At 41.2% G+C, this 72,089-nt stretch overlaps 2 protein-coding genes across 7 annotated transcripts; both read left to right on the top strand.

The window, feature by feature from the left end:
* Positions 1–1,023: 1,023 nt before the first annotated feature.
* LOC111265582 (uncharacterized) lies at positions 1,024–5,630 on the top strand. Its single transcript, XM_022842384.2, has 4 exons — positions 1,024–2,569; positions 3,438–3,631; positions 3,814–3,983; positions 4,190–5,630. The coding sequence occupies exons 1-4, from the start codon at positions 2,567–2,569 to the stop codon at positions 4,501–4,503; spliced, it is 681 nt and encodes a 226-aa protein (XP_022698119.1). The 5' UTR covers positions 1,024–2,566; the 3' UTR covers positions 4,504–5,630.
* Positions 5,631–17,298: 11,668 nt separating this feature from the next.
* On the top strand, positions 17,299–68,620 carry LOC111265584 (uncharacterized). 6 transcript variants are annotated; one of them, XM_086970543.1, is made up of 7 exons: positions 17,306–17,385; positions 17,693–17,991; positions 42,905–43,176; positions 46,119–46,241; positions 62,239–62,350; positions 63,429–63,700; positions 67,564–68,620. In XM_086970543.1, the coding sequence occupies exons 3-7, from the start codon at positions 43,078–43,080 to the stop codon at positions 67,648–67,650; spliced, it is 693 nt and encodes a 230-aa protein (XP_086826669.1). In that variant the 5' UTR covers positions 17,306–17,385; positions 17,693–17,991; positions 42,905–43,077; the 3' UTR covers positions 67,651–68,620. The 6 variants fall into 6 exon arrangements, with proteins under 6 accessions (XP_086826670.1, XP_086826669.1, XP_086826671.1 ...); XM_086970544.1 differs by lacking the exon at positions 17,693–17,991 and having other exon boundaries at positions 17,299–17,385; XM_086970545.1 differs by having other exon boundaries at positions 17,307–17,991; positions 63,441–63,700.
* Positions 68,621–72,089: the final 3,469 nt, after the last annotated feature.

Below are 72,089 nucleotides of genomic sequence, written 5' to 3'. Positions count from 1 at the left end.
TTGGCTTAATAGAAGCATGGCACTTTTTTATTTTTACAGAAAACACTTACGCTCCTATTCGAATTCAAGTGTTTATACCTTTTCAGCTATATCTCCCCGTCCATTCTTCTCTAATCATGATATCCGATAAAAAGTTAGGACGTTTGTAAATTGTACACTGTTATTACCCGACTGGTAATTCTCATTTGTTTCGTAAGTTTCGGTGAGGTTAAAACAACTACAAAGCCACGGCTACTAACGAGCCTTTAGCGAAACTTTCGTGTGCAAGTGTTACCTTTATACGGTAAGAATAAAATAGCTCTATTCAATTTAATGTATACGTTAACTTTAATGAAGAAAAAAACTGGCGTCAGTTTCTCCAAAGTTGCTATCTATCTAATTTGAAAGTTCCTGCTTTCGGCCGGTGTTTGTGTACTACTGTCTTAAGTTTTATTCCTCGTAACTTCTTTACTACAGCTCTAATGGATAGCAATAGCAACAGTTATTGGTGTATTTTCTTTGTCACTTACAAATTAGTTTTCCTATATTCGGTTAAAAATTTTAACTTGTCAACCTAGTGCTTCAGGATGCCTACGCTCCTATCCCTCTGAAATCGTAGATTCGATAATCATTGCAAAACCTGAAGCTAAATCTAACTTGTGACGCATGTATTTGCTTAATTACAGGTCACGTGCTGCCTAACTTTACGCTACCGGTCTTCGTGGTTATGCGATTGATACGTACCGTGCCTGTCACGCCCACTGAGGTACTCGCGCGCATCCGAATTGCGGCACCGTTTTTAAACATAGCTATCTAATATAATCGGTTGGACTTCCCCATTGTGATGGCAAACACAGGGCGCATAGGCAAACGGCTACACTTGCAATGCCAACGTATAGGACCAGGGTTTTCGAGATTACCCGGAAAATATCAAGCCGCAAAAGCAATCAAAATCAGCTTGGCTATCACAGCACCTTACAAATCATCACCCCGAGCTCTATATCGCCATTATACGAAAAGTAAATAGAAGATATAGCAGGTTTTTATGTGATGCTTAATAATTAGCATAGTAATTCTAAGCATTAGCTTTACAATTGCGTTACACTTACGATGCAGCCATATGAAGTGTAAGTCGTAGTGTATATACATACATATGCAGGCTATATCTTTGTCACGTGTGTCATATTTTGCTCTCTCGGCGCTACTTAAGTGCGCGCAGGGACCCGAATTAACAAACTGCTATTTCAAGTTCAACTTAAAATACATCCATAAGTGCTTGTGACGTTTTCAGCAATTTTATGATCATGATGGATTTTAGCTATTACAAGAGTATCGCGCGTCGCGAGTGTCGTACATTATGGAACGCGAGGCGAACATGTTTCGTCAGGTAGCCATAGCTGCTCTCTTGTATTAAATCGACCTCAGTGTTAAAAAACCTCAGTGTTGGCCAATAATGATCATATAAGACTGTATCTCGACACTCTCGTAGGAAAGCGGCGTTGCTCAGTTCTTTGTATTTACATATGACTGCGTGTTTATGTGTCTAGAAGTGTCCACTTGGTTACCATAACATCGGCTATCCGTTTATCTGGATGCGTTTGTATATCAGGAGACGCAACATTAGATGTTATTGTTTGTATTGTACAAGAGTCATGCAGGAGTGACTCTGACCTGATGGTGTGTGCTCATGCGTTATTTGTCGTTTAAATGTACCGCCCATTGTTATGTGTCGTCGCCTCCAGAAGAAAATGTCTACCTTACGTTCTCTCTGATCTCCGCCCGGCTACTCCGCAGCGGCCGATCTCTAGAAACGCAGAAGAGATGGGAACAGTCTATTTTTCGAGTACAACTACGAAGGTCTACAGTAAACATGTGCTAATGTGAAACACATACAGCCACAGCCATAGCCATCGGCTGCCATACCTGAATCAACCCGAAGCATTGGGGATCAATCTATGCGACACTAGTACCCAGTACAAACATGTCTGTGGACAAATTCAGAAGTTTAACACGAAAGAAAGTCAGTGGAAAATGCCTTAACTTATAGAGCCCACACAGAAGATCACACCACCTCTTATACGTAGCCTATATTCGTGTCGCTAGCTCGAAGAACTTAAGCAATATCATCTAAGTAAGGCCGCTATTAGCTTACAGCACAGTAGAGCTGATTCAAACTACGAATGAGTGTGTTTGACTTTTGTCCCGCCTTCCAGACTAAGGACCTGCCCCTTTTTTTTTCTAGCGCCGCCTACTACTTCTAAACACGAAGCTACATAAGATTTGAGGTAGAAAAGCAAACTATCACATGCAGAGATTCTTATAGGCGACAGACAAATAGCAGGGTTTTCCTTCTTCTTCATAGGGAAACACGACATTGGTAACCAAATCGAACGTACGTAACGGATTAACATAGGAGCGTTGTGACGATTGTTGCTATTGTTGAGAAGACTTCTAGTACAATGATGCTAACCCGTGTGAAGACTGTAATTCAGCGTGAGAAGAACTGACCCAGTGATACGATAGTGTGCCCAGAAGAACTGCTAGCGCGCTCTGTGGAAAACACTGTATTAAAATAATTAAGTATTATATGGTGCGTTCTTCAGGATTTTCTGTAGCTGTGTGAGACTATGCATTCCGTCGTCCTAAATATCTGTTTTTCTTTTGTAAGAGTTATATACATCTAGCGCAATTACAGATCTATTCATGAGTGCTATAGTTATTCTATAGAACATCTTAAGGTTCGCCAATATAAATTACACGTATGGGTTAAATTCGTCCAGATTATCGTCCAAGATGAACTCTAAATTGTCGATCCCACATATGTCATGAATTAAAGCCTGCGTTGTGCTTAGTTTCGCAAGCGAACATTTTCAACATCCGTTTTACTCAGGCCTGCAACCTATTGGTGAAACTAGCGATTCTACTGTATTTACGTACCTGTTCAAAGTGAAGTACAAGTAAGATATAGATCTTCGGGCCTCGGACCTTTTTCGTTAGAAATGACTGTTATTAGAATAGGGTATCTTTTATATCGCATATTCTGCGTAACAATTTCGTTACTTCCATAGTTGTATGCTAACTTATATGTATAGGTTTTTCTCCTGACGGTTTTAACATTAGCCTATCTTGTCGGTATTTGTATTCTCTCACTGTACATGATACGTCTATAATGGAGTTCCATAATTATTCTATGATGATGTTATATTTCAACAAAATGACTGAGGCTAAATTGTTTCCTAATCTTGTATCCGGCACTCAACAGCTAGCGGATGCCATCAAAGAGATTGAAGTATATATTTAATGTTTATTCTTGCGACACGTATGCTAATGACAAAACGTGTTTTGTAAGGAATCCGACTCGGAGAAATACTGCCTTCGGGCAGATAAGTTACTGATTCGGTGGCCTACTTATGATTGAAATATAGATAACTGCTTCCTTTTAAACCATAAATATTTAGGCCTCTTCTTCAGTGATGGAATCGTCCGCACCGCGCCTTCGTTCGCCAAAATGCGCTCGTTGTCGCAATCATGGAGTTGTTTCGTCTTTAAAAGGCCATAAAAAACTGTGCAGATGGCGAGACTGTCCGTGTGCGAATTGTCTACTGGTCGTTGAGAGACAAAGGGTCATGGCTGCTCAAGTGGCACTTCGAAGGTGAGTACTCTTCTTCACCCAACTGCCCAATAAAAAATACAATTAAAACGTCTTCTACATCTAAACAATTGCTGATGATGCGCTCGATTGTGAAGACAGTTAGCAGCACTGTTGTGTTACTGCTGGAAAATTTTGAAAGACACACATTAACAACGTAAATATTGACTCAATTTGGGAAGTAGGCAACAACAAGCTGCCGAAAATGCTGCACGTGCCATAAAACGTTTGGCTGAAGATTCTCCGGAAGAAACCGACAGTTGCAGAATTACCCCAACCCCAACCACAGCACATGGGAGAGATGAAACGCCCAGCCCAGGCCACACCAACAACCCATTTCGATACAGTCCTCTAGGTAAGGATTCACTTCGAAATGGTCTTTATCTGTTTTTTGAGGTGTTACTTTAAGACGGCTGTAGAGTTTCTCGGCGAATAATTTCGGCTAACTCTCCAGATTATCTGCCTGCAGATACATAACATCCGTTGATGACCGCAGTATCTATTTTGCGACACAGTATTTTAACTAGTCATCACTCTGATACTCGAATATGCGGATTTCAGATCTCTCTAACCCAGCTGACATAACTGCGCCGACAAATATGGCCGCTTTCCCTCTTCTGTGTTCTGGCATGCTTTCGCCCTGCCCATCTCCTCATGGTCATTCAGTGCAGCAACTTGCCCAATCACCAGATTTGCCCCTTCTGTCGGGAGGTCTCCTCCGAGTGCCATTTTTAACGCCTGAACAGCAAATCAACCTCGTCCTCTTAACTCAAGCAGCAATACGACAACAGCAACAGCACAAACAAAGATCTCAGGACGATAAGGACGCAGGAGGTAATTCGTTCTCCATTGAATCGCTACTGACTCGTAGCTAATTAGCCTTAAGAAACTAGCGACATGTACAACTCGAAAGAAACGGAGAGATTTCTACAGAAAGTATTCTATTTCCCATGAAGCGATATTTTAAATAAGCGTAAACTTAGAACAAGTTCGGGGTTTAGCCACACATTCGAAAATCCATCTTTTTTTTTTTGTTTCTGTTAGTAAAATCCTCAAGTATAAACAAATCTGGAACGGAGTATAGTTGTATATAAGTAGTTCAGCAAGTAATAGAAAGGTCTAACAAAGTTAGGGAGTGTCCCGAGAGAACTTTGTGTGCCATACTACAAGCTAAAATTATTTGCATTTTGGGCTAGCATGTCGCCGCAGTGAGCACAATCTCACTGTGGATATTTAAGGTAAAATGTTTTTCTAAATCGCTAACGACTTAGAGATGTATGTACAAGTATGTGCGTAATCGTTTAGACGCCCGTAAGTTATTAAGTTTGGCACAATGGTTAATAACAAGAATGCACTGCATTATTCGGGAATTTGTACAGAGTATATATAGGTACACGTATAATCGCTTAAGTGAATTTTTTTCAAGAAATTCGTCTTCGAAGAGGTGTTCACATTTTGTACGATGCAAAATAGCTGAACTCACCGAAAAATGTTAGAGCGAGGTGTCCGAAGAGAAGGGCACGTGAACATGGTGTGTTTAGCCAATGAGGTACATTTTGAATGGCCTATAGAGTGCCAAATTAGATGTAAGCATATTTACGTAATCGAGAATTGGAGGTAAGTTTCTCATTTAGAAAGCCGCCGACACAGTCCTCACTTTTCAACTAGTCAATGCCTACCTTGACCTATGTCTGTTCCGTAAGTAATAACATAGAAGCAATATCTTTTTTGTTTGTATAATTGAACACTTTGCAACATTTTGATGAACATTATGTTTTCCTATTTCTATATAGATTACCTAAATAAATATTAGAGAAGGTACAGTGTAACCAATCGATTTAGTGTTACATCACTAAAAGCATGTACAAATTTTTATACATATCAGCCATGTCAACACAATTCAGCATCAGCCTTGAAATACTAGAAAGATCCGTCATACGAAAGCGTGGAACTCTGTATTTCATTCGTCTTGGAAATAAAGACCGTACAAAAATCACGCTAATCGTTTGTACTTTATTGGTTAATTTATCAAGAACTTAGCATGTAAATGGTTTAAGTTACCTGAACAAGATTTTATCAATCAATATAATTAAGAATTAGTCTTTATATCTATGCCCCGTTCCATGGCAAACAAACTGTCATATTTTGTGCAATGTAGTATTTCGTTCGTATACAATACCCGTTTGGGCGCACTCGTCTCAAGCTGACGCTATGATAGCGTACGTTTTATTGAGCTATTTTTGCTTGCACTTGAAAGTGGCAAATGTTATTAAAAAAAAAAATATATATATATATATATATATATATATATTTAATGCTAGGCTTAAACTCAGACCATTTCGACCGAGCGCCAGCGGTCTCATATACTGTGAGAAGGAATATCGTTCTTTCATGAAGAATATAATGAAACTTGGAGAAAAAGGAATTAGAGCAAAATCTGTTACTACAGTTACTCCATATATACGGGCACACTGGACCCTTACCACAATGAAACCTTTTTTGCCCGTAATCGACGGCTTATATTATTGTCAGCTTCTATGCGGCTTGGAAAAATCCGGGAAAGGTTTTTGTGAGGCAAAGCGGATGATTCTCTCTAGGCTTACCTTTAAAAGACTCGACAAGTCAACGTTGACTATTGTAAGTTGGTGAAAACCAGAGGTTGCAAAGGCATTTTACTGCTATTAAGTTAGACAAGCGGGTGCCCTTGAGAGCTTAGAGGGTAACGCATTTTCTTGGTAATATTAGGGACACGCTGTGCTCTAGGTTCAAACCCGGGCATAGACATACGGTTAGAATCATGCTGGAGACCAGCCGTCTGATGGAACGTTTGATAACGGCATAACTCAGAACATGGAGAAGTTAGATGGTCGAAAGCAGCCTTACAAGATGGATATCGTGGCTATATCGAAGAGAGGATCGAGGCCAACCGGCTTGAAAGAAGTCGTTAACCACGGGTAGTTTCAAGATTACAGCGGCTCACTGGGTTACTCAACTAAAGAAGTTAAATGCACAACATTATACCCATATTTGCTTTCTGATCTAAATACCTGATATTGGAACTCAACAAATAACTTACTGTGGCTTTTGTGGCCCCTTCAAACTTATAGACTCAACAGACATATCTTCGGAGATCACCCCATATCGTAATCACTGTTCTAATACTACTCTAAAACGGGCAAATCACACTAAGTGGTACTGCGAAAGTTTTTTGAAGATGTGTTCCGCATCTTGTGAAGTCACAGAAATACAAGTCATAACGTCGAATACGGACTAGAACATGGTTCATAACAACACATCTGCTTCTTTTCATTTTTATACAGTTACCACAACGTTAAGTTGTCCTTCAGAGAATCGTGCGGGAGCGTCGTCACTAATTACAGCGCTGTAGGCAACGTACTGCTCACTGCAGCTAGAACAGCTGACAACGATCGAGCGTATACAAGTACTCATCGCGGATAGCGACGAACTAGAACGGATATAGCCGTCTGAAGTTCTGCAGCCTCCAGCTGCTAAGTCAAGCGAAGCCCTTATACAGCAGAGAGGCGGTTGATTCCTTTTCGCTTGTTTGCTTTTGCCTCGTTGCCACTTAACAGTAGGAATCAAGAGAGAGAAAAACGCAAGATGGAGCATAGAGAAAAGGGCTGAATCTTGCTTTGCCTGGGTATAATTTTTGTAGTAGCGCCCAACGATAAATGGAGCTTCGAAACTTTTCGGGGAACTGCTAACATGCTAGAATAAATACGGCGCTAGTCCTCTTACGTCCTACTGTTCTCTTGTGTAGTGTCAAAGCCTTCAGCCACTTTTCTAGCCGACACATAAAGAGGAGAATTTTTATGTATGGATGAAGCGTTAAGGACAAAGTGGCCGGTCGACATTTGTTTTATTTCTTATGACACCCCTAACTGCTTTACTACGCTTTTGCCACTGTCAAAGTGTTTGCGAGATGACATCATGAGATACATACCTAGAAGCATGGTGGGTTTTGCGTATCATTCCTAAAAGCATTTCCGACCATTTCGTGTGACTTAGGTGACGTATTTTTCTGTGGCTATCAGGTGCAATTGGATCGGTTTATTTCAACCACAGCCATGTTATCTCTCTCGGGACAAAGTTACTTAACTTCAAATGACACATTATGAATCTACACAGCACGAAAAGAACACTGTCCTAAGAGCCAGCATATTTTATTTTCGTAAATCCGTTTGCAAATATATATATATATATATATATATACTCTTCGGTTTATAAAATCATTGTCTAATCTAGTTTATAAAATAAGGGTTTCCTTTGTCTCTGTTTCTCGCTAGAACGTCTGGTTTACATTTTGGCGACTGTTCTCTGCTTCAGACTCCGCGTCTGAAGAAATTTTCTCTAATATTCGCTACTAGAAGAGTGCAATTTGTCGTTATGGCTTGCGGTCCCGTTTTGGTATGTATCACAATCATGTCATTATCTACATTTAGGATGGTTGAAAGAGAAAGGCAGAGGCAGAAGGTAATATTGGAAAGAAAGAAAAAAATGAGTGAAACAAATTAAAGTTGGTGAAATATGGCATCTCTCAGCCTTTTCCATGAAGAATTTAAGCCATCCCTTTGGACTTGTACCCGTTTTCCCACTACACAAAATCTGAATGGCATATCCGTCGTAGCACTCAAGCGGGCTAGCAGACAACTATGTTCCATGCTTGCCTGGTATGCGCGCAGTCGGGTTGAGGCTTACTATAACGCGAGCCGAGGGCGCATGGACGATGGAACCTGCATCGCTTCGTCGCTCGTCGTGCGTCCAAGCGAACCATCTGCAGGCGAACAGACGGGCGACGCACCGGAATGCCTTTGTTCGGCAGTGATTCGACTAACTCCGAGCCATTGCGTGTAGTTTGCCATGGACAGACACAAATAGAAAAAAAAACACAGGGAGGCGCCGCCTTCACCGGTGGCCTTAATAAAGCGACAGGCTATAACATACACACACCTAGAGCCCTTCACCAGGTCGGTAGTCGCTGTTTTCAGGAAAAAATATATGGTTGGTTTTGTCGTGCCGAGATGGCGGCACGACAAAGCTGACATGTGATGAAGAAAGTAAGACCGTACTAAGGCGATCGTTTTCGAGATTACGTAAATCGGGAACGCTGTCAAAAGAGACCAGACAATGTAGGAGACGTGCCGTCTAGAGCTATCTGGTAGATGCAACAACTACAACGGAAATGGACCCCCGCTTTCGTATGTACAGAGGCCACCGTTGTCGCAACAAAGCCCGACCAAGCTGCACACAGAAGGCGAAGAGCTGGGTCAGAAGGATAAAAAGCAACACACACAGAGCAATTTCAGACAGACGTCGTATGCGATTCGCTACGATAACGATTAACAACAAAGGTAATATGTCGAAGTTGAACCAGCTATGGCGTGAATTGCTATGGCCCAGTGCAGCTAGATGACATTGCCATAAGCTACGAAGTAACTTGTTGTGATCGAGTGGCAAAAAGAGGCGCTTGATTAGTTGGGATTACTACCCGAAGTCGTAAGTAAATCGATAAGAGGTCAAAGTTTTATAGGTCGATTCATTTCAATGATATCGTTACAAACGTAGGCTGTTTGATCTATGAAGGCTGAACGCTTACCATTAACTATGTTCTTCTACTGCCAGAATAACCGAGTTTCCACCTGGAGTCAATGTGGCTTTACTTTTGCCAAACATACGCCGTAAGCCAAAACACACTCTAAGGCGTTTATAACAATCTCCTTAAACATCACTGGAAAGGTTTTGAAATTTCTCAAGTACGTTATAATATCATGCACACCTACGAAACGTTTCCTTGCCTTCGTTGGCAATTGGGGGGAACATACAAAGCACCACAAAGGGTTTTGCTTAGCCGGAAAGCTTGTTAGATCAATTCGGTTGAGTATTATCGTAAACCTTTGCCTCGCATATCGGTCTCTTGGATACATTTATAGAAGTTATTTTGAAGTGTTTTTGCGATATATTACATCATTATTGGGCCTTATAGATTAGTATCGCTAATTCTGTTAAAAAGGCCCAGTTTTTTTCTAACTTCCGTAGAGAGAACGACAGACCAGCTGGGTTGTTATAATAGCTTATGATAGCATGATATTTTACTTAGCACCACTGTGTGTAAGTGCTTCGTTTGAGTTGCGCTTTCCATCCAAATTGAAAAATTAACTGAAGCCTGTGCACAGCTTTATATTTACGCGGGCATATTCACGTTTACCTGTCGCATGCATTGCTCATGTTTATATCCGAAACAAACATTTTATTGCTCATAGTTCAGTATACCAGTATATCGCCTGTTCTAGTACTTGACCCGCCTGGTCTCTTGACATCTTTTTCTGGGTCGAAGTAGCAGACGTGCGCAACACGTTCCATAACCTATCCGTAACTAGAAATGATGCGATTCAATGCAGTGCGTACCGGAAGTCGTTGGCACTGTAATGCCTAAACTGGCGAAATCCCTTTTTTTTTTTAGCGAAGTGGCCGTATCTCCTAAACAGCTACCAGAATACACGATTTCCCTTCTAGTACTATAGTATTGCTGAACTGAGGTGATATTTGTTAGCTCCCAAATCTCTAGGCCAGCTGAAACGGTCCATAAGGCTTCGTTGCGGTGCACCTAATGAGCCATATTGGAAAATCTATCTAAAAAGCCCGTCATAATGTCCAGTGGTACAGTCTGCCTTTCCTGTTCGTTTGACTAAGAAATGACTGAGTATCTACGATATTTTCCTTGCATCAGGATATGTGCAGCTTTTTGGCGATCCGCTCCGAGCCGATAAAAATCAGATTTCGTTGACGAGTCCATTTAGGGTAACAAGTCCATCGCTCTATTGATGAACCACATGAATAGGGCTCCAAAAGGTTCTCGTTTCTAGAGAAGTGATCATATAAGACCAAAATAAAAGGGGACAAAATCAATTATAAGCGTTAGGAAAAAAAGGTCCCTGCGCTCCAAAAAAAACCCTCTTTCCTTCTTTCCATTAGATGTTATTTACCTTTCGTACACCGTTCGAAAGCGCTATTGTTACTTTATCAGCGCCCTGTTGCAATATTGCGTTGCGTATGCAAATCCAGTATTGTAGGAGAACTTTTTTTTCGAAGAACTCCTTAAAGATTGATGTTCTACGTGAAAAAGGGCGCATTCGAAGCTGTGCATCCCGCCGAGGCCAAAGCATTGTCGAGTATCTGCCTTGTGTTCGCTGACAGCGCTATCACTAGAACGATTTCTCAGGAGTGGTTTGTTAAATTTGAAGACAGCATCCGGAACCTAGAAAACGTCCTGCGCTCTGGCCGATTGATCGAGTTTAGTGACGATTATTCAAAAGATTTTTTGAAGCAAAACAGCTAACAAACAATTCGGGAACTGCCCGAAACTACGGTCGTGTGGGCAGTTTTCTGCCCACACGACCGTAGTTAACCATTTCAAATTTCTTGGGCTTACGCAGAAGCTTGGAGCTTGGGCGCTATATAGCCTCTCTGAATCCCACAAGGAATTACGGCTTAACTCTGCATCCCAAGTTTTGCGATAAGAGATAGTGTATGTAGGGCGACGTGAACCAGAAAGTGGAATGAATGGCTCCAGGAGGGAAGCCAACGCCCCGCGTTCAACTAGATCACAACCTAAAAAAGACTGCTTTGTGTTTGATTGGTTTTCAAAGGTCTTACTAACTGAAAATAGCTTTTTACGGACCGAGCAGTTGATCTGCACCAATTGCATCAAGTCAACTAGGTTATTTAAGAAAAAAAAAACACCCGAAAAACAAAGTCAATTTATCCTGCTCCATAACAACGAAAAGGCACACGTGATAAGGACCGTTGACGTTTGGCTTTGATTAAAAAATTCTGTTATGCCTTCTGTGTTTTGCGGGCATTGCGCCGATGGATTTTCACCTTTCCTATTAGTTAGGCAACTATCCACGTGGGCTTACCCTTGACATGGACTAACAACTAAAAACGTGGTCGAAAAATCTCTTCGAAACAAAAGAACCCGCCGCCTTCTAGCGAGATGACGCATTTCATTCTGCGGGAAAGTCGTGAAAAATGACAGGCAGTGCGTAAAATAATAACTTCGCATAGTAAAAAATGCGGTATTTTCTATTAAAAAAAAAAAGGTGTCGACTCTTATTCATGGCTTTCGTTATCTTCCGTGTGCCTATGGTTAAATGTGACATGCTAATGGAGCGCCTTTTCGGGCTTACAAAGCCATTGCAGTTGTTTGTCTACGCATCATAGATTGGATGCCTCAGAAGATCAGGCTTCAAATATATGTTAGGCGGTAGTAATCTGCGCATTTCTTCGAGAGTTGAAAAGCTGCACAACAAAATAAGACGTTGTCCGGGTACGGTGACGACTCTATAGCTGGGAATCATAAGCTCGATTAAAACTAATCCCTTTTCGGTGTTGACAAAAATCTCCGACAACTTCGATCAGAGTTAAGTGGAATGCCTTTTTAGGTCGAAAACGCTACTTTGGAGCCCAGTAAGCTACTTTTAAGTTGTAATCTTAACCTCGGAGTCTGCGTCGTACATACTTCACCCAATGACTCCAACGGCGTACCAAACGAATAGGAAGTATTAAACATGCTGTTTTTTTGCCAACTTAGAGACCCGCTCTAGGCGCCTGAACTACGCTCAAAGACTTGTAATTTAGGCAAAACTTTGTAGAACCTTGGACAGCCTTGCATATACATAAGGCATATAAGGAGCAGGGAAGCAATAAGCAAGGATAGGACTTACTTAGGCGCCATATAATAGATTGTGATACCATATAAATTGGTGTTGGCTATTTTTGAGCTATTTGCTGCTGTTTAAACGATCAGAAAAAATCGATCAAAAACGAATGAGACCGGATGGAAGGTAAAAATCGACAGACTAGACGCAGAAAGACATATTGGCAATAACAAAGCGCTATTCCTGCATCGTAAATATTGTAACTTGCAGAAGTTTGTCAGTCAAAATTATTATTCTTTATTAGTCGCGGCTACAAGCCCTTATCGAATAAGCGTATCCACGGGGGATATGTAGTGTAACGTAAACAGCAGCGATATCGATTTAAAAAAAAACAGCATTAATTTCACTAATATCGTCACCGAGAACGGGTACGACGCGAATCTATTGGTGGTTAGCTGCTGTTTTTAATAAGAATGAGCAATGAAAGTTAGACAATCGTACGCAATCAGCGATCGGAGAGATTCTTTATCAGAGCCAAATGTCTCCAGTCACTTGAACGCCAAAACTTCAGTTTACAGTATATTGGTCGACTTAATCGACAATTAATGGTAGATAATGTTATCAGCTGATGTTATTTGTTTGATTACTAAACCTGACCAGGCTGCTGTCTCAAGGCTACGGGTCAAACCGTTCTTTGTAACCCCCAAAAATCAATCACACTTCATTAGATGTGAATGTATAAGACAAATGGTAACCTATATGATACTCAGTTCGTAAATACAAAACGGAAGAAATAATGATTGATAATTTGTAACTGCTTATTTTCAGGTAGACAGACAGGCATGTCTGTTACAGAATCATGAAACCGCTTATGACCAACATAGCGTACCAATGAATCCCTGAGCGAATAGCTAAACCTGCCATAGGGGAACATCTCGTCGTTAGTACAGCCATAGTAACATGAATCTTTTATCTGTCTGTTTGAACGATAAAAAGGCAACAATACAATAAGAAGGCTGGCCAGTGTAGGGACAGAGAGGTCGAAGGCCGGCCTAGTTGCCAAAGGGTGCACGGCAGCCACATCGACCAACGTTCCCCCGTTATTATTGTACCTTCCGGACAAGACTTGTTTTAGGAGAGCCAGCATGGTCATAATAGCGTACGTACATAATGACCCATAACAGAACGTTAAGGCTAGCGAGCATCTCAACGGGAGTACGACGGGCACTGACCAAACACTTTGCACGGTGTAATCAAGTGACGCGAAAGCATAAGCTGTGAAGGCTTGATGGTGGCAATGTTCACCTCTGTGGTCGTAATGGCTGTCACTTGGAAAAAGAACAGAAACATGGTTGCAGACGTTTAACGTTATCATATACATTATCCAATAAACATGTTAAAGCAGTTAACTGATTAAATAACTCAATCTTATTTCTTACAGTCATTGAATTTGTGAATTTCCAAAAATACAGGGAATTGCCATATGGTTTCTTGTTAATTCTATCACTTAGCAGCCTTAAATACTGCTGCTCGTTCGACCACTAAAACGTACTTTATTGTTTCATAGTTGTGCCGCGAATAAATAAACTGTTATATATAGTTTTTTTTTGCTGTTATACGGAATAAAATTCTATAAGGCTATTGTTGAATTAATTAAAATTGGAAACACATTAAAAAATGGGCGTTTGTAATACTAGATCTTGAGTATAAAGTAGATTTGGGTGATGAAGCTATCCACGCTTTAAAGGGCTACATAATCATAAAGAAATGGAACATTTCCGCTTTTAGATTCCCTGAAAACCATGAAGATATATTCACCTCTGCAAATATGTTTGTTTTTTACTAGCAGATCCGTATGAAAGTACGGATGCATATGCTTACCTTTCTTTTTATAACTGTAAGAAGCTCGTTATAAGGACCAGCAGTAACAAATAGTTTCTTCACATATTGAAAATTACTCTTTATTGAGACTCCGCTATTGACGTCGTGCTTGCTTACGAGCAAGCACGACGTCTGGAGCATACACGTTGGATATTTGTATTTTAAGAAGCTGAAGACATTTCATCGTACCTAGTAAAACAGAACGTTGGGACCGCGTTAGTAAATGTTTCAGGAAAACGTACGGCCTCATCACGATTTCGATGACGAAATAGATTGAGCACGCTGTTGGAATGATCTGCCCAAACCGCCTAGTCAAAAAGCTTTTCTTCTTAATAAAGCCCAAACAGGAGAAATAGTTGCGTGACATATTGCCTCGAAACTTAAACGTACACGCATGCCATACTCGTTTGCCAGAAAGTCTGCAACAACCAACTGCTATGCGCTAGTTGCATGGGAGTAACAGTTTCATGGGCGGAAAATGCCCATGGATGGGACAAATTCGCTTCACAATCAAACCATTTATTCTTGCTTATACACTACGGGAAATAAGGAGAGCCGAAATCACGAAGAAGCATGTAAACACAGAGAACGAAGCACTAGACTCTCTATAGAGGCCGGTGACCATTGGCAAATACGTCATTAGTGGCTCATTCAGGTCAGTGGGGTACGGCGAATGGCGGGAGCAGCCGAGGTTAGCGGAAGAACTAAGCCAGTCAAGGAAACGAGTCGACTTGTCGGTTACCGCTGAGCGTACTACTCTATAGCGGCGTAAAAGACCGTCTGAATTGTGCCTCCCAATAGCACCTAAACTCTTCTTACGCATCTGCACTTCGATTGCTGCCTGTCCATTGAAAGGCTATTCATGGGCCGAATCGACCAAGCGATTTCGAGTCTTCTTTTGCAGAAAGTCTCTCCCTCTCTTTTTCGAACGTCACGTCAAACTCGCTAAAGTCAAATTGGCTAACCTTGCCAGACTCAATGATCTTCCTGATTGAGGCCTTTCGAGCCGCTTCAAGCTTTTTGCTCATAGCGAGCATTCGTCTGATGGCAGCGAAAGAGAAAGACAAGGTCTGAATCACGTTAGAACGCGATTCGATTTTGGAACATAATAAAATCTCTGACTATAGATTCAGCGACATATTTTGTTTAAAGAAAATGTTAGCTTGGACCTTTCGGCGGGTCGGATCGAGGACGAGCAGGTACCGTCGAGCATTAGAAGAAAGTAAAGTTGAGCCTATGCACACAATAATGGTTATGCCGTCCCGGTGATTATACGTTCGATGAGATTTGACTGTATTAATAGGATCCTTTTTATTTCAAGTACAAACTTTGGTATCTCTCATTAACAATTCCAATAAGAGGATTGAGTCATAGTAGTTCTAGGGGAAAAATATCCTTGCATTATTGCTGTAACTACGATGAACTTGCCTAGATAAATTCTACTGGTGCCATTTTGCGAGCTTACCGCAATTATTACAGACACCAAAGAAATACCGTCGATATACCTAGCAAAATAGAAAAAAAAAAGCCATTCAAGATGTTCATTAACGAATTTCGTTAGGTTAACAATAAAGCAAACCGAAATAATTTTTTTTTGCCCTTCTCACATACACATACACATCGAGCAAAACATACGCCGCTGTTATTCAAGCAGGGATCATAGCATAAGATTGTTCGACGTCCGCATCCTCTTGCATCTGTCGTCTACGTGACCCATACTTGCCCACCAACTCGTTTCGATCCGCTTTTTCAACACGGTTATTTGATATTGCTACGCCAGGTAGATCTTCCCATCAATTCTCAGCTAGGACGTAAATACAGGGCGCTTTGCTTGTTCAGTGTTCCAGGCGACTCTACGTTCCGAGCAGTTGAAATCTAGTGTTGTTACGTTTACTAGCATGTGGTAAATTCTCGTGTCTTCAGTCCCGCCTTACGGATTCTATTCAGGGCTCAATGAACAGGCAAAACGAAAGTTGTACACATGGCGTAGGTGGACGGTGCAAAGTTAGGAGCACCTATTTACATCGAATGCATAGCTAGCGCATAAAACGATCACAATTTCCTGGACTTGACTTGAGAGTTTATTTGTTCTTGGCCGACCCTCGAATGCAACAATATTTCACACCATTTGGCTGTACAGGTTTTTCGTAGCCTGTTAACAGAACCCATGAGATGTGTGCTCATGAGTCTGATTGTCACGCAACACCCGTATGTATTGTTCCGGGGTTGTCTCATCTTCGTTTTATTGTTTTTCTATAAAATAGATCCCCGCAAAAATGACTTCGGCAGAAGACTAGTACAATATCGACTCGTGATATTTGCCTCGCTACCGCCTCAGCCGTAATCGGGACCGACGGCTGAGAGCTAGTCTAACGTAAATGTGTTCAGCCAGTTTTCAAACCAGCTCAAATGCTTTCTGAGTACACACACTTCGTCCAAGCTAACAAGGACACACGCATGCGTACTGGCCCGGCACTGTCAGCGAGGACGATGCATGTTCTCATTTATTGTATCCTTCAAAACAAGTAGCTTGAAAGAGCTCATAGGGGGGACAAATCGAGGATAACATGAGAAGAAGTCTGCTAATTGGGTACGTAGACAAATGGACTAGCTCTAAATGGCGATTGAAGAATGCCCAGAACGCCGCACATACTACGTCCGCGCTCTAACTGTATGATGTCCTATGTTACTACCTACTTTTTTTTTTCTTGTTTATTTAAACGACGATTTACATGAGATTATTTTCCAACCGCTTGCGTTTTTGATCTTCGTCCTCTCATCAGGATCAGAATTAGCATCGCTAACTTCCATGGGACGATCTTAGAGAACGAAGGCGGGCTACACAGCAGGCCCTGCTCCTCTAACCTCTTACTATCGTACACAATCTGATACTCAAATTTCCTCTTCATCTCACTCCCTAGGAAAGTCTACCCTAGTTGAGCCAATCCTACCGATGATGCTCACATTTTTAGCATGTTTTTCCCATTCTCAACAGACGCCAGCTACAGTCCTTTCTCGACTTTGAGAAAGGGAGGCTTCAATGCCGAGGGTCGCTGGTGAGGGTTTAGGGGAGAGTGACCGCGCGGTCTTCTCCAAGCGAGCCGGCGTCCGGTCCACTGGTAGTGTTGAAAATGTTGAGCTGAGCTTTGTGCGCGAATATTGGGAGCCGGCAAAGTTTACGCGGATCGCAAAATACCGGTGGGTAACACGCGACGTCGGAGGTAGAGAAACAGTGCTTCAGCAAACTCGACATTTTAAAGCTGTGTAAATGCACTCAGTGAGAAAATGAATCATTGTGGCGAGAAAAACCAAATTTTTCTTTTAGTTCTCAAAGTCGGTTTCGTTCTTTGTTCCTTGTTCTCTCATCATTTCTATGGTTGATAAAGTGTCTAAGAAACTGTTTGTTGAGACCGGTTATACGGTAACAAAAACGATGAATCTCAGTGTAAATTAATGATAACGCAGAAGATTATTGGGTGTGACAATGATATGTTTCCGGAACCAGCTGATGAGGACGATACGGTCACATGTTCCGATGACCTCTCCCTACCTTTCCACATCCATAAACACCAAATAGAAAGCTGCTAGCCTTGACAGGTGGCGTCTGACGAGCTGTGCTATCTGCCTGCTCAAAGGAAGATTACACAAGGAGAGAAGTGTGCTACTTCTATCAAATATCAGTGGGTCCGCTCCGTACTAAGGAACAAGTTGCCAACCTCTATTCCTTTTCTCCGGTTAAGGCCATTCAAAGGATACATGAGAAGGATGTAATCGATGATTATAGAGGCGGCAGAAGAGATGGACGTAAGTATACATTATACAGACTATATTGCATATCTTTCTGCGCAGCTAAAAGTTAGAACAAAGCTTATCTAGTTCAATGTTGAAACTCACACATTTCATTCTCGGTATATACTCGGTAGTACTCGGAGCAGAGCACAAGTGATCGCTGCTGAAGGCTGTTAGACCTCATTTTTAACTTTTTTTTTTGTTCTCGAATCTTTTACACCCCTTTGTTTCAAGTCTTGATAATAGATGTCAACAGTAAATTGTACCGAAGTTTTCTTAGGGTCATTTGTTATACATTTCTGAACAGCTAGGACTAAACTAAACCGGTCACAAATAGTGTTTTCACTGATCAAAAAGACTATGACCTGTAATACGCATATTATCTAGACAGCACATCAAACTGCCAATGAGCAACCCTTACGAAAGTCCAAGACGCCTTACGACGATCCCCAAGTTCGCCATACTTGCCCAGTAACACGTTATAATGCCTGTGTCCCTTGTTTAATTCCTTTTCTTGGAGGTCGCTAGTGGTGAGAACGCTCTAGGCACACACCTCGCGTAATCTAGTTAAATAGTATAGGACTTCTCGTCTGCAGTCTGAAGCATATATATGCTATAAAGTGTCTGTTGACAGGAGACGCAGGCGAGCGGAAAAGCCAACGCTGGCTATCGCCATACGCTCCTGCCGAAAAAAGAAAGGAGAACGAGAAACGACAACCGAAAGAGGATTGAGGAGGGAACAGGGAGTTAATCGCATTATGTTCATTCAATAAACCCAGTAGACCTCTGAGTTTCTGTTCTCTTAAAAACGTCAAATACAAACTGACACATTTTAACCCATTTTTCTTCCGAACCTATGATCAGATGACTCGTCTATACGAAATAGGTAGTCTTCGAAAACACCCGATCCCATTGAACATCTGCGTCAAGTTGAACGTAACTTGTCCCTGCTTTTTTGCAGTCTGCTTACGTATGTTCTCGCTTGTTATTCTTGTGATTTTGGCCGTATTTGCCTGACCATGCTGTCATTTTTGCCTCGTAGCGATTTGTTTCTATCCAGTCTACTCAGATATTTGTTGTTCTTTCATGGACCAGTAGACTCTACGGAACTAACCTGGCTATAGCCGTTACCGCATCAAGGAGGGTAGTTCTAAATGCTATACTCACTTGAACTACTATTTGTCTCTATAGCCTCTAAAGTTTGGTACGGTTTTTCTTCTTGCACAGTGCTTGGGTGCTCCGTACGGAGACACTAAGTTGACGCCAGTGGATTAACTGTTTAATACAAACTGGTCTTGAGCAATATTAGTCGCAGTAAGCTAGCGGTGATCAATAGACATAGGGTGAAACTGCAGTACTATGCTTATAAGTCCAATCTAGCACACAAATATTAGATTTATGGGTAGTAGATGTCCCCTACATGCGTCGTGAAACGAGACTTCAGAGGCTCGTTTTCCCAGAATGATTATTTACGTTTTCGTACGTATAAAAACGTAAACGTTTCGTGAAACCGGATTAAGCTATCCAACTCATACATCTTTTCAGCACTCTTAAAACAGAAATTATTTGCCGCTTACCTCCATATCGTTCTGATTATGATTTTATCTCAAAAAATATGGGTGACAGCATCTTGACAAACGCAACTGATTCTACGGCTCATACCCACGTACGAGAGCTAACACAAACGACAAACGTAATTAAATAAGCAAATAAATAATAAAGGTATTTGGCTGTTCTTTCACAAAAACACCACACGTGGTTTAAAAGTGAAAACTTCATAATAGCAACAAATTCTTTAATATAATTTAAACCAATATTTTTACCCAAATGGAACACAAATCATTTGATAGAATTTAATAGGTATGGTAAGGTCGCCTCGGCCGTATACTGCACCGATAGCGAGTGCTATTTAAACAGAGCGTTCATCGTCTATCGTGAAGACGTGTGCGGTGCTGTGGACGACCCTGTCATACCTCAATGAAAAGCTGTTGAAGCGATGGTGAATCCTTGGAGTTGCTACAGGCACATCAGACAGGAACGCTTTAAATACGAGTCGCCTGGGCGAAATTTCAATGTCACACGTCAAACATCTGCAGTCGAAGGTTTCACAATTTAAATTTGTGCATGTATCCTTTACTTTTGTCGCTATTTTATTGCTACAAAACATATCGCTTATTATAGCGTCATAACATGTCAGTAGAACAAAATTATTCTAATGGAATAGGTGAAAACATCATTGTCTGTAATTAGCCATGCTTAACAAGTACCCATTAGAAGACATAGCCCAGATTCTATTCTGGCCTCCCTTGGATAGACTCACGAAAGTGCCGCGCAACGGATCGCTGTCAGGCCTACTCTAAATGAACTAATCAGCGATTTCGATAGCCCCACTGATTGGTAGGTCGTGAATTAGTATGAAAGCTTGCTCTTCTATCGTGCACTATAACTAGCTCGACTTTGTATCGCTATTCTATTTCTATATAATGTATAGACATATATTCAGCTGTTCTTCAAATAAACTGATTGGTGCAGCTGGTTAAATAGGTGCCAAACCTGGGTGGCACAAAAAGATGGGTCAATATGTATTGGCCTATAAAGTAAATGATTGGTCATTGTTAAACTTCTAGATGATATCTCGAAGCAGTTTGTACGAAGTTTATTTGCAGCAAATGTAGTATGTGTTTGAGTTTTTTTTCAAAGAAACAAACACACACACACACACACACACACACACACACATTTGCTTACAGCACAGTTGTTTATTCGGCGAGAAGAACTTGCTTCGTGAGAGACAATAGAGTAAGTTGCCAGCCATGGTAAGTGAAAAAAACAAACCAAAACCATCGATCATGGTGCACTCAGAGAACTGAATTACGTTAAGAAAGAGTCTTTTCGACGACGGGTGAAAGTTACGGACATTGGACATGTATGACACGGCATCTAGGTCCGACCAGTTAAACAGGAGCAGTTATAATACAACTTGTACATATTCTCTCACGATAAGATTGGTCAGAGTACAATTTCGTTTTTAACTCACTTCAGCCTAACTAAACTTATTGAAATACTCGATACGGCATCCCACCACCATCTACGCAACAGACGAATCGTTCCGCTACTTACTAACTTGAATCGATCGTCGTGCAAGTCGTCGAGTTGCATGAATCTGCACAATTGTAGGTCGAAGAAGGCCTAAGCTAGGAATCGGACTATGGGACATTTACGTACAAAATTCCTAAAAGCATTCTTGAGCCAAGTACTATCATACAAGATCCCTTCGTTCTTTGTTTCTCCGCAAAGAATAGTGGAGGTTAACCTTTTGTTGCGATTTTTTTTTTTCGTTACAGGCCTTCACGAAGCGAGTTTAGTCTCAATCTGTACTCATTATTTGTTATTAAGTTGATTGCAAAAGGTTCCTTTCAAATCCTATTAAATCATCTTATGAGATGTCCGTGTTCTAACTTGCCAAATGTTAAACTTACCTTGTTACGCTAAACATTGCTGCTAAAGTTCATTGTCATTACGGTGATCGGCCTGGTCCAGAGAGCCTCTGACGTATGAGTGAAAAATGTGAATAGTGTCTGCAGTTTTTTTATGAACGTTTTTGAATTGAGCATGAATTTTGGTATTTTTGTCGTCTTTTTTTTTTTTTTTTTTTTGAGATTTATAAATTCGTACGCTATAATAATTGAATTTGCTTTGAAACGGTAGATGTCGATTACTGACCATTATTTCAGATGAACCAATGGATTTAAAAAGGCACATTACGATACCTTGCTATTATAGCTTACATTTACTATTTGAGTAAAAGGAAAAATGGTACATATTGTATCACCGTAGCGCTCTATATTCCCGGAAATATTGCATTTACATTATACACTTTTAGTTATCAATTTATTAGCAAAGATTAACAAATGGCCCAAATATTTTTCACTTGTAAATAAAACATTTCGCTTTCTAGTGCTTTTTGCAGTGGTTCATGTCTCTGCCCTGGCTGACTTTCCTTCTGTACATCTCAATGGAAACGGAAGTTCATACAAGTACTAGAGGCTTGGCTGCTATACGGAATAAGTAGGCAACGGCTTTCTTAAGAGGGACATTGTAGAGAATACGTCCGGTTCTGTTTATACGGGTGCGTAGAGCTTATGAATTGCCTGCGCTCAGGAGGCACATAGCTGTGCGCGCTGGCCTCACGCTGAACAAATTTTTGCGAAATTGTCGTCATCCGTACTATGATGAACAACTTACCAGCGTCTCAACTTCACGTCAGTAGAATGTTTAAACTTGTACTACGTACTGGTAAACGTACTAGAAAACGATTTCTACCGACGCACTGGTAGAAACCCGTAGTCCAAAAGCGTCACAAAGAAGGCGTTTGTTGCTACGTGACCGCACCACACCGTTCGAAAAGGTCTAGGCCGTACAGCGGAAATTCCCTTTAACAAACCCTTAAAGAATATCCACGAACGAACTTAACCTGTGCTACTTTCGACACAGATACCACACTTAAGAGTACGCCAATACCCTTTTTGTGGGTTTGGCAAAGGCGAGCATTGGTTTGATGTTTCAGAATGTACGACGTTGTGACTACAATACGAACTATAACTGGCAAGGGGTCCATGTTCATCATTTTAGTGAGCCTCCTCATGCTCCTCATTCCCTTGTGTTCGTGTGAAAAGTGTTGATGAAGCTTTTTCCTCATTTAAGAAAAAAAAATACGCCATTGTTTACTTGGGAGAAAGAGGAACGGAATAGGAGTTTGTCCTTTGGAGTAATAAGGGATTCAGAGGAGAAATATATCGGTCTATTGATGCTGCTACTAATGTCTACAAAAAACTGTTTTACCGAAGTTAGGCTGATGCTTAAAAAATTATGTATGCTTCTTATGCTGAATGTTTCGCTTTCTCAAAATAATTAATTTTAGACGTATAGAAACGAAGTGAACAGCTGTTTCATTTCAGAAAAAGGACCGGTCCGAAATAACTATTCTGTGCCATTATTCCAAGCAGGACGTTACGTGACCATAGTTGTTTCTCTCTAACACACTGACATATTGCTCTCTATATATCCTCTAACATATCGATATTATGCTCATTTACCGTATTGCACAGGTTGAAATCTTTCAAACGTTCGCAAATCGACACATCTGTGACCTCATGAGCACGGCTTGCTCGCTCTATTAGCATGCAAATGAGGGCGGTTACTTAGACTTGGCGTATAACATCAGTTTCGCCAACATGGCAGCCATCAGCGAAGCCATTTTGGTCACATGATTTTAAAATTAATAGCCGGTCTTATTACCATTGGACTACTATATACGTAATCTACGGCTGTTGTTTGTAAACACTATGCCAGGTTCACCATCCACAGTTGGCTTATGATAGACAAACATCTGATACAAACAAGTATGCTGAAGCATTAGTTGCAATAGAGGAAGACGTGTTCTTTTACTCAGCTGAAAGTCAAAGCCGTACTCGTTGCTGTTAGTGGACACGGCCTGGTGAACACGTAAGCGTGAACGCCAGACGTACGAGTCTAAGACAAGAGGACGCGTCCAGGCCAAGAAGGTAGATAAAAATGTACACTACATTGCACCGCAGTATTGCATGTGACATGCCTGCTGTAGTTATTACATATATTCGTTAGTACGATTTGTTTCGTTTACGCGTTTTTTTCAGATAAACAAACGCATATCTTTACGTATTCGAGTTTTAACTGGCGAGGTTTAACATAGAAGCCGTTGAAATGCTATCAGACTTCATCATAGTGCAACGAAAAGTAAAAATATAGATATCAATAACTGGTCAAGATGATCCATACCGTTATTTCTGGTAGCACGTTATCTAGTAATCACGCTTACAGTTAGTAATAGCTTTTTCAAGTTATCCGTCGTAAATTGTTCATGCAGATTAATGTAAACGACACAATGTGGAAGGAGCTAAACTACTTTAAGACTGTCTTTGATTGAACTTACAATCGTGATTCTAATTCCCACAGTCGGAAGTGTTTATAACTAAACGCGTTGCTATTAAACCATCATGGAAACTTTCGTTTCAAGTTACGGTATCGATGCGAGGTTCAGCACCACTAATGTCGTGCTGCGGCTGCTCCTGCTGAAGTAGAGGGCCTGATTCTCCGACCAATCGCCGACACAGCGGGTGCTATTGCTAACCATAACAGCTACATCCGTTGCTAGCATTATCGTGTCTTATCGTTTCCGTGCATTTTGGCAACCGAAAAATGTCTGACTTTCCACTTAGTTTGTGTACGATGTATCTTATATTTCTGTAAAATGGGTCTTGCTGTCTGTTCATGTCTGGCGAAGCGCGAACCTAATTGCTTCTTAAGAATAACTTGCTCTAAGTTACGCATCTAGGGGAAGGCTAAAATTAACTTTGGCTATCACGTTCTTGGACTGGCACTCTCTGTCGTACTAATTTGTAACGTTTCAAGCCCGTTGTTTGCCCCATGTACCCCAGCGTGCATGCCCTTGGCTGACAGTGGTAGACTCATTACAGTGCAAATCTAATAACATTGATTTTAGGTTAATTTTCCTTACATATATAACAGGTTTTGATCAAAAGTTATCGGAAAGTTAAAAAAAAAAACTGTGATGCGTATTGTAACTACCGTCGAAAATGTTTGTTTAAAGCTGTTCAGTCGCCTGGCCAAGTTTTTATTATCACAGTTGAAACACTGGGCTCGAAGTTACTTCATGTATTAGATTGTTAAAGCAGCAATGGCCACTTTTATTATTGCGATGGTGGAGCGCCATCCACCATCTGAAGGCCTTTTTTTTGTCCTCCCAAACTATTGTAATTCGGCTCGTTTTGATCATGGTCTAAGATGGCCAATTCCAACTGAAAAAAAATTAGACTTGTAAAATTGGATCAGGAAAGGAATATAGAAAAAAAAAACGATACAACTCTACGACCTAATATCTTACCTTGTTTTTTTCTACAGCCGAACTCGCGACACATTAAAGCGCTCGTATCTCAACTTGGAAACAAGGATGTAACTTTCATAGCATATTATATATTGGATAGGAAGCTTTCGGACGCAGGATCCTAAAAATCGCTTCGTATAGGACAGCGAAGGTTTCCTATGTGAAAAATGAAATTAAGCGTCAACTAAGTTCCCTTACAACGTTTAGTATACCTGAGCTGATTCCTGAACAGAGCACGCCGAACCGGTATATCTTTTTTGTTTGTCAGTAGCTGCTGACTTCAGCTGCTCTGGGGTAGAGGTATTTTTTTTATTGTAATTGCGTCATGGAGACAATAGATTTTAAAATTCACTGAATCACTTCAAAAACAATAAGCGGCAAGTGAATTAGTTCGATGTATCTATCCGAGAGCTATCCAGTAATACGAATTAAATCTATGAAAGAAGACGATACGCTGGCTAAACGTTTTAAAAAAATATCGACTTAGAAGGGAAAACTTCATCGTGATTACTTGTTGTTTTTTGAGAATGTTATTATATTCGGGGAAATCTCACTTAATAATCCAATGCGAAATTCGAATAACTAAATCCGTTTTATAAGTAACATTTGAAGCCATATGCTTCGAAAATCAATTGATTATGATGTTAATTTACTAGCGTTTTGTGATTTCTTGCTCTCTATTATCAAGCCTTATTTAAATTGTAGTAGATTAATCAATGAGACGTCTGTTTTTTCTACGGTTCCTTTGTTTCTATGGTGTATTTGTTCATACCTGGATAGCCGTAAAGGAAACGGAACGATGGTTTCGAAATGATGTTATATTTCTACATACGTATGAGACTTCAGTCGAGTTGGTTTGAACAAAACCATCCTCCTATAAACCTGTTTCTTCTTGAGCGACCTCGAAGTCAATTTGAAACAGTTGCAATAATGTGTTTTCTTCCTGTTATATCCATGGTTTCGTAATTCTCCCCATAGTTGCCCCTCTTCTTTGCTGCCCTGCTTATCTATTCAGGGGCGTACCAGAGGCCTTTTACCTGCTACGAAACATCTTTTTCCGAATTATTTGATGTGTTAGCCCTTGCCGAAAATAACGAAGCAGAAGAGAAGGTAGGCGAGCACGATGCTGGTCTGGATACAGAGGACCAGCGAGCGTCGTTGTTGCGTGCGACCGACAAGCCAACGTTAGACGGTGGAGCCACGCGTACTAGGTACTATATTCCCTTAAAGTTGTTTACCAGTATATCACTCTGGTTTGTCTCAGGTAACCCCTTTTGTAGTCCCTATCCTTGACGTTAGTTTTGTGATTCGCTATCGCGTAATGCAGAACGCGGAAAGGTTTACTCTCTGGTCAGATCTTTTTATTGTGAAATTGGCTAAGTAAGCTTAGTTGAGTGAGGTTCACTGCGCTATTCACTAGGATGTTAAGGCCGAACTTGAAGCAAAAAGCGACTCGCGGTAAAATCTGATATTGGAATCCTGGCAGCAGGGCTCTTTTTCCTTGCTGCTACTCCTGCTTCTGTTACCATGGATTGCTTTGGCCCGCGGCGTAAGCCGCACTGAAAAGACCTCTGATAAGGGCATACTTTTGCTAGAAGCAGAGAGTCTGTGTGTTCGTTCAAGGCGAGCGAAAGGGACAAAACTAGAGCGAGAGACATCAACGCACATATAAGAAGACCGAGACTGAAGTAAAAAATGGATTAAATTGGGTCGGTAGGACGCGAAGTAAGTGGCGGGGGGCAGGGGGTCACCGGGAACGTCACTGTCAGAATCTCAGAGCCAATGCGGATGTCAGGGTGCTCGATTGAGTCAATTGACTCAACAAAGATGTACCCTTGATTTTCCTTCGCTTAAGGATAGTATGACACGGGTGATCTCTTTGACGTTGAACGGGAGCTCGATGTCAAAAGGGACTTTCATATGATATAACGAACGAAAAGTAAGATGAGGAATAGCTGAACTGGCAGGACCTTGTTATTTGTTACGCCTTCACATATGCAGACCTACACGAGCAATCAGCGCTTGGTTACCTAGGATAGTCAGCAATATTGAGAAGATTCAGACATTCACCAGCTGTTGAGCATATAATATCTATTCAGATATCAACAGATTGCAACTTGCGCCCACCATCTATTGTTCGAGCGACATTTAAGGTTACGACCGTTTCAAGCAGTGTTGGATTATACCCACAAGTTCTCTTATTTTCATGAATTTAACGTTTTCATCAGGTTTTACACGGACATAGTTCTGACCGCGGCTCCATACTAACAATGGTATTTACCTCATTTTCGGCTGTTTATTCGCGTGTGACGAAATTTAGACCACCTTATTCAAATGACGATACTGGGAACGCGTACGATCTACGGCCTATAGAAATGTCAAGCTGGACTTATAGGATCCTCCCTGTGTAACATCATTACCAATTAGTCTTGTTTGTTCAAATGTATTATCATGTTGAAACGTATTCGTGCATTACTAGTATTCGTTGGCTAAATTCATTTTCTCAGTACCAAACTTTCGATCACTGTTATTTTTACTACGTTCATTTTAAATGTCATAGATATTTTAGAAAGGTAAGTTGGTTTTATGTGCATCTATGCACTAAAGTTTTAGTAAACTTATAGTACATAGAATAGCATATTAGCAACACGCTTGCGCTGCAGATGGCCTTCTATGATACCTAAAACAACTAGCCAGTCAACGGCCTACAAAAATATACAGTGCTCATTCATCTGTGTTTGCATAGACATCGTAGATCTTTTACGTCTACAAATATGCCTAGACACTCATTTACTGTATTACGTTCTTAATAATATATGCAACCATCGTGCCTTTGCATCACTTGAGCGCCTTGTTGTTGTTTGTAGTAACAGACACCTATGACCATCCGATTAGAGACCTAAATAGATTGAGGTTAAAATGTACCCTTGAAGTTTAATAGTACAAGTAGTTTTTTAATATTTTTTCATTAGCGATTTCGAAGTATCAACTCATAGGAGGCATAGAGCCATATGTGCACACATGCTCGTTAGATGAAAAAATGTAAATGACTACAGTTTCTGTAGACCGACGAAAATGTTCGATTTACATTTTTAGTTGAGAGAAATACGTCTTGAATATTTAGCAAGAAGCAGTGGCCATGCAGATATGATGTGTACATCTCCCATTCTACGTTATTCAATAACGAGTCTGCGTAAAATTACGTATATGCAAATATATCAATTACTGCCGCTCTCTTCATGATCTGCCGTCCTGAGATTCTGCCAAGTTTTGTCCACGGCTATGGGTCCAGGTTGGTTAGGCTGGGTCGTCCCTGCCAGAACGAGACTGAAACATTTCACTGGGATTCAAAGCAACTAGATTTGCTTGTCCTGTGAATGCCCTAGACATGAAAACCGTTTGTGCCGCGTACATAAAGTTACCTTTTCATACCCTTCCTGTTGGTGAGAAAATGCGGGTCTTCCCGCCAATGGCTGCTTAGGCGCTATCGTCACTCACAGAACCGCAAGCATCAAATTCTTCTTTGTTCTTCTTCCTTTCGGCTTGTGTGCTTCTTCGTTCTGTTTATGACGAGTCAGGTGGGTACCCTTCGTCTGTGGCCCGTAGGCAACAAGCTCCGCCTAGTCGTACCAAACGGCTAGAAAAGAAAGGATCTAGTCTATGAAGCTTCTTCAGGGGGGCAGGGGGAGGTCATCGAGAGATAAGCGATCTGTTGGTTGAAAAGGACGATGTTCCACTTTAGGGCGTCTTTGTATCTATCCGTTCCTGCTTGCTCCCCGTTCGATCAGCATCAATGCTCTTGGACGCTCGAGTATCAGAAGTCTCACCTCTTCAGCGCTTCCTTGGGCCTATTCTCACGCATTTTCTGTCTCACTCTCGAAACCTGACGGCAACTGTACTGACGGCCTCCGAAGCCGATATCGCCAACGGCTGCGACGGAACCCGCCCAAAAAGTCACATTATACGCGTATTATGGAATGGCTACAGTTATGCTCAGTTAAGTGCTTTCTCCTAGCCAGAGTAGAGTATGTGATACGATAAGTGCTGAGAGCTTCTCTTCCTTTCGTATTTTTCTCGTACATGTAAGGGTATCTATCATAGCGGGAGATCATAAGTTCAGGTTGTGAAATTTTCAGGCGATGTCTAAAGACGCTGCCGTCATGCAATTGCCACTGCCGTTAGAGGATGAAGGTTAGAGCTGCTGTTATTGTTCGCGTGTCGAGTAGATCGTCTCTTGCTGGTTCCGAACTCCTATTAAGCAAACATTACGAACGTCGCTTAGAATTACACAAACCTATTATCTCGCAGTGGGTTGAGGCCGATCATCAACGGAACATTGCGTAAAAATTACGTTGCGCTATATGCACTAACAAAGGGGAGTGATTGCACTCTATTAGCTTCCTGCACCGTTATTACATGCAAAAATAATGGCTTCGTTAATGTATCGATATTTAGAAAATGAACACGGCTGTGAAGAAGAACTGTAGGCATACGTCTTTTGATCACGTTTTTATGCTGCTTTCATAAAAAAAAACCCTTTATAAATTCCAAAGTCCTCTTTTGAAGAGACGCCTTACGCCGTCCTGTTGTCCTGACCCAATGCTAGGCGGGAATCCTGCAGCTGGTGTTTCGCTAAGAATATAGACATAGGCAGGAGTAAATGGAGGAAAGGCTTCTTCTTTTAATGGAAGTAAACAGAAATAGTGAGCAAACACAGACGAAAAGTCATTGGCATAAAAAGAAACTGTATTACAGTGCAGCAGAAAATGTTTCTCAAACAATACTATAGAGAGAGAGAGAACGAACATATGGTGACCGATATCGATACTGCTGACATCATATGGCCAGAGGACAGTTTCGGGTCCAGATACATTACAGATACATAATATACTCGATGATAGGAACACATTCTGCATGGAATTCTGTAAAGAACCTGAGCCTTGATTATCATCACAATGTGGCCTGTGACGGCGAACATTCAGTGCATTGCATTGACGTACATAGAACCTCTGCTTGCGGAAGCGTATCGCAATATCTAAACGTGACAAAGTTGATTGTGGTACGCCGAAAAAACAGAGCTGGTGTTGGACAGATATTGTTGACTTTCAAAGAAATGACGCATTGAGATTCGAGCAATGAGAAGAGGCGCCTTTTGTTCACATAACAACTTGTTGTTATGGCAATACATTATATACCGGCAGATGTCCGGTGTACTTAGGTTTCGGGTATTGCGAGGACTAGGAGCTTTTGACTTTCAGTCATACTAGAACTATAGATATAGTTATAGCTCTGAAAGTAGAGCAGCGTTGATTCGAGGTCATTAGTTAGTGGCCGTGTGTAGTCACTTAACTATAGCTATACATAGATTATAACGTTATAAGACTCATGCTGTAGATGTTTATGGTGATTCTTCTCTATGATTTTCCGCCTATGACTCGCTTTATGTCTTCTAGTGCATTGACTTCTGTAGCTGCGCCTACCGTGAAATTGTTTGAGATCTGTAGCAGTATTATTGTACAGCAGAATGGCATTGACGGATGCGACAATAATAAAGCTTTAGGGTAAGAAGGTTACGGGACCATGCTGAAATCGCAAATTACTAATTTAATCATCGTTCGTTCGTTCGTTGGATCGCTTCTGTCCTGCTGAAATCCGAGTGAAAATAGGGTGCTAAGGACCGATCGACAAATCTATGACACAAAAGCAAAATTGGTGTTGTCCGGATACACCAGAACAGTGTTGTCTACCGTGCTGCCGAAGGCCTCTAGCCACCACCGCTTCATTTAGAAAGCCTATTAAGGCGAAAAAAAAGCCTCTCTTCTTCTTTTTCTAGAAAACTCAAAAAGGCGCGTTTAACCCGAGCTGTCGAAACGGTGAAGAGAACGCTTTCGTGACGACATTATATTTTTCGTGTGTACGCCTATCATAAATTACCATTCTCTCTCCATTTTTTCTTTTCACATCTTGCGTAGATAACAAACCCTGTCGTCGCTCTAACCGAGTGATTTACTGAAAAATCCGATATTGGATGCCCAACTAAGTATAAGGCTCGTGCATACAATCGTGTCATGCCAGCGCGTTTAGTCAACACATTCTGCGACTTAGTAGAACAAGCGGAAAGCAATCCTTTCTTCTAATCTATGGATATACAATAAACACTCTTCTTTTTTTAGTTATTATATGTGCTGAAGTGTCTTTGACGGACGGCGTGTTGACATAGATATTATATGTAATCACTATAAAAATCACACAGAACGTGGAGACTACAGTACAATAAAAAGCCTTTAAGATATGAAATATAAATTTGCTGTTCAGACAACTTGGGCATGCACAGGTGTATGCTGGCGCATACGTAGTATTCTTTCATAGTTAAAATCGAACGGCGTTGATGGCTTTAAAGAGAAGCTATTCAAGTGAGCTTGGAATAACTTCATTAGTCAACTTGTTCCACGGACTCCGCCCACGAACTTCAGATGAGGAACGTTTAAGGATAAAGGGATTAAAAGCTACCTTTCGATGATACATAATTGCTGCCTATCGAGCGGCTATCGTAAAACTGGGCCATTGCTGTGTAGGTGCTTTTTCTGCCCATTTTTTACCTATATGTTAGCATGTTTAACATGGCCAAATGTGTAGCATAGAATGACACGTTACGCACGAAGTTCATGTGTGACCACCTATGTATTTAGCCGAGATTGAAGATTATTTGAAGCTAAATTACAGCACAAGGAATTGACAAAATCCCAACCTGCGATATCGTGGTATTTTTGTCTATTTTTTTGGTATGTTTGACGTCCGGATAGACTCTGCGAAATTTTTCTAATTTCCAGAAACTCAAATTGTACGCTAGATGAGTCTTAATAGACAGCGTCATCTACAGTTTATTTAAAAACCGTATGCAACATTAATTTGAAAGGGTCGTGTTCTACTCTAGTGATGAATCCGTCATGTGAAAGCGATTACGTAGTTAGCGCTTCATGCACGTTCCCTACAGGGCCGCCTTTATGGTCCAATGCAAAAACACTCACGCTGAAAATTACTCATACGCGTAGCAGAAATTTTCAGGAATCAACGGCAGATCACAACAAGCTGCCTCGGTGTATACAATAGTGGTGATGTGTCCCGTATGCCACCTTTTTTTTTTTGTTTTGACACAGCTTTTATGTGAAACAAGAAAACGTAAACAGTGGCACTGCTGTCTATTTTCATTACGGAAAAAAATAGAACAGAATAGCTCTAAAACAATGACGAAAGCAGCAGCAGCAAATAGCTGGATCGCGTTTGTACTTGTTAACATTTATAGGATTCATTTGTCACGTAAAAACGAACGCATCGGTGAATGACAGGTGGGCAATGTTCAGATCGTGTCAACGTTCTCGGTCAAAGTTGCATTGGCGAATTGGTTCTAAATCGTAAATGGATGGTCTTCTTTCTATTGACTTCGAGGACGTGCAGAGGTTATTGTTAAAAGTCGGTGGCTCTATCTGAAAAAAGTAATCTATTTTTGTAAGTAACTTTTTTGTCCGAATAATGTTGCTGTTGTACGATGTACATATCGATGACTGGATGAATTGCGTATTATATACGGTGACTCTAGGGGTTCATTTCACGACGCTGTGCCATATTTGCTAAACAGCATTGGTTTTCTTTTCTAGCGGGACACCCGATCGATTGTCTAGCCAAAATTCGTAACCCGCTGTTGATTAACTAGCGGTGCTTCGAAAAATAACTGGTACGATGCCGACGTCGGACAGATAACCGCCGGATGAGACGTCGCGGTCTCTCAAACGCTACGAAAACTCCGTAATCAGCCGTTAATGCTACATATTGCTATTCGAACGGATATACACCAATTAACCTGTGTATATCTTTTCGCAGCATGACTATATGTATGTAGAAATATGTGTACAGCGTTTAGGATAAATCGAAGAATTTAATTGTTACACCTAGAGAATTTGGTTTTTTCCGATGCGTTTTTTTCCGAGCCGATACGTTTCGAAGAGAATTTCGAAATTTTCACACGAAACCGCCGCACACATTTAGTTGTAGTTTGCTTTTTCTGTATACTTCTACCTACATCGGCAGAGAATAGACTGTCTGTTGGACGAGACGGAAAATCGATTTTGAGTATATTAAATGTTTTCTTCTTAAAAATTCCATGCTCGTAATTTCAGCTCGACTTCGTACGACTTGCCGTCATAATAGAGCAACCTATAATACGCTCAATTGTATTAAAACCATATTCACAAATGAGCACACAGATCACCTATTGCAGGCGATAATAAGGATCTGGATAAAAAAAAAAACGGTCATCTGACACAATCGTACGGCAATTACGGTAAGTGTGCGAACTGGACGACACGCTTGAATTGCTAGCGTCAGTTTTACGCTTACGGCGATATACCTGTTTTGTCGCAGTGCTCACAAGAGCTATACGCATCAGAAGTAGCGCTAGCCCACATTCAGATGTCCCTTTTTTTTTAGCTGAACGTTTCGAAAACACATTTCAATGCAACCTTCCACAAGACATTACCAAGCGGAAAGAATAGCATTCATGTTCTATAATTATATATGTTTCCGCGGCCTTTGCTTTCACGTATATCCATTGATAGAAGGCTGTCCTTCAGCCTCGAGTAGGAATACGACATGGTTGTTGAACTGGCGGAGCAGACTGTTGTTGCGAAATACACCATTTCAGGAGCCTGCAGAGTGTAGGGGATCTTTTTAGGCAGCTGAATTGCCCTACAAGCATCTGTTTGCTGTTATTTGCACCTAAATATCTAAACGAAGCACCCTCGGAGCGGATTCGTTTTCGAGGCTGAATAGTGTTCTCTGCAATCGGTAAAACTGTGTTATGCGGATAGTGCGAATGCAGTACGACGGAGATAAATAACGAGCTCCAAATACAAGCTTACGGCAGCAAAAGGATAGCTTGAACTCAGAAGAAATAGTGACAGCGTGTAGAACTCTAGATATGGAAGGTTTTTCAATTTAAAAGTAAGTTCGGGTGGCATTATCTTACCAAAAAATCAATTTTACCAAATGTGTGCTCCCTTGAAGAATTTCAACGGGGACCGATACCCTGATAGGCACTGTTCCAGCTATTAGCAGTGCGTCTGCTCACTGAATGGTATACACTGCCAGTGAAGTTAGTGGGCTGCCTGTTATATGGATAGCGTGATAGTAATCATCTTGGCATGTATATAGAGTCACTAGCGCATTTGAAGGGAAGCACTGCACTTCAGGCCGATCGTTGTGGTTACCGTGTAGCGCGTATCTCCTGCCGGCTGCAGTCATATTAGTTAACAGAGTTATATATCATAGCTTTCATAAAGAAACCAACTTGTTTGTTCTTACGAGGTATGGCTTAATACATTGGTACAACGTTGTTGTAGTCAAAGCCTTTAATAAAACAGACTGTGTTGAAAAATAGATACACTTATAAAATACCTGTTAGATACTTGTGAAGGTCGCTGAAACCTAGCAAGATTTGTATGGCCAACATGTCAGTTTGCAATGGGATTGCCAATAGACCTTTTGTGAAGTGAGATTATCTTTAGACGCGAATTACTAGTGCAAAATATATCACACGGACATCGGGATTGCACGTGACTCAAGCTTGCAGACGTCGATTGCCCTACGCTAAGTTCTAAACTAACAGATGCACCATTTAGATACTTGAAATTGAACTTGAAGTCGGTACACGGCCTGCATTGTCCTGAAAAGTAACGTTTAGCCTTTTCTCCATAAATAGGTGAAAACTTGAATAGTTACAGTGGTGCATATTATAGTAATCTGCGAATAGGAATCAGGTTTAGTTACGTTGGACGAGGACCACTAGCGGAAAACAACTTCTGATTAGTTAAATAGTTAGTTGCGTTCCAGAGTTTTGACCGAATCTTGTCTCCTATGATTAGGTTTACTTCTGCTGAGATTCAAGCAATAGTATAAAAAAAAAAAGTTCACATGTGTTACTTCAAATTAAATGACTTTTCTCCTTTCGCCCCTAGCAACGCGTCGGCATTTGTTGGTATTGAACGTTAAAGGGCCTTGTCGTTTTTATTTGCCGAAAAAAAGTTCTGACCTATTTTAAGGTGTATCTAAAAGAATGCAGAAAAAATTTCTGCTAGCAGAACTTTACGGTGATTTACGGGAGTAAATTGTCGCATTTTTGAGTTAACTAACTGTAGCCATGCGCCAGGCGCAGCATTACCCTATTCGAATGATCCGTAGTCACCAAAACGGGGCATCTGACAAAAAACCTTTGATTCTAATTCTGGAAAAAAACAAATTGTAAGAAAACGCGTTTTGATACAACACATTTATCTCATATATAATTTTTTCATACAGTTACCTATCAAGTCGACCGCGGTGAGCTAACAGATTTGTGATAGTGGCGTAGACTGCCGTTATATTTTTGTTTTTTGTAAAAAAAAATCTACCGGTATTCGACTTCGTTTGTCGAACATGGGTTGAACCATTTTCGCCGATCTAATATTTATGAATATGAGGCTATCCAACTTTTACGACATGTATCCTGTGTGGGACCATTTTTTTTTTCAAAATCGCGACCGTCCAGGTAGTCATCTAAAAGATAGCCGCGCCGCTCCTCTCGAATGCAAATGCCTGTTATACCTATTACAGGATTACGTCGAAGCATCAATTCCTTATCTTCTTGATCTTGAACGTCAGATGATAGGCTAGCGTCTATTTTCACACACTCATACTTACGCGAACTTATGAAGGGTGGAAAACCGTGTGATTGGCAAATAGCTGATTATCTAGAAATCGTAGCATATATTTTCCAGTCGGAGAACCACCGGTGCCACCGCGGATACATCTGTCTTGTGCATCGCGCTTGTTGTTTGTGCATAACATTGTGACCCGATACGAGTTCCGAGTAAGTTTAATTTACTTAAGAAAACATGCCTCAAAATGAAAACTCGCATGAAATTGACTTTAATCGTGCCAAATGTCTAGTGAAAAAAACATTAATCATTCCTTCAAAAAGTTGTCAATGCTTTTTCGAGTTGCGTCCCCCGTGCTGCCTCCCGATACCGGGAGAGAAAAAGGATCTGTAGCAGCCCGTTCGACAGAGACTTTCGGCCTTTCAGGATACTTTAAAGCTATCCTGCTCATCTCACCTATCCTATTCGCGACGATTTAGTGACATCGGCATATATTATGCGATCCGGAAGATCAGCCATTATCCAATGTTTTCACGGACAGCATCGAAGTTGTCAACTTAATTGATATTTCTAAATCGATAGTCCTGAGGACCTTTGATACGCTCCTTACGTTATAAAAGTCAGACAAACGCTCGTTAGGGCTGTTTGAGCCAAGATGCTTGCTGTTCTATTTTCAGACTTCTACAACTTCAAGTTCTCTCTAACGAAAATATGTTTAGGACTTATGCAAAAGTGAATTTGACGAGGAAGCGTTAATTCGTCTTGTTCTTCATATTCCAATTTAGTCTAGAACTGGACCTCAGATATACATAGTCTTGTTTTAAAAAATATAGAAGTCACGTTGAAGAAGTACACCTATCAGGAATATCGATGTTGATATATGCAAAAAATATCATTTAAAAATAGACGATTTACTTTATATGCAGCCTATATGAAAGCGACATTAAGACCGTCTGAGACTATGAGCTCCACGAATGATCGCACGTAATCCAGACACCTTCCAACTGATCGCGTCTGCTGGGGAACACGCATTTGTCCATTCAGTAACAATAAACGGATAGTTTTGGTTCTGTGACGACCCTGATTCACCTTTTCAGAGCGCCTGTCTACGATGGTCTATTGCGCTTACTCCGCTTAACTATGATCACTTGCTTTTCAGGCGTTTGGGTAAGTCTGTTAATAATTGTTTGAAGTTCATATTAAATGAAGTAGCCAAAATTGTAAGTGACATAGACTTCGTCATTTCGATGAGGCTCATATAACCAAACAGCAATAATTTTAGTGGTGAGTTCTGGATCACTAATTGCTATGAACAAACCACCAAAAACTTCCCTTAACTTAAGGGACATTTAGAAGAAAGTGAATTACTTGAACAGAAAATACACGGTGATTTACGATGCGTCGATCGCACGATGTTAAAGGCGCCTATGATGCGACCGTTTGGGCTGCACTTGTGAAACAGCAAATATAGGAAAAAAGGATAAAATCGTTTCTACAACGACGTGTCACAATGTTGGTCTCGACTAATTTCAGTTGATATATCTGAACGTTCTTCAGACTGGCCGTTCTCATGCACAAGTATTCACCGATAACAGTGTTGGCGTTTCAAGTACGTAGCAGAAGTTGGCCGAAGAAAGGTCACCCAACATTCGGAGAGTTGAATATCGTTTAAAACAACAGTTTACCTGACAACGTAGAAGGTTGAATACAACCTATTAAGGGCCTGTGAAGCAAATCTCGTTCAGATTTATGCAAAGTATGAATTAGGCTTTTGTGGGCCGCAGGTTCGAACTGAATTTTTTTCTTTCGCCTAACAATGATATAATCCGATTTCAGGCGACCTTCTTAATCATATAAAAAAAGATCTTTACACTTTGGATGTCTTCCATGATACTAACGCCATTTACAGAAGTCCGGCAAAATTAAGGCCGAACACCTCAACGAATTCAGAAAAACGGTATAAGAATATATTTAGAGAATTTCCAGTTGTCGCGCAGATTTAGGAAAATAAATACCCTTGGGTTCGTCGCATTTGCTTTGAGTCCTCGACAGCTTCTATATAGGCTCACAAAGAAATTTTCCGAGGATCAAGCCTATTGATATACAAACATAACAAGGTAATATATTGAGTTTTTTCGTTGTTTTGTAGTTGGCTATGTCAGAGACCAATAATGTTTTATGCTACAAAAGACAAACAAACAGCCAACGTTGCTTTCGAATGACACTTGTTGAAGGGTCCAAATCTCCCAATATTGTAACTTATTATTCCTACACGCCCTGATATTAAAAAACATCAATTGTTATGTTTATTTTGACTGTTTGGTTGATACTAAACTAATACGCGTTTATCCGTGTACGTAACAACTTTTAGATTCCAGCTGATCTTGACAAGCACAGTTGTCTTTCAGTGCTATTTTCTGAACGTAAACATTCTTCCTAAACAGAAGTATTCATATTTCCTATAAATAATTCATGACTCAGATAGAACTTTGGCATAATTTACGTTCAAATTAAACATACATGTAGCTAACAATTTTCTTCAATCCTAGGGGCCATCCAAGCGTACTGTTTGGTGTCGTAGGTTCAATGCACGTTCTTCGTATACGTACCGAACAATCGATGCTAGTATATATATCGTGTTCGCACCACGTTAATCAAAGGAGTTCATTGAATAAGAATAGTACATAGGCAAATTTGAAGCAGCTCCATTAACTCACACATCGTGGTCCTGTGTCTCCTGGTCGAAGGAGGGCATTAACGCACGGTACCATACTTGCCTTTGCTCGCGTTCTACCTCATTGACAAGAATTTAGTCTGATTTACTTTTTGTATCAGGTACTAAGCCCTTCTAGCCTTTGGCACATTATTGGATGTAATTGTCATTAATAGACTACTCGTTCGAAGCCGGACTACTGACGACCTGTGCTCTTTCACATATAGTTTAAGTAAGGCCCGGTCTCCGGCATCTAAGCACTGTCCTTTTTCCTGATATCCCACCGTGTCTTCTTTGCGATATTCTCGCGTGAGCTAACATTTTTTTTGTTGCTTGTATTCCTATGATGTTGACATGCTGGTTCTCTGTGCTGTAGCTTAAACCTGTACCATAAAAAATGTACTGTGATTTGTGTTTTTCGCTAGCGGCCGAATACTTTATGGCAAAAAGGCAGTAAGTAAAAGGACAAAAATGGCCTTCATAAATCTAAAGCCTTCACGCGTATGGTAGGACAGAGCTAGATAGTCACTACCGTGCCTAGAGCATATACTTGTTGATAATGTAACTATGCTCGCTCTCAATGTTAGGAGCAACAATAGGGGAGTCAAACCAGCCCAGCGCACAACAAGCCGATTTCGATCTGTCTTACCAACTGAGCTGGAGAAATGCGCCTGATCTTACCTTTCATACAAAGCCCGAGTCTTCTTACCTCGTAGAAAATTTTGTCTTCGTTTTCCCCTGGTCTTTCCTTAGTGTATTATTCACGAACATTAAGCATCGCTAATGGTTATGGCCTCACTCGTGTGGCCAATTTACTACGTTCGTCCTGGATGAGCCGTCCATTGGATATGTTTTGCGGGAATAAAATTACTCTTAGCCAGCGCCTGAGGCTTCCTGGTTGGCCAGCGTTAAACTAGCTAAGCAACAGAACAGCCAGGTATGTAAACGTTATAGCAACCTATTGGCTTTTTACTATAGTCTATTCGATATCTGCTATCTCGGTGGGTTCCGAGTGAACTCCCCTGTCGTTAATTGTTTACACGAATTGACCCAAACACATATGGGCTATTATATTAGAAATCATTTAGACTTATTTCATCCCACTAGGCGATGAGAAATTGCCACTGGACACACGACACGCAAACAGGTTTTTGCGTTATAGCTCTTGAGCTTCTCTACGCTCGACCTTGTATTTTTTTTTCTTTTTTCATTTTTAATTTAGACAGAATAGAAACATACGGTGGATATGGTTCCCAAAAGAAAGCCTTCAGGAAAACAGTATTAGCGACTCAGACGTAGTGTTAATGCCAATTTCAGTAATCATTTCTCAGCGACAGAAAATTTTGACCATTTGTGGCCTTGCCATTAGCTGCTGACGCCCTGACTGCTTATATCTATGTATAATAGGTTGGAGTAGTAGAATGCATAAGACACGTCAGGCCTCAGGCAGCGTTGCAGGGCTCTAGAGACATTGTCAAATCGTATTCTTCATACAGCATGAAATTCAAGTCTTCTTAGATAATTAGTCATTGGCTAGACTCTGCAGACAGCCTTGCGTATCAAGGAAGCGCGTTAACGTCCGTTTCAGCACAGCGGGTGCTGTATCAGACACTGAACATTGAACCCGAAGGACACCAGTTTGCTCGAAACGTTGGGTCTAACTTGTGACGATTATGACAATGGTGGTCGCGTTTACTAAGATAAGCCGAATGGGAGACATTGGCAGGTATCACGGTTCCAAGAACCAAGTTAACTTGCGAGTACCCTTTTCATTTGGCTTTTTCACGGCGATTTTGCGTATTATGAGCCGAGATACCTTATGGAAAGTGGCTTTTGCCCAATATATTATATAATGTTAATTTGGAGACTTTTCATTCTTAACTGATCCCTATACAGTCAATTTTCAGCTAGTTAACAGGTTATCCTTTTGCGGCAGTTCTTCACACGATTATCTAGCATCTTCTGGAAGAATTTGTCAGGCAAACGCGGGGACTCATGACTTGTTTGCCTTGCAACTTCATAATATAAGTGAAGCTGTCAGTTTCACTGTGACGATATGTTTTTTATTAGGTTTCCGAAGATGCCCCTAGCTAGAACATAAAAGAAAAGCCCTTTGCGTGTGCTTCCGTAAAGCTTGACCAAGGAGAAGCTAACGATACATAAGTAAAGTGTGTCTGCAAATGTCAAATAGATAGACACGCAAAGTTCCTACTGTGTACGCTGATAGACATTTAGCTCGTCTCTTCTATCACCTGCACTGCGTGTCTAGTTGTTTGTCTTACGGCCACAGTCGATACGAACTGCATAGAAGACCGATAAAATGGGCGGGTGGCAAACCAAGAAGTCTATGTTGCTAGCTGTCACATGGGAGCACATTGATTGGGGTGGACGTGGCCACAAGGCCCATTCGCTATAAGGCTCGCTTCTTAATGCTATTCTGTTATTTTGTCGCTGGTTACATAGATAAATACTTCCAGATGGCAATTTTCGTCACTTATCGCAGCATATACCTTTGTCGTATATTTGATAAGAGACTCTAGCTAGTGTACAGGAGTTAGCAGTAATAATAAGAATTAGCAGCCTTCAGCACGGGGTGCATGTTGTACCAGAGGCAACATTACGGAATTGAATTTAGAAATAATATACAACTAAAATTACCTGATTTAATTTTACTTAAAATACTTTTTTCAACATACTGTTTCTCAACTCAGATAATGATCCGACTACTTACCGCTCAAGCAGCTGATGGCACTGAAGAAATCATGCGCAAATAGCAAGAATTACCTTCATTGTGGTACTTACCAAATCGTTCCCCAGCAGCGCCTAATGCAATGATGTCGATGCCTTCAATTGCTTCGAGAACACAGTTCACTTTAGTTCATGACCGGTGACATTTAGATACGGCCCTGTCCTTTGCACCCACCGTGATCGCATACTAACCATATTTAAGAGAGGTGTAAAAACGATTTGGCAGCTATAATGTACCGAGTTGTTATCCAACAGATACTGCGTTATGGGAACACTCAGGTCGACAAGAAATCAAAATACGCCACACTGCTTTCCACCGCATGAGCGGAATTATTCAGCTCGGCTTCATGGAACTAGGAAAACCTGTTCACGTTTAAAATCAGACCTTCTAATCTCTGAGCAGGAGCTTCCTGTTCCGATCTATAAAGTCAAATTAGAAATCCTCAGGTAGCATCGTAAAATTATGGAACTGACATTCCATATAATAGTAGGTACATAACAGCACGAAGCAGAAGCATGTTCATTAGATAGGTGTATAAATGCCACTTATGTTAGCCTTGTTTCTGCACAAGGCATTTCTAAATAGGTACAATAAGTGACTGGCGTTGTTTTAATGCCACCGCTACGTCCTCGTGAACGTCGATGCTTCTTTCAAGCACATATGGCTTTACACTATGGAAATTACTTAGCAAGCAGGTTGGACTGGTCGGCTATTTATTCTCTTTTTCGCCTCATTGCCTTTTTGTATTCGCTAAACAAAGTGCTAGTCAGGTTTGCGGCACTGAGAATACGGTTCATTGCACACACCTATTTCATTATGGAGATCCGATGAAATCAGCCCAGAATTGAGTTCAGCTCTGTTGCCCAGATGTTGATAAAATTGTTTTACTTCATTACCAAATCTCAGCGGAGGCAACCGGTGCCGAAAATATCAGTATTTAACGCTATGAAAGTTTATCCGGACGCCTTGTCCAGCTAACCATACTGAGCAGATGTCTATTTTTAGATATGCACACAGACATTTTGCTTCTTGAAGACAGGTTATAAATTCGAGTCTAAATTACTTTTTAGGGAATATTGGCTGTTTATCTCGGTCTACCTAGACGACTTCATTCAGCTCAGTTCTAGAGCAAATAGTGTTTTTTACGTGGCTTCCGCTGTTCAGAATGTGCAGTCAGAAACATACGTGGTTTCAGTAGCTAATTTTTTCCTCGCCGAATGCGGCACCCCTCTTGTTATGTTTGTTCTCATCTGAGTTCAAGGATTTCCCGAGGACAGGTGAGGTAAGCTCAGAACGACGCGAGCGCATCATTTCTGCTCACTTTCAAATATTTTTCATGAGGACGTGCACTGAATTTTGTTCAGATCATCCATATCCGCACATATCACCCAACGAATGGTCAACACCGGTGTATTGTACCCGATTCGGAGTACAACTAGGGATCAACGAGGCTACAGGGCCATTCACTATTTTGATTTGGACACGACAGGCGGAACAATTCATTATCTACAAGAATTAAATAAATGAAGGCATAATAAAATACCCTACACCTCGATCATTAAATGTTGAGCCCTGACTACAGTGCGTAAGGTTAAAAACCCTCAGAAGCGATACCGCCGCAGATGGCGCATTGTTATACAGTTAGAGTTAACATTTTATGACATGTATTAAGCTTGTCGTATCGTACTGCACAGGCCAAGCTTTCACCGAGAGGACGAAGGGGGGAGGATCTACATGCCAACGATAATGTAAAAACACAGAACAAAAATTATTGCTAATCTAAGCATACGATAATACTTTCTGTTGCCTAATGGTAAGTACGTACATCATTTCAGGCTGCCGCGTCAAGGTTAGCTAGGCACGCTTGTTTGATGAAGGTCAACAGGTGTACGAGGACACGCCAATATAGCGGACGCGACAGAAAAACCGGTGAAGGGCCCCTTCGTTGAGAAAGCATCCATCGTTGGGGAGTTCCGGAAGCGATCCGGAGGAGAAGTGTTTGTCGGAGATGTCCGTGGCCGTTGCCACATCGGAAACCGTCGCACCGGCTGCAGCTACTCTTAGTAAGGTCCTCTGCTCTGGAGCCATGCGCAACGCGACAGCACAGGTATTATCTGAGTACCCTAACGATTATTGCTATACGTACGAATGTAAATACTAGAAAAACACATAATCATTACATTTATGATTAATACTCGATTTGATGTGTGGTGTGGGGTCACGATTAGCGACGGCTAGCTAATCTGCAGCTTCTGAAGCCAGCGGTCCGGCAAAACCGTGAACAAAGGCCATAGCAAAAAACAAGTCCGTACTTGCACAGACATCGTCCCGCATATGCTTCCGTGCACTGTCTCGTATGATAGCATCCAAAAGACCAAATGTTCTGTATCTCCTACTAATCCTTATATGCAGTCATACAGATCTCACGTTAGGTAACTACCGTCAACATATACGCGTCACATTGTGCAGAAAGACCTCGTCTGCTTGATCGCTCCCAACTGTAGTTGCAATTGTTTCTTACCACCACAAACTTTGGCTGTCTCATTTAGAAGCTAGCATTTGCAGAAGCGATTGGGCTGTTCCGGGTGTTTGTCTCGGATACAATAGGTCTAGAGGGACAGCCTAATCGAGCTTACACAAATCTGCGTATGTAGGAAAAAAATCGACCGAAGAAAGAAAAGGCAAACGATACAGCCAAGCTCTGGTTGTGTCTCGCGATTGGTTGTGGTCAACTGAATGGAGACTCCGATTTAGCCACATGCTCACAAGACGCCAGTGGGGATTAGAATACATGGCGCGATCCCTTCTGCATCTCCCTGGACTTCTGCGTTACTTTCGATGTTTCTCGAGCGTCAAGGCAAATGGCAGACGAAAAATCCTAACAGTCATTTCAATATCGTTTACACCAACCGCGTTTCGACAATTCACTGAATGACACAAAGCGATGACCCGCGATTGAGGAAGAAGGTCTGTACGATGTCGGTAAATTGCTTTTGTTTCTGGTTGGGCTTCGTGACTTTGTGACTTGCGAATTGATGCCAAGGGAATAATCGGTTGCCTACTTAGGCTGATAGTGATCGTTGTTAGCTAAGTCGGAATTCGTCAGTGCAGCCAGCACAGGCGATGTTTCCGGATAGGATCTGTCTTCTGAAGTGTTTTTTTTATAATGATTATGTAACGATTTTCATGTTTCAGAGTGTTGACGTTGCCACAGCCTCAACAACGTCGATGTTGTTTGGTAGCAGTGTTGAAACTATGAGCTTCAAGCTTTAGAGCTTGTTCGTATACTTGGAGAACCTGAGAGGAGTCATTAATTAGTGGGACATGAAAATAGTCCACCGAAGGAGACCGGTCAGCTATACTAATCCTCTGTCCACTGTCAGCCTTCGATGTCATTTGAAGTCCCTGATCGGTACAAGAACTGTCGTCTGTCGTCGCCGTCATCTCCCTAGATTCCCCTCTAAATCACGATACTGTGAGCAACGCACAAGCGTCATAACAATTATCCATTTTAGTGTTAACAATAATCGACTAATAAAGCTAATAATAATGAATAAATATCACAATCAGGCCTTCCCTTGAGAAAAATTGTAGTCTACGACGGTACCATGACCGGCGCTTTAGCACTTTTCTATTTACTTTTTTCTAAAAATGTTTTTTCTCTACGCCGCACGATCTGCGGGTCCATGCGAAATGGACAGAACAAATCAAGAATTTAAGGTATACAACATTGATTGATTAACATTTCTTTAGACACAAAGTAACCTTGGAAATATTCGATTGGATCGACGTTCAGCTATGTAATGTGTTACGGGTGGTAGAAAGAGGTGATAATACGATCGAAGCCCATATGCAACACAAGGAAAGTGGATTCTTGTATGAACGAATCTAACGTCAGTTACTAAACGAGCTCAAAAACACACTTCCATCTATAGACTGAGCTTCCTGCTATGTGTACATACACATGAAGGAGAAATTGCCAATAACAGATAGGGAGGTCCTCAGCGATAGTGAACGGTCACAACAACATCGATGCGCGCGCATACGAAGATCTCGAAATTTACCTCTCCATTCTCTGTTTCGGCTCCTTTCCTCGTGTCTCTCGCTGAGTTGATGACAGTAACGATGTTTGATCTATCTCGCCTCAGTATGTGTACTATTAGGGATAAGACGATTACTTTTCCGGGTGGGCGTTCTGGTGGGAGCTCGATTACGGTTACTTGTTTAAATCCAATCCAGACTCAACTCATCTGGGCGATAGCGCGATTTAGCTCTGTCTGTCCGTAAAATCAGAGGTCCCAAAGGGATAATTTCAAGGAAGTATTGGTATAATTGCTTTAATCTAACTTGGCAGGGCGCAGATTTGCACAGATTGCAAATAGCCTCGACGATTATTAACTCGTCTCAGCTGTATAAATAGGAATGCTTGTTTAGAAAGATGGACAGAAACTGCTTAGTGGTGATCGGTAGACATAATCGACATGGAGCTAGGAGGACACCCGCCAACGTCCAGTGCTCATTGAAGGCATAATCTCTCACTAATGAGAAGAGCTCGTATCAGAAGTTAATCTTCGGATGACGGTCTGGCATCTGGTGGTTGGTCAGAATGGCCAGACCGGCGGACGTATACGGCCTACGTCTTTAGCGTTTTATGTTTAACCCTATGCTCAACATGCTTCCCGGGATATGAAACGCATTAGGTGATTATTAAGATCTATATACACGCTCTATAGAATTGAGTATGCTGTGAGAAGTTGTTGATTGATTGTTCCGCATTTGTTTCCTACGGCGAACTGCTATCAGCAGCTTAACAATTGTACAGGAGAATAATGTTATAGGGATTAGCATTGTATTGCATGATAACACTATCATGGGCCTACGAGTTGTTTTTCAGTTCCTGCTTGTTGCTGTTGTTCCCGTCGTCGTCGTTGTCGTGTAGCGTTACGTAATTGCAAAGCTGAGATTTTTACTCCTCTTCTTATACTTACTCTTTACGATAGATGGCTTCAACTATTGCACGACGTCTTGGTCTTTTTGATTTATTTTCAGGTACTAGCAGCAGCTCATGCTCAGATTCAGGAAATGCACGCTAACAGTGGAAGTCGAGCAGTTGGTTACGTCATCGTTGTTCTGTTACTCTACGCACTCGCATTGGCAGTTGTCTTGATCAAGGTTAGCTATGAACGTAATAACGTATGACGTACTAAAAAAAAAAATGCACCAATCTCATACGTACGTATACCTACGAGCATATTGTCGTCAATTTCTTCTTTCAGAAGCCATCCGAAGATCGAATTAACTATTTGCGTATCTGGCAGATTGTTTGATTATGGTATCACAGCTTTTTGCAACAAAATCGGCAATTTCTCTAGTCACATAGTTACGATGCGCCATATCCCGTTATCAGAACATGTCTGGCTATTTAATGAACGGTAGCAATAACAATATCAGAATTAACAGTAGCAACTGTGAACAATAACACTGAGATGTATCAGGGTGTCTAGCTATTGCACAGTACATTGTAAGTGAATGGTTTTTCTATGGTCTCTAGTTCTTATCTCCTACGATACGCCGCGGACGCGATGAAGAAGCTACGAAAGCTAAGCGTAACGTCAGCCAGTTAGATGACCAGACTAGCGAGTCATTCCCGGATTATCCTATCCTGTCTGACAGTCATCCTCTAGCACAGAAAACGAATGAGCTTTCTGTCTCTCTCCCTCGCTCTCTCTAGATATATATATATACATACAGACACAAACTCTTTCGTTACAATGCTGGGTTGCTGCTTTGGTGACAGCTGTTACCACGACGACGATGTCCGTGACAATAACGATGGGTATCGCACGAAGCCCACCTCTAGCAATAACATCCGGTCCTTGACGTACGAGAAATCGTGGCATGTCTGACGTCGGCGGCTATTACCCTATAATATTACTACCAGTTTTACTGGCTCTAAGGCAGGGTAATGTAGCCGCAAATGAACAGTCAATGTAGTTTCTTTGTCTCATCTATAATAGATCTTTGTTTTTCCTGTCTCCTTTTCAGTAGAAACTCTACTCCAAACGTCGTTAGGGTTCCTTGCCATAACGTTCGGATTAAGTTGTCGTTTCCTTTCGCCTTGTTTCCTGGTGTTCTGGAAATAAGGAAGATGGAAAAGCCGGCTTACTCTGGCGTTGTGCTAGACGACCTACGACGTTAACTTACCTACGAGCGCAGGCCAAGTCATGATGTTAAGTACCGTCTGTCATTTTATGCCTGAGCAAAACGTTTTCAGGTACATGGGATACAATGATCGCAAATTAGTATGCGATGTTCGCAGATAACATGTTACTATGGTAATGGAAACAAATCAAAGGGGCAGCTAGTTTCGCGGCCGTAAACGTTATTAACTGCATTAAAATTTCTGTGCGGTCTAAAATAAACCCTAAATTAGCAAATTATCTAATCACCTTTAGTTTGAGTTAAATTAGGATCTCTTTATACGAAAACGTGCCGGACGTAGAAGACTGATAACACGACATACTGCGGTAGCATAATTACACCTTTACGTTTCGGGTGCGTAAGTTGCCCCCGCAGGAATGTAAGCTATTTGAATTGGACCGTTTATAATGGCCTGGATTAATTTGGCTACGAGCTGGGCAAATACATTACTCGAATTCACTGTGTGTGTCGTGAAATCTTACGCTTAAGCGATAAGTTTCTACGGTATGATTTTTCTATGGTAACACGTAGCTGCTTTAATTTTTCACGCCCAAATGCCACCGTTTATCGCTAAAAATAATTTAACAATATGAAGTTGGGTTTTTCGAAGAAATAAAATGAAACGTCTGTCTATCGAAACAAACAAACACGACGTATCACTGCTGAAGAAAATATTACTTGTCAACATATGTTGTGCCCGCCAGCAGTCTAGCATAAGACTTAATCAACTGCAATTTCCTTCCTGAAATTTTATCATTCCGAATATAAATAAAATAGATGGCTCAATATTTACGTACGTATTTAAGCGTACACTGTAGTGGGCCATGATTCGACCTAGCTCGAAGACCCAGTCCTTCTTTTTTCCTTTTCGCCGCCGCCACAGCCACCGGTCACATATCCTCATCAGGACTGTTTTTCTCCACCCCCGTCTTAACAGTTTCATCGTCCTTACGTAGAAACTTGCACCAACAGCAGCAGCAAGGAATTGCGACATGGAGATGGGTAAAAAGGCGGCAAACAGCCGTGAAAGGCAACCATAAAAGACGGTACGGTGATAAGTGTTGCTGCGCATTTGGCCGGACGCGTTGTATATCGGCCAATAAGCCCTGCGCGCATCTCTCAGAGACTGCCTTGCTGGTTACGTCGAGGAAACCTAGCTAGCTAGCCAACTAATACGCAGGCTTCTAGTTTTCCAGACAGTTATGGGTTGCCGGGGTGCACCAAGTAGCAGAGGAAACGAGGGAACGAAAGTATTTAAGGCATGAAAGGAAGGCATTTACGAGAAGAAAAAGGTTGCTGAGTTACTAAGTGATGGTGATACTGATGCTGCTATTGGCCTTAACGACGATGCCACGGACGACAACAACTGAGACTCGAACAATGCCTGAGTTGAAGTCATAGGCTAAACAAAAAAAAAGACTGCCCGAAGCTATTGCAGTATGAGCGGTTCTGTGTGTCCGTTGGCTATTCCTGCCTGTGTATCTAAGTATTTGCATGCGTGTGGATAGTATAACATCCGACTGTCACTAACAGGTCGAGTGTTGAGCATCGAGGCACGTCTCTGCCTGTTGTATACTTGGACAATGGAAAAATGCTGGGTCGGACATTGCTTTGGACCATCGTATGAATTTCCCTGTCTTGTTCCATCGTTTGTATTAGTTATACGCGTGTATATTACACATGCAGGGTGCGTTATTCACGCAGACGTACAGGTAAGACAGTCAAAGTTTTCGAAGCACAAAACGAATTTCGTTGTAAAATATCTAATTTTAAGGTAAACATATCCCCCGACTCACGGTCACTGTACCATATATTAATAACAATACTGTAATCAAGCGTACTTCAAAAACATAAGCAAGGCTGATGTGGCTTCAAATAGGGTCAATTTACAGGATGGTCCAATACGTTTAAATTTAAAAAGACTAGGGTAAATTTTGCAATGGTTTCTTGAAGCATTAAACGAATAATGTACAGTGGACTAACTCACTGATTAGGTATTGTCTAATTAAGCTATTAGCAAAAAGAGATTAAAAAGGTAAAAAATGGCAAAAATAATTGATTTATTTTCATGAGTTTAACTTCGATCGTAGGTATATATATATATATATATATATATACCTATTTCAAATTACCTTGCGAACACTACTGCGTGCGTTATGCAAAATAGGTCAAAAATAGCTGTTCTATCCTTTGATGGTGCAAGCAAGATCGCTATCTTCAAGGGTGTGTCCCAGTGATAGCGGAGTGGCTAACGTGTTTATCTGCTAAATTTAGGGCCGCGTAGTGTTTTGGCTTCCAATCCGGCTTTAGATACATGGTTCGGTTCTTGCTGGCAGATAGCCCAATGAAGTAATGCCTTACGGCTTAAGTCCCGAACGTAAAACACGAAAAACATATCTCTGAGGGCGTGGCTGATCGTGGAAGTGAGCATGCGGATCTGCAGGGATAGTGCCGGTAATGCAGCTGGTTGGCTAAAATATTGATCACATGGCTGTGTGTCTTTGCCATTTGGCGCGACTGCCACTGGGAGCTGCTCATATAGTATTTCAGACGTGTAGGATATGTAATGAGATGGCAGGCACACTCATCAGCTTCGATCGGACACGAGCTTAAAGCCTGCTCAGTGCTTTAGCCCGCTGATCGGGATAACGCAATTAGAAGACTCGTCGGCTGCTTTCTACTGCGTTTTCTCTGTATTCCTCTAAACGCACACCTACTATGATCAACGTATGAGGCCAGCGTCAACAGACTCCACCCGTCCGCGAGTATGTACGTTGAAACTACTGCTAACGACGGACACTGGCTACCCGACGGACGAAAGGAGAAATTTTCTCAACCATTAATGGAGGTTTTGATCCCTTCTTATTATTTTTACTTTTGCCTCATTCTGCCCGTGCATCTTCAATAGTCCCCAGCTGTTGCTTATGTTCCTACCCAACTGGTCTTCTCTCCTGTTCTCGTCGTTCCTCAATTTAATTTTTGCTCCTATCGTTTGCTTTTTTTCTGCTTTTGGTTTTTTGTATTACTAAAGTGAGTGGGATGTACTGGCGGACTTTTCGGTTGCTACCTGGGTGGCTTAATCTCCTCTCTGGCTTTGACAGTCACCTGGGCTTTTGCTTTAGTTCTAAAGGCTTTTAGCAGAATGCGCACCCGCCGTACCACGCACCTGATTGCCTATGTATGTAACGCTGCCTGCTTGTTCATCGGTTTTGGCCTTTTTGGCGTCGGTCTTCATCCGCTTGCTTCCTCTTTCGACTCTCTCCACTTGAAAGACGAAGAGAGGGAGCAAAAAGAGAAGAAAAAGGCTAAAATAAGGGAAAGGATGAGAAGTACCGGCAACGATTTCGCTTAAGAAAAATGTTTGACCAAGAAAAGAGGCACGGCCGAACCGTTCCGGCGGCAGACGACCCCCATAGAGCAGACACGCGATGCGCCGACGACCTGGGTATCTGGGTCGGCTTGCTGCCGCTGGCTCTTTTTTCTGCGCGGTCTGCTGCAATCTACTGAGCACGCAACTTTGACGTGCATTTGCACGACAACGGGAATATCTCACGGGATGAGCAAAGACAAGCTGCGGGCGTAGCCGCACGGGGCCACACTGCCCCGACTAAAACCATTTTTCGCCATACAGAAAAAAAAATTAAAAAACGAGCCTAACAACAGTACGGTAATAGTACTTATACCATTCAACCGTTGTGTTAAACGGGTATGCTATTAACTTGAAGCGATTGACTGCGGAAACTCGAGCTCTAATGACCGCCCCAGTTGTCGAATCAATATCGCGTTAATGACGCACTCATAGCTGTTTCTACTATTTTGAATTTTTTCCACAAATAAAATGCTTTGTCTGATCTCATGTACTTGTTGTATACGACACAAGTATCAACTTGAAGGATTCCTGAAACGTTGTCAAAACACACAACCCTAAAATTGCTTTCGTAGACTCACTGCATTAGGTTTTTGCTAGTCGAAGTGGATCGCATTAGCAGGATGATAAGAGCAGCGTCCGTATCGGGCTAAACAACGCATGGAGTAAGCAGGATATGATCAGACGCCACATTTGATTGCGCGGTCATCCTGAAACACGCATTGACATGTCCGGGGGGCGCTCATACAAGTTTGCTTAAACACTCGTATCGGACGGATCTACAGGAAGTTGAGCAAGTCAACTGCTGGCAATGAATTGTCGTTGCACTATTCTTAGTAAGAAGACTTTGGAATAATCATTTCCGGCGCATCGCCGAAGAAGAATTTTAAACGCACGCATGGTGCCGTTTGGGAAATCGATTCCATATTGCAACCTGTTAGGTCTCAAATAATACTTTCAGAAAACCCCGTACTAATTGAACTTTTAATAAAATTGACTCCTGTCGTATACGTGGTATCCTCTTCTTTTTGCTTAAAACGTATACTTCAGCATTGCGGAGGAATTTCATAGTATATATATATATATATATTTATCTATTTCGCTTTTTTTTTGGTAAAATAATTTGAAAATTCTACACTGCCTATCTCAGTAACAGAGCTAAAGTTCGCCGGTGCAATAGCATATCTATAGTTTACCACTTCATATGGCTGGTAGCTTGGAAGCTTTAGGGTTGTGTCTCGTAATAGCAAAATATAAACTAATTTGAAAGTAGTGAAAGACATAATCGATAGCAAATAAAATGGTTCTATCTTAAACGGATGAACCACTATGAACAAACGCTAACTCCGTTATCGTAATATGCTGGTAGCCCTATATATTTGGCCTTTTCTCAAACGCAAACGTGGCCCGCAAGCAGATGGTTGAACTTCGTACGAAATGAAAACCGATTAATAGTTGCTTTGTCCGAACGACCGCTTGCCCCCCACCTGGACGAATCTCGGTTTTCCTCGTCGGCGTTGCTCCTTTGCGTCTTCTTTTTACAATTAAGAGTGAAGTTTCCGTCCCAAACAGCTGTCCTCTTCATCCTCATGTTTCTTCGAGACCACGGTTTCACTCCGACTCAGTTGGCGCCAACATACATCTTTCGCAAGACAACGATGGCGTCGATTCTAAAGCTGCGCGATTGCTTGGTTTGGCCTGCGATGCCCTACTAAGGGTCTGTCGTTGTGGTGGCTCCAAGGACATTGCGCTTCTAATACAACCGGTTTGCCTGGTGCTTGACGGTGCTGTAGCTTGTACCGCTGTTGCTGTTCGCTTAAAGAATGTGAATTACTCCATGCGGTTCATCTCGTTCAACCAGAAGTGAAGCTATCTGAGAAAGACGATGGGGCGTCGTCCGTGTACGTCAAAGCTTCTTCTTGCTTTTTGCAAAGATTGCTCCTTCTTGCCTTCTCTGCTTTTTATACACCGCAAATGTGACAGACTTAAAGGACGGTGTGAATTGTCTGCTTCTGTGGCAGAAAATCGGTACTATACAATCGAGGGAAGGGCAGAATAGCACCAAGGGCAACGATGACGACGACAAAACACATCGGCGAGCTCACATTTGTAGCTCTAGTAGACGGAACGCAAACAGCAGATACAAACAATGAAAAAGAGGAAATGATGAAAATGCACTGAGAAGATATGGCCCCCATAAAATAGAGTGGAAAAAGCCGAAAAGTCTAGACCCAATGTTCCGTGATATAGGAAACGTGATAAAAAAGGCAGGAGAAGAACGAACTACGAAGAAGGTACAGGATAAACCAATAAAAATAAATATACGACTTCTGTGCCGATTATGTCTCGCTTCCATGGCTATATGTCCAACTCAATTTGCGGGTCATCTTCCATTTTCAGATCTCCAACTTTCTCCCAGTTTCGGCCCAAATGTCGGCCTTCAAAGCGCCTTCTCTTTCTTATCCTTCACTAACTGCAAATACACTTGTTTTATGTTTGTCGAGAACTCGAACACAGATTCTATAATTTTTACATCTTGTGCACTGTTGTCTCCCAAAAAAGCGCGCATGGAAATTACTCCTCACAAGCTACTTCATAATTTCGTCAGTCAAATCGCATTATATATTTCTTCTGGCCAACTTACACAGCTTACATCGAAAAACAACTTCAAAAGCTATCGACAATAGGTGAATAAGCTAAATAAACAACAATGCTATACGCGAAATGTGACAGTGGCGATCGTCACAACAACGTCAGCAAAGACTCTGTGATCTTGACGGTCCTAGTCAGCATTTGCCTTTCGGTGCCGGTTCGTCCTTAAGCTCGTGTTCCCGAATCTCCTTTACACATCAGAAACCTCCTAGACAACGCAAATAACCTGCTATGAAGTTTCGTTCTTGCCTGTTACTGCCTAATTCTGTTGCTCGCCCACTCGGTTATCGGATGCAAGCGATGTGACACAGTGCAGTCATCTTCGCTTTGTAGATCTCTACACGGAGCCAGGGGCAACGGCGCAAGACAAACGACGGTCGAAGGAAAACAGTCTCGTGTCAGAATTACAGATTTTGTTTAGAAGAACTTCGTTTACGTAGAGGCGCAGAGTGGCAAATATATTAAGGGAAAAATCAAAATGTCACGCTGAAGCTCGACTGTAACAGAATGTCATTGTGCGTCTTTTCTATGTGCGACGTAGAACCACATAGCAGGGATTGCGGAAGTCCACAATTCTCAGCGTCGCCTTTGCCGCTTCCATGCTCATTTGGCAAGAAGCTTCTAGTTGATGTATGCGTATTGTATGCACGTGCGCATAAATTGTGGGGCAGGCATGGGGTCTGTAGACAAGCAAAATGAAATTCCATCCGCACCTGCGAGCTGACACCGACGTAAAATAAAGGAGCCATGATGAAACAAAAGATAAAAGAACACGGTGACAGATTGCAATTATTCGAGTATCGACAGAAGGGATAAATGCCTTTGACAGCTCGGATCTACGTCTTTAAGAAAACCAGGATGATGAAATATAAGATTGTATAGTGTTACAGACTAGATTTGTCGCCTGAAAAATAGGTGCAAGTCCGCCAGGTGCCCATATTTTTGTCTACTGGTTCCTAATATACATATAAACCGGGCATAGTAAGAGATAGTGTAGCAAGTAAACAATAATGCCTCTGGTTCTGCCTGGACCAGCCCTAAGACGTCATACAATGGTATAGTCAGTGACTAGACTTCTTATTTTCAAGGCGCATTAGTGGTGACGATGATCGGAAAATGTCGTCCGTTGTCTGAACATTTTCTCTTCTCTGCGGCGGCAAAAGGGCGAAATGTGGAGTTCCGAAAGAAGGTTTTAATGGACTCATTCAAGAGGCTGTCGAGGCTATCACTGTCGCCCACATCGAACGACGAGCAACGAGTTGAATGGTAGGGGCAGCTATTCTGGCTGTTCAGTAGAGCGTGGCCCATTTGTCTCATCCCTTCCTGTATGATAGCGATTCTTCGCCAACGTTCATAATTTGTGTAGCTGCCAAATACAGCCACAAACAAACGCACATATACATAAATACACGTGACTCCGAATCCGACGTCTACGTGTTTATGCGCACGCTTTAAGATAAAGAAATTCGTATTAGGGAAGATACGAAAGAAGATGCGGAAATTCGAAAAAAGGTTCGTTATACACGGATATTTCCGTTTAAATGTCCTTTGTAACAGATAGTGAAGTCAGCCTGAGCAAAGACGCTATTGGGAAGGTATGTTTTACGTTAACAGTCAGCGTCATAGGACTGATGTTTGTTAGCAGGGTACGACCGTGTTTAACGGAGCGAGTAACCTGCAAGCGAACTGACTTTCCTGATAGGATAGAGCAAGATAATTGTCATCATCATGGACTCAGTTTACATAGCCTGTTGGTCCTATGGCTTTACGATCCGACGGTGCTTGTATCAAAACCTAAAGTTTTTGCTTTTTCTTTCGTCGAATAGTAGAAAAATAGTTCGTCTCGCTTGAGACTCTCCTCGAGTGTTCTTTTTTATCTTCCTGCGACTAACCTATATGCTTTCAATAATTTCCTCCTCGATCTTGAAGCCTGATATCCTGCTCTCTACGGCTCTAATTAACTCGCCTTCAAAACAGACTTTGGTGCTGCCCGCGTCTGATAATGAACGCAGTGGCGGCTGCTACGGCAGAGGCAACAAGTAACGTAGAGAACCGATAGAGACAAACATACATAAGAAATTGTTGGGGATGGCTGACGAAAAGCGATAGTCTAGTTGCCCATCAGCACAAGTGACGTAAATCTGACAAGTTACTTTTTCCTCATAGCGAACCTGTCCATAGCTTTGCCGACGTTTCTAAGGACTATCGGTAAGCAAACGGTCTCACTCATATGAAGGCGGTGAAAGTCGTACGCCTGGCCGCAGTGTATCTAATGCTCCAGTTGGTATAGGGCGTGCAGCGGAAAAGGGCAAAAAGCAAACATTAGGTGGCGCGCAGGAGCTGTGACAGTGTTGACAGTCGACATCGCTACTAGATCATACGAAAGTAATACTGTGCTATAAGCGGAGTTGCTCTTTGCGCAGCTGGCCATAAAAGCCGCATAAAGTACGCCATCTCCAGCTAGAGATATGGCACACCTTGATGGTGCTGTATATCAGATTGACGCTATTTTAGTTTCCGTTTGAAAAGAAGTACTTGGCTGATATCGTCACCACAGGTTCGTGGTAATGTGAATGACTGAACGACCTGTCCTTCTTGCATTTGCACCCTGCCATTGTTAGGTATTAGTAGCAGAACTAGAACAAGGTCATTGGCGGCAGGCCTAGAAGAAAACATTTAGGTAACAAAATATGCTAAAACAATGATCCTGGCTATTGTCAAGCTAAGACTTTAGCAAGACGTTTAATTGCTTAATCGTGTACAGGCATAGTGTAGGTCTGTAAAGATCTGGCAGCAGCGTAAGGCATAACTAGTTTCATTCGTAGAATACAGACAAATTAATGAATATTAATGAATCGACACGTCGTCGTAGAGCCCGGTCGTATTGTGATAGATTAAGTAATTTGTTGAATGCTACAGATATTTATAACACAATCAAAAAGTTTATAGGGGATATACGATAGGAGACGGAGAGCAACGATTAGAAGCGGATATTACGTCGACCGTTTAGATTCCTCACTTAAACAGACCAAAGCTGTTCTCCACGCCCACACCCTAGGCGCGGCCTTCCGGGTTCCGGCTGGTGTGGCTCACCTGTATATCAAGTATTGCCCATATACTTATGCTGTACCGTCAACATTTTGCTATATATATATATATTTAATAAGAGTGTACAAAATATGATATCTCTATATATCTAAAAATATCTAAAATTATTTTCTAATTATTTTTTTTTAATAGTAGCTTTATAATAGTTGTGTTGGAATGAAGCTCAGGCGGGTTGCTCGGTTGTTTTTCTTCAGAATACGATAATAGCAAATAGAATATATTCGCTAATAAATTTTCGCTAAAAATACACGTATAAACTGTTAGAAAGGTGACCTTATCCGTGTGTACACTACAAGTTCTATTTTTCATTGAAGATTGTCCTATGTTATAAAAATACACTCTATGCATCAACTCTATTTATTTCTTTCGATTAAAACTATCTTCATGGTAAATGAAGAGAAACATCTTGTTACAAACAGCGAAGCGACGACAACTGTTTTTCTCCTATTGCCACACATGCTCAGTAGGCTAAAATATTTGAATACCAACTTTATTTATCTAATGATTGCGAATATTGGTTTCTTCATCCCCCACACAACGGTTTTTTCGTGTTTCAGCTTGGAAGAGCTACTCCCCCATATAATTATTTTTCTTAAACTCAGCGCTCAGGATGGTAACAAAGTTACCCCATGGATATGCTAAGCTTTCACTGCACTTATTGAGCCAATAGTACCTTACAGATATAACGTGAAGAATTTAACCGAACACACAAACACAAAGTATTGCTGGTTTTAAAAGACAAAATTAAAGCAAACGTTTTATTCTATTGTAAAATCATATTACTAAACTACATATACGCTATTATAATTAACGATCTTTAGCCGTTTTTTCTGGTGACCCCATAGTTTCATTACTATTGAACTGCTGTGCTTTCAGGGTAAAAAATTGTGACAGGTAATTTGCGCTACCCCATTGAAACTAAATCATCAACATCATCATAGAAGTTCTCCAGAGACCGAGATCACTGATAGTCTGGTGGCCAAGATCTGGGCCATACGGCGAATCATTTATAATTTGCCATTAAAGCTTACCGGGTAGCTGAAGATGTATGTGGTCTGGCGTTGTCATGATAGACGACGACGCCTCTTCTGTTCGCTAGTCTCAGTCGATTGTTCCAATGGCTTGCCGTAACCTTGTTAGTTGTTGGCAGCGAAGGTCTGGATCGATCGTTCAACCGGGCGGCGCCAACTCATCATGCACGACTCATGCTAAACGCATAAAACATACAGTATTATTTTCTTTTGGCGTCAGTCTAAATTATAGAGCGCATGTTTTATCCGCCCATCATTGCCGTATGTGATTCACCTCTTATCACCTGTGGTCAGCTGTTTAGCTTCCTTGCGTCTGTGTAGAGTTCCGCAGATAGAAGTACGATCAAGTTAATTCTTCTACGTTAATTCGTGTAGGGTCTAAACGTTGTAAGTTAAGATGGTTTCAAACGCTTTTATAGTCGATGTTTGATTTCTTGGCAAAGGCATGGTCACTCACATTTCGATCTTACTCAATGTTCGCGATCAGATCCTTAACTTTTTCTGCAATTGGTCAGGAGTATCTTTCACATCGCACTATGCAGACCAAAAGCAACCAACCGTCTTCGGGTCGTGTTGTTCGATAACGCATCCAATACAGATCCAAATTATCAAAAATTTGTACAGAGATTTCAGTCAGCTTCAAGACGCTCTATCGTAAGTCTAAAAAAAAGGTCTATCAGCAAATCTCAGCTTTCGAAAACTTATCATCCCCTGCCACAACCCCACCACACCGATATCGACCAGACGCGATTTATGCTATTTATGGCGACCAGATATGTGACCTCAAAATGATCTAGCTAGAGGCACGCTCAATACGTTTTCGACAATAGAGTGTATTTTAGAAGAGTTCCATTTGGCATAGTTCGTAAGACCGCTGTTGTAGTGCGCTTTTAGACTATAGGTACCTTCAATGATGAAAGTTAAAAAAACCCTTCGGATTGCATCGTAGTAACCCGTTTCGACCCGTTCCGTCAGTGGATTACGTAGATCGATAGTTATGAGTGCGATGATGTTTAGGCATTTTTTCGCGTAGAAGCAGTGATGGAGAAGCTAGTCGATCGAAGCACTGCCTGAACTCGAATTGCCCCGTCGTTTTGCACTTATTGAGATATCAGTATACTTGAAGTAGGAAGATATCAGAAAGATACATTTTTATAAATGAAACTTAAAGTGGTTGCCATTGTGACGTTGAGGGTATTCATCAAACACGAACGGTCATCGAAAAAATCTTGTATCCACGAAAAGAACAAGCAAGACCATAATATATATATACATACACGATAGCGAAAACAAGTTCATCCAAAGGTATATTTATATTGAGGTCCACGTTTTGCTTAACGTGCTGACTTTCATAGGCTCATCATATCAAGCAGCTACGGGCGGAGTGGGTCTGACAGGTAAAGTTTTGCCACCATATGAATCCTACGTGGATTACAGTAGATGATGGGACTCTCAATTCTCTGACGTGAGATGCGTGCCAATAGAGAAAACCAGGTTTACATCAAGCGTCTAGTTTTGTTATACTAATATACTTTCTCGATCAGCAACCATAGACGAGGTAAGCCATAGCGTTTCTTAATTTATAATCACCTACTATAGTCATAGGAGAAGGATGGAGCGTAGATGTCGCTTGAATATTGATAGTATCACTTGTAGAATATGCCAAACCTGTCAAATGTTGTATGATATCTTCCGAAATCTCCCTATTTACTACAAGCCAACATACAGCTGCTTGTTCACCATTAACTATTTTCTTGCAAAAAAACAAAAAAGAAAAAACCTCTAGAGTGTATTGTAGACGAACATTTTAATGGAACTGTATAGTTTTAGGAGTATGGCATACGGAAGCTTGCTTATCGACTCCTTCACGTACCGAGTTATCAAAATCAAGAGGTTTCAAAATGAAATTCACTCAGTCGTTCCTAATTGTAGACATTTAGTCGCGCCAGCCGTTGTGCTAGCGGCACGAAATTTATTTTTTCTATTTAACCGTTCAGAAATATTACATATTTCAGATAAAATATAGTTTCATTGTACAGTCTATATGAGTGCATCTGTATACGTTAAAAATGATTATACCCTGAATTTTTCCACCTGATCGTTCATTGGCCGCCTCTGTCTTTTGACACCCGATGCCATTGATCCGCCAGTATCATTATACAACACCCTATATTTGACCACTGCAGAAACGTATAGAGGACCAATGAAGTGATAGTTCTACTAACATCGAGCTATCATCTGGTTACCCACTTCATCAATGCGAGAAACGCTATTTGCTTGTCTGGATAGACTGATTTGTACCGTAACAATCGGGACTGGTCATGTGACTCGGGTAATTACCCTTGAACTTTTTCGGCACACGACGCTTTTTTCTCTCGGTAGTCAAAAGGACATAATAATAATAATAATAATAATAATAAGGGGTGCTCCTTAATATTTTATTGATTGTATTCCATCCTAGCTCTGCTAAGCCTAGCGATAGACTGTTCATGTCTGTAAAGCAACTACGTGAACTTTATAGTGACAGTAAAATGCTTAAATATAAAATCGTCTTTATTCAAAAGCACTACAGCATGATTATAGTACGGTCACATAGAACGCTCTTTGTGTTCACGTAGAATTAATTAATTAAGTTACTTCATTAGGGACCTGCCTTTCTCAATTTCGTTGACAAAATCGTAAATCTGCCCAAAAAATAATAAAACGTCGCCTATCTACGTACGCCGTTCTGACGCCATTTTTAAAGCTATTTACCGACTGAACGCTAAGGCAAATTTCACGGTGTTTCGTCGCCGTATCGACACCATGTCGTTACAGCTATACAATTTCAGCTATTGCTTTCAGTTAGCATGATAGAAAAAGGAAAATCTAATCAAAGGCATGCTGTTTTGTGACCGACAAGAAGACTTACATTTGGGATTCTCCGGTTCTCCATACCGGATTCTCCGGACTGCATAGAAAATGTCCGATTGTTTGTTTGTTTGTTGCCATGTCAATAGTGGTAGTTCCTATTTATACGATTGCACGATGCTGTGAATAAACTGAACATTTTACACAAGTAGTGAGTATAATGGGCCACGATAAAGTCTGTGAATGCCTCATTTTTATAACCTGAACGGGGCGACGTCATGACCATCGTCCCTTTAATGTACCTCTGGTTTTGGGCGCCAGCCAGCTACTATGCATCGGCCGGGGTCGCCGGTCCGAGCGTTTGCGGTAACGCGATGCCCCTAGAACCCCATCCATAATTTATAACGATACCGGCCTCTCACACGCGTGCTGGCCTAACAGGCTCATGCAAGTAAGAGCCTTATCTGCTAATATTTAACTACAATTGGTTTACATTACATATGCAAATTCACTGGAATATGCAGGTATCGGTGCTGTGAGCGAGGGACGAACCTTGTCTGGCCCCATGATGAATTGTCGGCAGCGATGGAGCTTCTTTTGCCATCGCAGGGTTTTGAAATACACTCTATTCACAACACTCTAACAATTGCGGTCAAATGGACAGTCAGGAAAGTCGTAAATCCCGCGCGTCTCGTTTACTTTCAAATTTTGACCCGACCTAGATTATCAAGAATTTCAATCATATTGTTGTATCCATTAGCTATTTATCTTATTTATTCTATACCTATTTTTAAATTGCATTTTAACATACACCCATATAAAAAGAATGCAATTTATTTAGCTAGGTTTAAGATGTATACTAACAAGAAGGCAAGCTGCCTGTATAGGCTCTCGTATCTTGTCGCATGCGTCATCTTTGATGTTCGTTCTTTGCTGGCCAATGCTTGTGACAACACTGAACCTAGTAACAACCTTGTATATTTCATGAAAGCTGACCCTTATGTACACGTTGCGTTGGAAGCTGTGCTCGGACCGCTGTAATCGATACTGCGGAAAATGGCTGCCGGAACTAAAGTAAAAACAAAAATCTATTCTTGTGCACCTGTTTTCAGTTCGGTAGACATTTCTAGCAGCATGAATAAAGCAGATAATGAGTATTCAGAAGCAAACAGGCTACCTGGACTATCGCTCTCGATGGGTTGAACGCGATAATGTCTGGAAAATTAAGAAGATTGGGCTGGACCAGGTTAACATCGTCGCAAGAGTTCTTCCAATGTTCTACTTGTTATAAAGTAGCAGGATATGATTCTAGTAATAATGTCTATGTGTGATAGCCTCACCGTCTGTTGGCAGATTTCATTGACACTTTTCGAGAGAAAGAAAGGACACGAAAGATTCATTGGTAATAGCTATCGACTCCAAAATATGACTCGTGATGTTGACATCGTCAGAATTGTGAAATGAATGTAAGCCGACAATATTGTGTAACGCGTATTTTACCCTAGTATACATCATTTTCACAGTAAAAATTCGTTTGTTGAATGATGAATTGAACCTGGCACCTTCAGGTCATCAATGAAACCGCCACACAGTCCTTCTATGAACGGTACAGTAGAGACTGATTTCGTACAGGGATAGAAAGATAAACAAATAGTGGCTTGTTGGTGTAGTGAGTGCAAGTGAGAACATCTTCTAACGACTAAACGTTGGGTCAGCGTCTGCTATCTAGCGACATTATTTCGTAACCAGCCATTGCACTGGTTGAAACGGCCATAGATGTTGTTCTATGCGTTACGACAATTTTCCTTTTGTATAAAATACGACGACATACTGTTTCAATGTCATAGTCAACAACATTAATATCGACGCGTCAGGGGTGCTTCCGAAGGGAAATCCCCAAAATCTAGCTTCAGTCCCAGCTAACTATAGAGGTCTCCTGTTTTCCTTCTCATTGTTTTAGTATGTCCGTCAGGAACGATACGAAGCTCGACTGTACCACATCTACGACGAGTTCGTTCGCAGGGATCGTTTTCTACGTCTCAGCAAGAGACACTCCTCGGCCGGACATTCAGGTAAGGACGGTGGGGGGCAAGGGGTAACGGTAGCAGAAGCAATACGGAAATACCAACGACAGAAACAACACGAGCAGACAACCTAGAATGCGCATAGTAGATACGCTTACACTATTTGTTCCTGCTCTATTCTTCGCAGTTGTGAATCGTTGTCCTTTTTGCGTTCTAGTGTCTTGCTTGTCCCAAAGGCCAAAGACGACGCATATCGTATAGTGTAAACGAGACAGGACACGGAGTTATCTACTGTGTTTGATATGCATTCCGTACTACGCGAAGAACTACGACTTAGTAAAAGATAACTAAACATGCGACTAGTATAAGCATGGCTGCGAGCGCCCGGTGTCCTTGCTGCTAACGTTAAATGAATTGCCTGTTGCAAATTAATGATCTCTAGCTAGTGGCAGTAACTGCCTTACCTCTGTGTATTCAATTCGATACTGGCCAAAGCAGATTAAAATAAATAAAATAAAAAGATTCATATTATACTGTAGGCGATCTTTTCCTTTGCTAAGACTAGTACTTCGGCTACTTGTGCTAATTAGATAGCAATATCATTACTTAAGTGATAATATTGGTTAAGACCCTTATATATATATATATATATATATAGTTCGGGTGTTTTCTATAATTTGCGTTTACATATTGACAAATGAAATCCAATTGACTTTTTCGCATGGACCTTGTATTTTTTTTTATATTGATATTGACGCATCTGTACTGATTATAGTAAATACAAAATAAGCCTACTACACACAAACGTCTATTACATTTCAAATGAAATTTTGTTTGCCTTTTCTGGAACGTTCTATCATTTCTTTGACTCAGCAACGTAAGGCCTCTTACCAGAAGGCCACCCTCCTAAAAGTATTACCCTCTGCATAATAAAATATCCCTTATTTTCAACTAGAAAGGCGCATGCCTGAAATAATATACCATACTGTCTGAAATACGGTTGGGCTTGCATGAATGGTAGTGTAAATACGCAAACAGGGCACGTTTTTGAAGTCCGTTACAAGATCGTGCATCCCTGCGCCGCATTATGCACATGAGACTTACGACGATGTACGACTTGCGACAGCTATGTTCGCAGGTGTGACGAGCACAACGAACTGCGAAGAAATGCCGCCACTGCAGTTCCCGCATCCTGGAACTTTGACCAGCGGCAGTGCACTCAGTCCTGGGGCATCGGGAGGGGTGCCGTATTGTGGACCAAGCGGGGCCAAAACTCCGCCAGGACCCGCCGGCACAACTGGGCCCCTACGCATACCGCATATACATCTACCTGCCTCGAAAATACGAAATCCCCATCCGCTCTCAGACGAGGAAGGCGATGATGACGGACCTATTCAAGTGAGTACTATTTATGACTAAGAAATGTAGCGCGAAACGATTCAAAGTTATATTAGGAATATAAGCAAAAAGCTTAACGCATGTTTATATTTCATGCAAATTTTTCACATTCTACCTAAAGTTAGAATAATTGAAACTTCAAATCTAAAAGGTTCACTAGATACAGTCTAATAACTTACCCCGTTTGGCTACATTTGATATGCAAGTGTACAGCATCGAATGAGCCCTATTTGTCTATCAAAGATGCTACATAACAAAATAGCAATTAACACTAGGTACTACTTTTCTGTAACGCGTACCTGATGCTTTATTTATCCGCAATTCGAGCGATTATTTCAACTAGGTCATAATAAATTCATTCAAGTTACGCAGGCTGAACATTGTCTTAATACTAAACCGGTATAATATAATCCGGTTTTCATTACGCGAGATTTATTCCCCTTCTCGTGTATACTTTTATCATACATTTGAGGAGGCGAACATTTTTCTCCGTGGAAAAGGCTTAGAAAGAATTTGGGAAAGCTTTAGGCGGAAAGATCTGCTTAAACGGGATCCGGCGCTTGTCAATCTGTTAATCTATTAAGCAATACGAAAGGGACCGTGGAAATAGAAAAAAAAGAAAATGATTTATACACCGGTTTTATCTAATCTGCTCCAGTTTCTCCGGTAGTTTATCATCGGAGTTAATCTTACACAAACATCCATCAGTGGTTCTCCGGTGTGTTTATATACGGTATAAGGGTTCGTCTGAACGAAACCAGACCTTGGCTATTATTTACTTTCAGCAGTTTCTCAAATATTTCGTGTATTAAAGAAATAACTATTTACTTTTACGAGGCTAAAGAGAAAAACAAAAAAGCATCGTTGAACAATTATTTAAAGATATACCATTTGCCTGACTTTGCCGGCCACTCGCTAACTTAGCCCTGATAGGGTGGACGACGCAAGCCGGTTGACGTGTGAGCCAACCTTCTCACTGTAACAATAACTCCTATTCGTTTATATGATGACGGGAATACAATGAATGCAGCTTTAGGCGCTGTGCTAAAGTTTTAACCCACTCAATGACTATCTGCCGCGCATGGAACGGTTTGGTAAGGTGCTCTCTTTTCTAACCGTTGAAAGAGGTGTTCCAATAGCGACAACAATATATCATACATAACACAAATGCACTGTTTTACAGTTAAGACTAACTAGCGCTGCTGGGTTTGGGAACTATCGTGGGCTCACAAATTTTCCCGAAGCCCATAGCCAGGTCTTTGTATTAGGTAAGTTGAATATACAACTACGAGTTTATTAAATGGACTCGACTTTCTTTGGCTCTATAAATACACGAATACAAAACTCAACAATGAGCTTCTTACACTGAACAAAGTTTCCAGATTTTCTTTATCGCAGAAACGATCTTCGGTTGGGTAGGAATTTTTCTCTACATCGTACGCTACTTATCCTAATTAACTGGCACACTTGTACTTTGCCCTCTCGCGAAGATTAATAGTCATAATACATACATACTTGTGGCAAAGCATTATCTTTGACGAAAAAGACAAACTGGTAAAAGTGGCAATTTTCAATGCGTCCTTATTCGGTGCAGTTCTAAGCTTCGTGAGTAAAAGCCTAGTTCGTCAGGGAGCTTTTGCGCTAAGAGGAAGAAAAGCATCGAATCCTGGGTATGCTTGAACGGTTCGCCCACCTTAAGTTACTTCAACTGAATTGTTCAACCAAATTGATACACTTACCGTTTACTTAATTTGTTTATACCTAGGCGAGGAGCTCTAATTCGTCGACAAGTTCCCAGGTTTGCTTTGTCCACCAAATGCTAAACCATTCATATTGAACCCCCGAAAAAATCCATCGTAAAATTTCTTCGACCACTGTCAACGTACGACGTTTGTACGCAAACTCTGCTGACGTGAATAATCAGAGAGCTTCATGGATGACCATAGAATTATTGAGTGGAACTTTATTTGTGAACGTGATTGTGGCATTTTAGTTTCAGGTATATCAGTGTCTTCTTCTTCTTCTTCTTCTTGTTCTTCTGTGATCACCTGACCATTCGATCAACACCTAGCAAATGATTTTTAGATACAATAGCCCAGAAGGCAATTTACAATGGTCAACGATAATATTAGATAGATCGTGATGGCTTCTGTCGCGAGTCGGTTACGAAGCCCAACGGAGAATAGCAATTCATGGTGACCGTCTAGTGTGGCACGCTGACGATCTCTGACGCTGATATGCTGGCAGCTGATTCAGGAAGGAAGACGACCTGATTCAAAATAACAAGTTGCTTCTTTGGCGATATTGCAAAAGCGGCGGACTCAGTGAAGTATCATTGAGCTGTAAATACCAATGGTAGTCGGTCATATCGGCAGTCGCGCAAATCTGAAAGGATGAACGAAACAAACATTGGACGATCTGCGTATGGGTTGGTCAGTTCTTTGAAACAGATACACTTACTAGTATAATCGTTTTGCTTAACGACAGACGGTACGAAGATTGTCGACATCGATAGCGTCGTTGCTTATACAACTCTCGTACGAAGTAGTGCTTGTATTGACTGCGGAACTTAGCAGGGAGGAACTGTTTTAAGTAGAATTTCTACAATCCATATGCTTTTTTACTCATCTAGTTTCGAAATGCGCTTGAAGAGCTACTTCAATCGTATTGGGAACATTGGTAATCGAACAGGCATAGCCAAAGACCGTTATAAGCTCGTCTAGCGTTTTATAATAACACTCCTTCGACGCGTACTAAATGCATGTATATATATCCATGGCTGGAATATAATATTCGCAGGATAAATCGATAGGTTTCAGCCATTTTAAATTTTTTAAATGGCGTCTCGGTTCTCGAAACGGACATGTGAGCAAAGGTGTATACCGCGTAGCTTACGTACGACTTTTTTTTTTTTTTTTTTTTTTTTTTTTTGTTATATAACCCTATTTCATACGCGGAGTAAGACACTATTCCTATACATCGAGAGCTATTCTCTGAAAGCTTTTTAGATCACTGTACGACATCGAAGCGGGTTACCTCTGTTTAGGTCAAGCCAGTGGGTCCTACGTACGTTTTCGGTCGTCTTTCTTACCAACAGGTTCATTATTACAACCTTTTCGTCGACAAGTATGTAGTTTAGATTTGATGTGCTCATATATATATATATCCATAAGTAGATCAGAAGCTCATATATGTATATTCCTAAGTAGATCAGAAGCGGCGGCCATATAAAGCGTCCAAGAAACAATATTATCGTCGTCCATATTGAGCACAAGCTATGTGATCATTCTACGAGGAATTATAAACAAATCATCTATCGTAGGAAATAGAAGCAATTGCTTATCAGGACCCTGTAGTGAAGTTCAGTACATAAACTTCACTATCTTGGTGTACACATTGCCACATAAAGCATAGGGATTAGGTAGGATAGCTCAGTGACGTAAAAAAAGCATAATTGGCTATTATACTAATCGAAGATGGCGTCGAACTCGTTCTATAAACGCTGTAAAATGCACGAACAGAAATATCTTTGACATTTTTTTTTTCTGCATGATACTAACGGGTCCGTAAAAGTTGCAGTAATCCGAGTAAACAGGTCGAGCCAGTTGGACGTCGATGTCCATCGATAGATTTTCTGAACTAGAAAATGAATTATAGTTTTAATTTTTCATAGAAAAAAAAGTCGATTGTCTCGGCCTAAGCTCAGGTAGATCTACATATTTTCCACTGAGCCTTATATGTAACCATGTATTATCTATCAAAACATTTATTCTCGCTGGTTCTCTAGCTAGCATGCAGACGGAACTTTTCGTGTTGCAGTGTTATAAATTTTCTTTTTTCTTCTTTCTCAATTAATGGCCAAGTTGTTTCAGGAGGAACTTTTAGGAGTGCGTGCTTCAATCCCTGTTCGTGTCGAAGACTCACAACGGCAACTTGATTCGACCGTGTAGAAGGCAGAAAGTTGAATACAAGGGAAAGGATAGCGTTACATGCCAGCTTAGACAGTGTATCATATCTGCCTAATTCTTACCACCTACCCATATGTTTAGTGCTATGGCTATCTGTATTATTGTTATAGTCATTATGATTGTGAAGATACGAGTCTCTCCGCTTCCCTGCTCCATTTCGGTGTGCCAAATCGGATGGCCTGCGCGTATTCACGATGAAATATACTGTGTATTATTGCTATAACAATGTATGTATCACTTTTACACTGGTACTTTTTAATGGTGACGACAATAGATGTCGTTGCCGTCAGTATATATAATAAAGAAATGGACGTCTTGGGTGTAACAACAGTAATTACAACGGTGGCACATCGCTTACTATTCTATATTATTCATAGCGATGTATATACTGTACGTTCTTCATTGTACAATAACCATAAATTATATATATTAGTGACAAGACAAATTGGGCAAACGACATACACTATGATAATACGTGTTTCTTCCAAAACAATTCAGCAAAATAACAACGACGAGAAAATTTTTATTGATATCGTAAATACACGCGCGCACACACACACACACACACACACACACACAAAATCCAAGGAATCCACAGGTCCAAATTGAGACAAATAACTGTATATAGATATACGCCACTTTAGATCGACTAATATACGCAAGTTCTTTGACAGTTACAGCTTTTATTCCAGGATTCTGCTAGAAGATAAGGTCAACATCCCCTCTGCGCTAGACAAACCCGTAACCTGCTTCGAACTAGTCCGTTCCTTGTATTTACGAGACCCGAATATAAAAGAGATAAAATATAATATACTATTGGGAGATTCTATATATATATATATATATATATATATGAAATAAGTGAAACGCGACGTGGCATAATAATTAAGAGAGTTGACGGAGAGATAAGAAGGGTATTTAAATAAACGATCGCAACTTTACTAGCACTGTATACGGCTTTTCTGCTTTTTGGTACTAACGGGGTAGCGCTTATGTAGTGATATGAATTGGAAAGGCCAACCATCATCGGGATTATATATTGCGTATGAGAATACTAAAAGCATAACTTTACTAAGACAAACCTTTTTCAATCAGAATATAATATGAAGTACCGAAGTACATTTACTGCCAACAGAGAGAGAGAGAGAGAGAGGGAGAGAGAGAGAGAACTTCAGTTCAAACTTTAACGACTTAATTCACAGGCGACGCATACTGCCCATAGTACTGTAGTACCAAAATTAATTTTGCACCTATACAGTTAATGAGATATGTACTTTCCGTGTTATGTAGATTTCAGTCAAATTTTGGTCTTCTTCCAATTTTCCGAAAACGGTGGATCCTATTGGAATACGTTTTATATCTAGATTGTGTATATATGAGTGCCCTATCTATTGGTGCCCAACTCTCTCCCCAAAGAATATACATTTTTGCTCTTATTTCTTATATCTGTTCCTGCACGCTGATATAGTGATCGTAGTGTTTTTTTTTTATGTAGAATTCTATTTTTGGTAATCAAAACACCTCTTGCAATCATTTGCACTTTCTTTTTTTACTTGCTGATAAAACGAACCTGCCTACAGGTGGCGACCCAAATCATAAACACTGATCATGAGGCATTGTGTAGGCCTGTAGCAGGCGTCTTACGAGCCGCTTTTGGGTGGGGTGGGGGTGGAGAGCGGCTGCTGGATCTTCTAGTTGAGAAAAGGTTTTCGGGCGTTAGACGCTACGTTGGTATGTCTTTACATAGTGTTAACATGCATGCATGCATGCAAATTTCGTATCAAGAACTGAAGTTATTTAGCAAACGCGTATATTGATTTCGCATATATCGATATAAGCTGCACGATTTTCCATATTTTTTCCTGGTTTCAGTAAATTGCAGAAAAGCAAAAAAGTTGGGCAGAGTGTCAATAAGTATCTCAATCACTATGCTTTCTCGAAAACCTATGCTATCAAGATAGCGAAATTAAATTTTGCACCAGCTTGGCATTTTTCGAAAATTCAAAAATCCATAAAAACAATGAAATTTGTAAATAAATAAAACTTTTTTTTTACACAGATTCATAAACTCAGTCTAATTGACTGAAGGGGAACATGTGATTATTCATTAACCTATGAAATATTCGCAGTACCATCACTATTCCCATTGGTAGTGCTATCTTTAGCATCGTTTGGCTTTCGTTGGAAGTATTATGACTGTTACTAATTGAAGCAATATGTATGTATATTATCGACCGTTGCGATAATCGTGTCAATATCCTTGCAGACGTTGGCCGGATCTGACAGTTGTGTGATCATGTAGATATCGATTTCGGATACGTTTCGCCGCATTGAGCAGCTGCCGCAAGGCATGCCAATGCACAGTGACATACAATGGGCGTCATGCCGAGACGGAACAAGATAAAATGGGAGTTTCCATTTGACGATCGGTCTCATTCTAAGAACTTTCCTCTCCTGTATCTCTTAAATCCACTTTACTCCGTGCCAGAGCCCTGCTAGTTGACCTGACGAGCTACTGTATATTGGTAGCGTGGACCTTTTACAGAATCTTGTCGGCTTTCGTTGCTCCATCCTTATTGAATATCAGAGGCAAAGGAGAAATCAACTTTGTGACGTATCGGAAAACTCCAGGTTGGGGTGCCCAACAAAGCCGCCAGTATATAACCGATCGGTCTAGGCGCTTTATTAATGAGCAGAATACTTCTTGAAATAAGCTCAAGATCCGGGACAACACCGTTAAATATGCATTGTTAGTCGTGTAGAAATAGAATATTGTTTTGGATCTACGCTTTACATTGCGTTCACCTATTTCTAGTAACACCTCTTACCCCCCAGCTAAATGTGTCCTAAATAAATAGAGCAGATTAGATACCGTAGTTGGCTTAGCAAGGCAATTTTACAGCGAACTATACGGTGGGTGTCTTCTGCTGCACGTATTTATCGGAAACAAACGACTATTTCGTGGTAATGTAACGTCATTACATCGGTTCATGCATCGATGTATACATGTAGGTATGTTTTTCCTCCCAGGGTACTCACGTTCACAACAGGACCGTAATGATATACATTGCTGTCAGTTTGAGCGAAAATAATGCGTTTTCGTTGCATTGGGAGCTTCAGAATAGAACAAAGCAGAACAGTGAATGTTTACGAAGTTAATGATAGATCTTGTATCAATAACGTATGCTAAGTCACTTAGGATCATTTTCTAAATTTTCCAAAAAGTTGTGAATTGTTGGTGATGGGGAAAAGCGCATTATTCTTAATGCTGCATTTCCCAGTTGGATAATAAAATCAGTCGATGACCTTTCACGGGTACGACCGGTATCATTTCTGTAGCCCAGAAGAGATGTTTTCTTGCCGTATCGAGGTAGGTAGGACAAGGCAAGATATTCACACAGTTGAATCGTCATCATAAATATCCCATCTACACAATTAAGGACAGGCATTCCTCACTCGTATGAGCTAATAAAGCCAGAATAGCGCTCTGTTAACTAGAAGCCCCTCTTAGTAGAAATGCGGAAGGAGGCTTCCGTAGGATGGGGAGGAGGTAGAGATCTTCCGTTGGTTGCTGTCGTTTAAGCGTCGCAAAGCCTTTTCGGTATACTTTTCATGACTTCGACACAACAAAGCAATTCTGTCCTTTGCTTTGACAATCGCACACACGAATGCTAGCTGACCAGTGTAATAGGCACTATATCGTTACTTAATTCTTTTTTCATATGTATCCAGGCTAGCAATGCCCTTAATTAACCAAACTGGACCGAATATGCGCCGCAAACGGACGATCTCATCCAACTAACCTTCTACTTGGGCTCACTAACGGCTCTCAGTCGCATCGCTCAGTGTCTGTGTCTGCCAAGCTGATGAGCCTGAGTGGGTTTAAGCAAAAGGACACTCCAAAAATAACCAGTGAGTACAACAACTTGTTCATTTCTATTATTGAGACTTGAAAGCTCTCTGATCAATGAAGGTGGCCGATTCGCGACTACGATCATCACGACAACTTAAGACGAAGAACAGCCACGAGTCAGCCTTGGATGGAACTAACCACACGCCGGAGTCGTCTCTCAATTCCCCATTGACGGTTACTGCCAATCTATATAGCTTACCTCGCGCTACAGGCCAGTGGCAAAAATACTGTGGCATCGAGTAGCTCGCAGATTGACTTCTTCCTATGCTGCCGGGAAATAAAACGGACCACCGTAGTACAGCAAGTAGATGACAACATTAAAAAAAACATGCTTCCGCTGGAAAAATGTTCATACTCTTAGTGATGGGGGATAAGAGGTCAAATCTCACTATGCAGGAGTGTGATGGTTGACAATGTCTATAGAGACACAGCGCTGGTTCGCGATTTATTACCCTAAGGGCGTCGGATATGGCGTCAACACAGAACGGATACAATCGAGAGAAATGTT

Source organism: Varroa jacobsoni, unplaced genomic scaffold, assembly GCF_002532875.2.
Source record: "Varroa jacobsoni isolate VJ856 unplaced genomic scaffold, vjacob_1.0 scaffold_989, whole genome shotgun sequence".
Classification (NCBI taxonomy): domain Eukaryota; kingdom Metazoa; phylum Arthropoda; class Arachnida; order Mesostigmata; family Varroidae; genus Varroa; species Varroa jacobsoni.
This window is presented reverse-complemented; position numbering and strand designations above follow the sequence as displayed.

Excerpts from the sequence above, each read along its gene's own strand:
- LOC111265582 (XM_022842384.2), top strand. Across the intron at positions 3,632-3,813 it reads GCTCAAGTGGCACTTCGAAG|GCAACAACAAGCTGCCGAAA; the intron begins GTGAGTACTCTT and ends TTTGGGAAGTAG. Across the intron at positions 3,984-4,189 it reads ATTTCGATACAGTCCTCTAG|ATCTCTCTAACCCAGCTGAC; the intron begins GTAAGGATTCAC and ends TGCGGATTTCAG.
- LOC111265584 (XM_086970544.1), top strand. The coding sequence starts at position 43,078 with ATGTCCGTGGCCGTTGCCACATCGGAAACCGTCGCACCGGCTGCAGCT. Across the intron at positions 62,351-63,428 it reads CTCCTCGGCCGGACATTCAG|CTATGTTCGCAGGTGTGACG; the intron begins GTAAGGACGGTG and ends GACTTGCGACAG. Across the intron at positions 63,701-67,563 it reads ATGATGACGGACCTATTCAA|TTGTTTCAGGAGGAACTTTT; the intron begins GTGAGTACTATT and ends TTAATGGCCAAG.